This window comes from Pseudorasbora parva, chromosome 5 (genome assembly GCF_024679245.1).
Source record: "Pseudorasbora parva isolate DD20220531a chromosome 5, ASM2467924v1, whole genome shotgun sequence".
NCBI lineage: Eukaryota > Metazoa > Chordata > Actinopteri > Cypriniformes > Gobionidae > Pseudorasbora > Pseudorasbora parva.
Genome location: NC_090176.1, coordinates 9387402 through 9459490, shown reverse-complemented (window position 1 = coordinate 9459490; position 72089 = coordinate 9387402). Strand labels below are relative to the sequence as shown.

Sequence of the window (72089 nt, the reverse complement as noted above, 5' to 3'; positions counted from 1 at the left end):
GCTTTCAAAAACGGAGCGGTTACGGTAGGATCCTTCTAGTTTAGCTTGAATTGAAGTATCTCCCATATACTAATTAGGTCTAACACCTCACTCTCCCTCCATTGACTCGCTCCATCGCTGTTCTCCATATCTAGTCAAGTTTTTAATGTTACTGTCTGTGTCTGTTGTGTCTAGGGCTAACTCACCGGTGCATAATTGTGACAAATGTCGACATAGATTGACGTAAAATACGCATCATATCCACATCAAATCCGCTTTGGTTGTTCACACTGCGGCCGCATTGGAAAAAAATCAGATCTGGGTCTGATTCAGGACCATATTAATGTGGTCTAAATCTGATTTGAAAAAATCAGATTTGGGCCACTTTTGCCTGCAGTGTGAACTTAGAGTCCTGGCCTGAAGACATCTACACGCCAATACAGGTCCTTCTCAAAAAATTTACATATTGTGATAAAGTTCATTATTTGCCATAATGTAATGATACAAATTAAACTTTCACATATTTTAGATTCAGTGCACACCAACTGAAATATTTCAGGTCTTTTATTGTTTTAATACTGATGATTTTGGCACACAGCTCATGAAAACCCAAAATTCCTATCTCAAAAAATTTGCATATTTCATCCGACCAATAAAAGAAAAGTGTTTTTAATACAAAAAAAGTCAACCTTCAAATAATTATGTTCAGTTATGCACTCAATACTTGGTCGGGAATCCTTTTGCAGAAATGACTGCTTCAGTGCGGCGTGGCATGGAGGCGATCAGCCTGTGGCACTGCTGAGGTGTTATGGAGGCCCAGGATGCTTCGATAGCGGCCTTAAGCTCATCCAGAGTGTTGGGTCTTGCGTCTCTCAACTTTCTCTTCACAATATCCCACAGATTCTCTATGGGGTTCAGGTCAGGAGAGTTGGTAGGCCAATTGAGCACAGTAATACCATGGTCAGTAAACCATTTACCAGTGGTTTTGGCACTGTGAGCAGGTGCCAGGTCGTGCTGAAAAACCAAATCTTCATCTCCATAAAGCTTTTCAGCAGATGGAAGCATGAAGTGCTCCAAAATCTCCTGATAGCTAGCTGCATTGACCCTGCCCTTGATAAAACACAGTGGCTCAACACCAGCAGCTGACATGGCACCCCAGACCATCACTGACTGTGGGTACTTGACACTGGACTTCAGGCATTTTGGCATTTCCTTCTCCCCAGTCTTCCTCCAGACTCTGGCACCTTAGTTTCAGAATGACATGCAACATTTGCTTTCATCTGAAAAAAGTACTTTGGACCACTGAGCAACATTCCAGTGCTGCTTCTCTGTAGCCCAAAAGTTTCTTGACCTGGGGAATGCAGCACCTGTAGCCCATTTCCTGCTCACGCCTGTGCACGGTGGCTCTGGATGTTTCTACTCCAGACTCAAGGTCTGGAATCGGTCCTTCTCCACAATCTTCCTCAGGGTCCGGTCACCTCTTCTCGTTGTGCAGCGTTTTTTTGCCACACTTTTTCCTTCCCACAGACTTCCCACTGAGGTGCCTTGATACAGCACTCTGGGAACAGCCTATTCGTTCAGAAATTTCTTTCTGTGTCTTACTCTTTCGTTTGAGGGTGTCAATGATGGCCTTCTGGACAGCAGTCAGGTCGGCAGTCTTACCCATGATTGCGGTTTTGAGTAATGAACCAGGCCTTAGTGATATTAAAATGTGAAGATCCTGAGTTTTTGCTTAAGGGCGTGTCCGTGGCGACGTCACAAATTTAGATGTTTTGCCATGAAACAGAAAGCTGTTGTAAGTCAGGCATGCAATGTCCAATACGCACCAAACTTCACATGTTTGATAAGAGTCCTGGCCTGAAGACCTCTACTTGCCAATACTCAGTTATAGTCAAAGCGCCACCTTCTGGCAGAAAGGAACTGTGGCACATCGAAGTGACCATATTTCTCTTATATTTCCCCGCTTAAATGCATGTCGCCCACTATTTACTTTTTTCCTGAGGCCACCGGGTTGCGATGACCCCGAGTGCCCTTTCAGCGCTGCTTGTAGTTTTAATTTGTTCTTATTTTTATGATTTGTCAGGTGGCTAAACACCATTTTCCACTTCATCAGGAATAACACTTATGTGACAGAATTTGTTTTTTTGCTCATTTTGTTTGGGAAAGTTTTGACAAAAAAAGAAAGACAAACAATTGAATAAAATGTTTTCTCTTGTAAAAAAAAAAAATAAAAAAAAAAATGTATATATATATATATATATATATGTATATATATATATATGTATATATATATATATATATATATATATATATATATATATATATATATATATATATATATATATACAGTCTTGTTCAAAATAATAGCAGTACAATGTGACTAACCAGAATAATCAAGGTTTTTAGTATATTTTTTATTGCTACGTGGCAAACAAGTTACCAGTAGGTTCAGTAGATTCTCAGAAAACAAATGAGACCCAGCATTCATGATATGCACGCTCTTAAGGCTGTGCAATTGGGCAATTAGTTGAAAGGGGTGTGTTCAAAAAAATAGCAGTATCTACCTTTGACTGTACAAACTCAAAACTATTTTGTACAAACATTTTTTTTTTCTTCTGGGATTTAGCAATCCTGTGAATCCCTAAACTAATATTTAGTTGTATGACCACAGTTTTTTAAAACTGCTTGACATCTGTGTGGCATGGAGTCAACCAACTTGTGGCACCTCTCAGCTGTTATTCCACTCCATGATTCTTTAACAACATTCCACAATTCATTCACATTTCTTGGTTTTGCTTCAGAAACAGCATTTTTGATATCACCCCACAAGTTCTCAATTGGATTAAGGTCTGGAGATTGGGCTGGCCACTCCATAACATTAATTGTGTTGGTTTGGAACCAAGACTTTGCCCGTTTACTAGTGTGTTTTGGGTCATTGTCTTGTTGAAACAACCGTTTCAAGGGCATGTCCTCTTCAGCATAGGGCAACATGACCTCTTCAAGTATTTTAACATATGCAAACTGATCCATGATCCCTGGTATGCGATAAATAGGCCCAACACCATAGTAGGAGAAACATGCCCATATCATGATGCTTGCACCTCCATGCTTCACTGTCTTCACTGTGTACTGTGGCTTGAATTCAGAGTTTGGGGGTCGTCTCACAAACTGCCTGTGGCCCTTGGACCCAAAAAGAACAATTTTACTCTCATCAGTCCACAAAATGTTCCTCCATTTCCCTTTAGGCCAGTTGATGTGTTCTTTGGCAAATTGTAACCTCTTCTGCACATGCCTTTTTTTAACAGAGGGACTTTGCGGGGGATTCTTGAAAATAGATTAGCTTCACACAGACGTCTTCTAACTGTCACAGTACTTACAGGTAACTCCAGACTGTCTTTGATCATCCTGGAGGTGATCATTGGCTGAGCCTTTGCCATTCTGGTTATTCTTCTATCCATTTTGATGGTTGTCTTCCGTTTTCTTCCACGTCTCTCTGGTTTTGCTCTCCATTTTAAGGCATTGGAGATCATTTTAGCTGAACAGCCTATCATTTTTTGCACCTCTTTATAGGTTTTCCCCTCTCTAATCAACTTTTTAATCAAAGTACGCTGTTCTTCTGAACAATGTCTTGAATGACCCATTTTCCTCAGCTTTCAAATGCATGTTCAACAAGTGTTGGCTTCATCCTTAAATAGGGGCCACCTGATTCACACCTGTTTCTTCACAAAATTGATGACCTCAGTGATTGAATGCCACACTGCTATTTTTTTGAACACACCCCTTTCAACTAATTCAACTAATTGCCCAATTGCACAGCCTTAAGAGCGTGCATATCATGAATGCTGGGTCTCATTTGTTTTCTGAGAATCTACTGAACCTACTGGTAACTTGTTTGCCACGTAGCAATAAAAAAATATACGAAAAACCTTGATTATTCTGGTTAGTCACATTGTACTGCTATTATTTTGAACAAGACTGTATATATATATATATATATATATATATATATATATATATATATATATATATATATATATATATATATATATATATAATATATTAAAATATATAATTTAGACTAGCCACTAGTGCTACAACTTTTGCTTTACTCGTGACATAAAATAATAAAAGAAAAAGAAACTAAAATAAACTGAACTCTAACCTTCTACAGTGCTGTATATCAGAGAACCAACAATGTTGAGCATGACAAAGTTGGTATGAGGCAAGATTATAATGGAATTGGAATCTGATTAAAACCACTGAGGGATTTCAAAACGGTATTAGCCATTAGCAAATCATGCCACTGTTTTAGGTGCCAGCACACCTTTTAGTCTGAAAGAGAGTAATGTACTGATTGCAATGCTATGTGTGTCTGTCTCTGTGAGTACAAGGTCACTGTTCCTTGTTGTGGCTACAGTGCAATCCAATCTAATCCTTATCTGTCTCTTCTGTCTTTTCAAACTAATAACTTCTTAAAAGACACATCAGAGTCTGAGAAATCGCCTTAGCAAAAGAATGAGAACCATAGTAAAACGTGCTAAATAATTCATGAGCTTTTTATGATTCATAAAACATTCATGATACAGTCAGTTCCATTTGCAGGATTTCCAAACAGTTGAAACTGAAAGTAGTTTTGACCCGCTTGGAGTCAAGATGAAGCGATCCGCAACCATCATTTGCCAGCATTACTCTTACTTCTTCTCATTTTTGGCACCTGTTCAGTTCTCTGAACCCTCTCACATTAAACTAAGATTAAATATTGGGTTGCACTTTATAAAAAGAGGCTATAACTTCTATGTACTAACATTTAAATTAATCATTTGATACAATATACTTATTGTGTACATTTTAAATTGTACTGATAAAAAACAAAAACACTTGCATGAACAGTCCTAAGACCACAATGCAACACAGAGAGGTTGATTTTATGACGACATCATAATTTAAACGATTATACTCTGTTAACTCAACCATAAATATGCGCACAGCTCCAGAGCACTGACATCAGCCGATATGCCACCTGCTCCCCGTCTCATCTAGTTATTCGCATCTGATCGAACACTGTGTCAGCTGGCCGTGCAGACCTCAGAACTCCTGCACGACAACACCACATGCATGGACTGATTTTACAAACATCATGAGTGAGTGAATGTCCAGAAAAATAACAAAATATAGCTGCAAGCAACAAATAATGGGGTTTAAACGCTTTAAGGTTTTTAAGCATTTGCGTAAAAAGGTATTATGTTTTATTTAGCAAAGCCTACCATGGATTATAGATGGAAAAGTGCATTTACAAAACAGGCAAATTTACTATACTGTATGTTTTAAAGCTTATTATCAGTTATCAAGGTTGAGCCAAAAACCGAGGACTAGTTCGTGTATAGCTTTTTGAAATAATCTCCAATATTTAACGAACGATTCAGGTCCTAGAAGCAAAGTTGATCAGAATGAATATGGTATGTAATTGTGTATATATTGTGCCGACCCTGAGTCTCCTGTCATCCCTAATTGGGCAAAGTGGGAGGAGTTTCTGATTAGTCTCCTGTGCTAATTGTTAATTGCGTGGTGTATATAAGAGTGATGTGCATCATTATCAGTAGCTTCCTCTGTGTGATAGACCTTCTAAGAGGTGGCTCTGTGCACTGATGTAAGCTCTTATTTTCTCATTCATGTTTGTTTGTAATTTCCTAAGTCATGTAGTGTATTCATATATTATATTATATGTTTATTGTTTCTTTGATCCCTTGATCCCTAGACTTCTGTTTGTTTATATTCATTCTTTGTGGTGTTCTTCACTTTAATAAACTAGTTTTCATTAACTAGAAGTGTTGTCCGTTTTCCCCTTTTTATGTTGCGACTTTCAACGAGCGGGTCGTAACAATATGGAATTCCATATATGTAATATGGAAAATTGTGATATACAATGATTTATGCACCAAGTGGTCAGTCAACAATTCAGGTGTACTGAGTTTGATGAGAATATCTTGTTACATTTAAGAGGGATAGCCATTTTAACCACGTCCAATTCGACCGTTTTGGTTCCAATCAAGTGACAACCCTTAAGCCTAGTTCACACTGCCCGATTTTTGCCCCGATTTTGAGTCGCCGACAGGTTTTGCGAAATCGCCGACAAATGCCCGAGATCACAGGCAAATCGGTGCTCGTGCACGTGTAGTCATATGGTTATATAAGGTCATCTCTATATATATATATTTAAATGGTTATATAAATTCAAATAGTTTTATATATGTATTTTTATTAATATTGGTTATCATTTATTAAGTATACTGATGTCTATATCACTTATATCTGCATATACTGGCGGGTGACGCTAGGGGGCAGTGGTGAGACCGCAGGGTATCTCACTTATGATAAAGAAGAAGTTACACTGCCAGCCATATCAACATGTGCTGAATGTTTATTGTCTTCTTTGTTGATTTTGCAGGTAAGATGAGTGATGGGGCATCGCGACTGTTTTCTAATGGTTAGATGTTAGTTTATTTGTTTGTTAGGTGTTTTCGTTTTGTTAATCGGCAAAAATAACCGCATCGGCGCACCCGCGGCTGGAATGCGGCCTAGACGGCCGCGCGGGCGGATGCCGTGCGAGAAATCGCCGCGGCTGGAATGCGGCCTACTCGGCCGCGCGGTAGATCGTGATTTCAGCACAAATTAACAATTTAACGAACGCAGAGTTGTCTTTTAAAGATAGTTCAGCAACATTTGATCATTTATTTGTTTGTTTTATTACATTCAGTCATTGTGGGCAAATATATTGTTGTTTAGAGAGTTTGTAGACATTGATTCAGAGTTATATGGCCTAATGTTATTTAAAGAACAGAGCTTACAATCACATACAATTAAATATAAGTAATACAAATTGCTTGTAGACAGTTTGTGTAATTGAGCATTAGCATTTAACTACTGAAAGATGAGTGTAAGCTAGTTGGTAGAATACAAATGTTATTATTTCTTGATATATTGTGTATCTGAGTAATGTACGTTATACCAGCATAATGTGTATGTGAGTTGATTGAACAGTATCTCACTTATGATAAAGAAGAAGTTACACTGCCAGCCATATCAACATGTGCTGAATGTTTATTGTCTTCTTTGTTGATTTTGCAGATATTGCAGTGTGACAGAAATAAAAAAACTATATGTGCCACCAGAAAACACCGCCTCTTCTGTGTGTGCAACATAATCATGGCGAGCCAGCCAGGAGGACTGCTGATTGGATGTGAGAGAGACAGCTCCTCCTAGAGACGAACCTAGAAATAAAAGAAGATTCATCAATATAGAGAATAAAGTACATTATAGAGACTGAACGAACCAAGAAAGAATGGAACAACTTCAAGACTGTGTTAGCTCCAAGTTTCTGACGCTAGAGAAGCCTGAACTGATAAAAGTCTGCCTCCATCTAAAGTGCAGCGAGCCGGCAGGTGAAGGGTTTCCAGGCCAAACAAGGCGGGTGCTGATAAGGCTGGCGGAGGAAACGTTGGATGAAATTGAGGAAAGTTTAAGAGAGGATGAGTATGCAGAGTACCTTAATGAACTTCTGTGTTTCATCGAGTCCTTTAAGAAACCAGCTGAGCTCCAAGCATCACCAGTAACCCTTTCTGAGATCGAGAAGCTAAGAAAAGAGTATGCAGAACTAGAACAAACACATGCAAATGCTCGCCGCGCATTAGAGGAACAGATCGGGCTACTAGAAGAAAAACGTCAGGGAGGAAAAGCTGAAACAAAGGTGAAAGAGCAAGCCACACGTCACGATTCGATTCCTGAAGTTACTCTGAGGAGAGAATTCCAAGTCTTTGGACAGATTGGAGAGGCTGGTCAAAAGGAAAAACTTTCATACACTAGCCTCAACAACCAGATCGAATCAGGAGTGAGAAAGGGGTATGCAGAGGCGGAAATCATTGAAGCAGTTATCAGAGCAGTGAGTCCTGGCCTTCCTCTCAGGGAACTCCTTGAAATAAAGCGAGATCTCACACTTTCCACATTAAAGACCATCCTCAGAGGACATTATAAAATAGATTCTTCATCAGATCTACTGCACAGGCTCATGAACATCTCACAAGAACCCAAGGAGTCTGCTCAAAGTTTTCTGTTCCGAGCCATCGAACTGAGGGAGAAATTACTGTGGATATCTGGAGATGAGCAGGATGGAGAACAGTTCAGCCCTGAGCTCATTCAACGAAAGTTCCTTCGCTCCGTGGAGACAGGCCTTCTGAATGATGCAGTTAAGTTCCAAGTCAAACCATACCTCAGTGATACTAAAGTGGCAGATGAAGTGCTGATTGAGAAAATTGGTGAAGCCGTTAATCTGGAATTCGAGAGACAAACAAAGTTAAAGAAAGCAGCGACTCCAAAGCCTCTCAGACTAAGTGAAGTTCAAGCAGTAGAACACGTCTGTGGCACTGAGCGACATCTGAGCAGTGAGACTCACAGCCAGAGGAAAGAGACATTGATGAAAGACATCACTGGTAAAGAAAAGAAGAAACCGGTACAAAGCATAGAGACAGACAACGACACTACCAAAGCGATAGAAGACCTCAGAGCAAACGTCATGGAAATGACCAAAGTGTTCAGAGAGACAATGGAAGCGACCAGATCACAGTTTCATCCACCCGTGACTCAACTACGAACTGAAAGGAGGCCCAAAGGCTGCCGTTCATGCCAGGAGGCCCAAAGAGGTGAAGCGTGCAGGCACTGTTATCGCTGCGGACAAGATGGACATCTGTCCCGAGGCTGTCGACAACAGAGGCCGGCATCGGGAAACGGGAGGGGACTGCTGAACTGGACCCCCCAGTAGTCCATTCTGTCGTTGGGTCCCAAGCGAGCTCAGAAGTGCTACAGACATCCAGAACTGTCCGAAGCAAGCAAGGGAGTAAAGAAAATAACACCCAACCCATTATTCCCACAGATGAGACCACTTCTGTTGAAAAGTCACTGTCCCAAACCCCGCCTGGACTCTTGAACGTCATTGGAAAAAGGTGCCTGGTCCACTGTCAGCTCAATGATGTCACAGTTGAAGCCTTATGGGACACAGGAGCACAAGCCAGTATTATCAATGCGGACTGGAGAACACGACACTTACCACATACCACCGTCAGACCGATTGAGGAGCTCCTGGGGCCAGGAACATTGACCGGATTGGCTGCCAATCACACAGAGATCCCTTTTGATGGCTGGGTGGAAGTGAGTTTCCGATTGAGTGATGATACAGACACAGAAGGGACCCTGCAAGTACCAATGCTCGTGGCAAGTGATGCTAGTGTGGCTGTAAACCCTATCATCGGTTATAATATTATCGAAGAGATAATTGCCAGGTGGGAAGAACAGAAACCAGGATACAGTACTGTCTGTAGGGTAAGCAAAGCTTTCTCTATATCAATAAATAAGGCAAGATCAATGCTTAAACTGTTGAAGACTGTGAATTCAAATGTGACTGTTGGAATAGTGCGAGTGGGTAGACAAAAGATCCACCTCAATGCAGGCCAAATAACCACTGTCTATGCACAAGCACAGCTTGCAGGGCAATTCGCAGAACAAAGCTTGTTATTCGCTCCAAGTGAACCATCTCCACTACCTGAGGGGTTGGTAATGCAGGAAGGCGTAGTCAAAGCCAGTACAGGGAAGACAGCGAAAGTGCCAATTGCCATTGCTAATACAGCCAAGCACCCAGTCACACTTATGCCACGACTCATACTAGGCCATCTGGAAGTGATAAAGACCACATACCCAGTAACAACAGACTCTTTCCAAAGAAATGAGACTCAGATGGAGCAGGTGATAGAACAGCCAACATCCACGGTGCAGACATGTGGGGTGAGTCTTAACCCACAGCAATCACAGAGACCAAGTCATTGGGATCCCCCAATCAAACTTGAACACTTAACAGAGTCACAGCAACAGATCGTACGACAACTGTTAAAGGAAGAGTGCAATGCTTTTGCCTTTGATGATAATGACGTAGGTTGCATCCCCTCACTTAACATGCGTATCACACTCCATGACAAAACACCAGTTCAAAAGACTTATATCTCTGTGCCCAAGCCACTTTTACAAGAGGTGAAAGACTACCTGCAAGATCTGCTGAACCGAGGGTGGATAAGCAAGTCAAGATCTCCTTACTCCTCGCCAGTGGTATGTGTGAGGAAAAAGGATGGGAGCCTGAGACTTTGCTGTGACTATCGTGAGTTAAATCGTAAGTCTGTACCAGACAGGCACCCCATTCCCAGGATCCAGGATATGCTGGACTCCCTGAGCGGCAGTTCTTGGTTTTCGGTCTTGGACCAAGGGAAGGCCTATCACCAAGGATTCCTTGATGCAGACAGCCGACCCCTAACAGCCTTTATAACACCCTGGGGACTATTTCAGTGGAACAGGATACCATTTGGCCTTAGCTCAGCTCCTGCCGAGTTCCAGAGGAACATGGAAGCTTGTCTGGAGGATCTGCGAGACGTTATCTGTCAGCCTTACCTGGACGATAACCTTGTTCATAGTTCCTCTTTTGATGATCATGTGAATCATGTTCGCACAGTCCTCAAGAGATACCAGAAACATGGCGTCAAACTCAGCCCACACAAGTGTGAACTGTTCCAGAGGAAAGTGCGTTTCTTGGGCCGTATGGTGTCTAAGGATGGATATTCCATGGACCCAGCGGAAATAGCCCCAGTACAGGCCCTGAAGCTCAGGAAACCAGCTACAGTAGGAGATCTGAGGAAAATTATGGGATTCCTTTCCTACTATCGAACATATATACCCAATTTCTCTCGCTTGGCAAGATCTCTCTATCAGCTTATAGCTGCACCACCACAAAGCACATCACCGGCCGAGCCTAAGAAAAAGAGAAAAAGAGTGAGTACAAAGTCCAGAGGGCAGCTATCCCCCAACACACCTATAACGTGGGCACAGACACATCAAGATGCCTTGAACACACTGCTTGATCACTTAACAGAGCCACCAATTCTTGCTTATCCTGACCTGACTCTACCGTTTGTCCTCCATTGTGATGCGTCACAGGATGGTCTGGGGGCAGTCCTTTATCAAAAACAGAAAGGAAAGATGTCAGTGATTGCATATGGGTCGAGGACACTCACACCACCTGAGAAGAACTACCACATGCATTCAGGAAAACTAGAATTCCTTGCTCTCAAGTGGGCCATTTGTGAACGCTTTAGGGATTATTTGTTCCATGCTCCACACTTCGAAGTGTACACAGACAATAATCCCCTAACGTACATTTTGAAAACAGCCAAACTCAATGCAACAGGGCATCGTTGGGTTGCAGAGCTGGCCGATTTTAATTTTACCATTAAATATCGCCCAGGGAGATGCAATGCAGATGCAGATGGCTTGTCGAGGATGCCGCTAGACATTGACCAGTACATGAAACTCTGCACAGAAGAGATCAATCAGGATGTCATAAGTGCTACAGTACAGGGTGTGATTTTACCGTTCAGGGATGCTCCTCTTTGGACAAGTGGAATTGATTTAAAAGCTGTACACCTGGTGGAAGATGAAATCTCACTGCCCAGTAATCTGTGTCTTTCGCAGGAGCAGATCAAACAATCTCAAGAGAGAGACCCTGTTATCAGCCGTGTCCGAGAGTACAAAAAGAATAACAGTCGTCCTTTTGGTAGTACCCTAAAAAAGGAACCTCAGGATGCCAGACTCCTGTTGAAACAGTGGACACGACTGCACTTAAGCGATGACGGAGTCCTGTACAGAAAATCAGGAAAGAGAAACCAACTTATTCTACCGAGAGAACATCATCAAACAGTTTACAGAGAGTTGCATCAGGAGATGGGGCATCTCGGAAGTGAGAGGACTCTAAGTTTAATACGTGAGAGATTCTATTGGCCCCATATGCAAAGAGAGGTGGAGCACTTCGTGACACGTGAATGTGAGTGCCTGAAAAGAAAAAAACCTAATAAGACTACTAAAGCCCCATTGGTTACAATTCAAACTACATACCCGTTCCAACTTGTGTCCATTGACTTCCTTCACCTTGAGAAGTGCAAAAATGGTTACGAGTACATACTTGTTGTGATGGACCATTTCACACGGTTTGCTCAGGCTTACGCCACACGAAATAAGTCAGCAAAAACTGTGGTGCAACATGTCTTTGGTGATTTTGCCCTCAAGTTTGGCTTCCCTGAGAAAATCCATCACGACATGGGAAGAGAATTTGAAAACCATCTGATGGATCAGTTGCAGAAGGTTTGTGGTGTGCGTGGGTCTCACACAACCCCCTATCACCCAATGGGCAACGGACAAGTTGAAAGGTTCAACAGGACGCTCTTGTCCATGCTCAGGACACTGAGTGATAATAAAAAGGCTGACTGGAAGAATTCGCTGTCCAAAGTGATCCATGCATACAACTGCACCCGCTCTGAAGCGACTGGATTCTCTCCGTATTACCTGCTATTCGGACGTTCACCCCGGCTTCCCATCGATCTCATGTTCAACCTGCAGGCGAAAGAGAAACAGCAGAGTTATGTGGATTATGTGGCAAACTGGCAAACACGGATACAGGAAGCCTATGAAATTGCATCAAAGACTGCTGAGAAAGAGGCCTTGAGAGGAAAAAAATACTACGACAAGAAAGTCCATGGTGTTGAGCTTTGGCCTGGCAACAGAGTCCTACTCAGGAACCTAAGCGAAAGAGGGGGGCCGGGTAAACTGCGCTCACACTGGGAAGATTGTGTGTATACTGTGATAAGTAGGAAAAGCCCTGATGGTCCAGTGTATGAGATCAGACCAGAGAAAGGAGGACAGAGTCGGGTGGTACACCGAAACCTCCTGCTGCCCTGCGACAGTCTTCCTGTGGAAAAGCCAGACACAAGTGAAAGCCAAACACAGAAAAGAAAGCGCATCGCTAAAAGCAGGAAAGAGCCAGAACAACAACCCAACCCAGACTCAGACAGTGATTATGATGAAGGGTATGAACTGTGCTGTAAATTCCCACCCCGCTCTGAACGAAATGAAAAGCCCACCCCGCTGAACCCTGAGGCAGAACCATTTGAACCAGCAATAATCAATGAGGACTTACCGGAATATCTACCTGATTCTGGAGAAGAAGAGAATTCAGACGTCATTGGTGCTGAAGAGGAGAATGTTCCACAGGAGGACAGTGTTTCTGAGGATGATGATCGAGATTCTGTGAGTGAACCGGAGGTGCCACAGCCACCAACTTACCCACAAAGACAGAGACATCAGCCAAAGATGTTGACTTACAATGAACTGGGAGAACCGACAGTGGTACGGAGAAATCTTGTTCTGAAGGAGATCAACTTCCAGCAAGCCTGTGGTCATAACCTGTGGAGGCCGTGGACTGTAATAAACAACAGAATAGTAAACTAAAAAGACATTCAAATATTACAGAAGAAAAAAATAGAAGTAGAGAGAATACATACCTGTGACTTGAGACTGTGACCGTAAAGTAAACAGAAAAAAGGGTAACAAGACTGGGTGAATAAGTGGCCGATATATGGAGTTTGGTTACATGGTAAGACTCATCTAATTAAGATGTAACTGTTTACATATGCTACCATTGCTGGTAGGAATAATCAGATAAATGGAAAAGTGCAATAGTTAAAAAAAATGTAGCAATAGTGACTGACCCCTTTTTTTTCTAGAAAACAAGCCATGGCAAGCAGGGGAATGACTAATATAATGCACAGAGTTAAAGCCAACTGAAAAAACGTACCTTTACTTTTGTTTAGTAGCAATGAACGGGTCAGCCTGGAAGCAACTGTTCTTAAGTTGTGGTAAAATGTCAAGAAACATTTTTTTTTTTAGTGGGGGAGGGTGTAGTCATATGGTTATATAAGGTCATCTCTATATATATATATTTAAATGGTTATATAAATTCAAATAGTTTTATATATGTATTTTTATTAATATTGGTTATCATTTATTAAGTATACTGATGTCTATATCACTTATATCTGCATATACTGGCGGGTGACGCTAGGGGGCAGTGGTGAGACCGCAGGGTATCTCACTTATGATAAAGAAGAAGTTACACTGCCAGCCATATCAACATGTGCTGAATGTTTATTGTCTTCTTTGTTGATTTTGCAGGTAAGATGAGTGATGGGGCATCGCGACTGTTTTCTAATGGTTAGATGTTAGTTTATTTGTTTGTTAGGTGTTTTCGTTTTGTTAATCGGCAAAAATAACCGCATCGGCACACCCGCGGCTGGAATGCGGCCTAGACGGCCGCGCGGGCGGATGCCGTGCGAGAAATCGCCGCGGCTGGAATGCGCCCTACTCGGCCGCGCGGTAGATCGTGATTTCAGCACAAATTAACAATTTAACGAACGCAGAGTTGTCTTTTAAAGATAGTTCAGCAACATTTGATCATTTATTTGTTTGTTTTATTACATTCAGTCATTGTGGGCAAATATATTGTTGTTTAGAGAGTTTGTAGACATTGATTCAGAGTTATATGGCCTAATGTTATTTAAAGAACAGAGCTTACAATCACATACAATTAAATATAAGTAATGCAAATTGCTTGTAGACAGTTTGTGTAATTGAGCATTAGCATTTAACTACTGAAAGATGAGTGTAAGCTAGTTGGTAGAATACAAATGTTATTATTTCTTGATATATTGTGTATCTGAGTAATGTACGTTATACCAGCATAATGTGTATTTGAGTTGATTGAACAGTATCTCACTTATGATAAAGAAGAAGTTACACTGCCAGCCATATCAACATGTGCTGAATGTTTATTGTCTTCTTTGTTGATTTTGCAGATATTGCAGTGTGACAGAAATAAAAAAAACTATATGTGCCACCAGAAAACACCGCCTCTTCTGTGTGTGCAACACACGCGAGTAACAATCACGCAGTGTGAATAATCAAAGACGCGATCAGAGAGAATCGCCGACGAGTCGCCGACGCCGGTGAGATATTTGGCATGCTAAATATCTGGACCTGTTGGCGATTCAAACTCCTGCTGTGTGAACAGCGTTCTGACTGAAAATTACATCGGCGATGACCGACAGCCAATGAAAGAGTGAGATACAGGGCAGCAGGACATTCAGGGAGGAGTTATAGAGCAGAATATCGAGTATTTTAATAGATATATTTACAATTCTATCAAACAGAAACAAAGCCCAAACATTTGCACATCCAGCCACAGCAGCAGCACATTACACAATTGTTTATTTACCTCAAACTGTCTTTGCAGAACACAATCCTGGCTCCCTCTGTCTCTCCAACAATTTCTTCCGCCATAATCTTTTTTCTTTTTCTCCACAAATCAGCGCACATACAGTTTGAAGCAAACGTTGTGCAGTTTATCATTTTAAATAACAATTCAAAGTGTCGCGCGAGAACTCCGGTCTGATGCACGTGTGATCTCGCGTTGTTTACTCGGCACATCGCACGTGTGTTTGGGAAACGTAGATTGCGCACCGGAGAGAGAGAGAGTTGTCTGCGATTCTTCCTCTTGTTCAGTCATGCAGTGTGAACTCCTCTGTCATCAAACCATCGTGCAGTGTGAACACAGCAGCGACTGAATGATACCCCAGATAGTCTTGCAGTGTGAAAAGAGCAGTGACCCGACGAGTTTGAAAATCGTCTGAACTAGGCTTTAGCCTGACGTGGTCATACTCAATTCTAGTCAGAATATGAGTCTGATTCTGCTCCATTGGGCTGTAATTATGGGCCGTGTTTCAACCCGAACCAGGAAAGACCTCGATTGGATAGACCGACAACGAATCAGAGCAACAAAGTGACGCATTACGTTAGTTGTCAAATGTCAACAGAGCTCCGCTGCACTGTGTTGCCAAGTCTGCGGTTTTCCCGAGGGTTGTTTTCCATGTCTGCGGGTTGAAACCAAGCGGCAACCTCCCGCGATCTCTCTTGAAGCCAATACGAAAGTGACTTAAACTGCAATTCCTCGACAGGCCACTAGGGACAGGCTCCATTGAGCCCATGTTAAAATGCCCAACTTTACAGCAGGAAAAAACATGTTTACAGCCTGGTACAAAATGTGGTTTTGGCCTATACGGCTAATTTTGACCTTCATGACAACTGTGAGGGGGGTGAATTTTTTCATTACATTTTTTCAAAAAAATCATTTGTTTACTGTAGTGATTTGGTAAGAAAGGAAGGAAGAGGACACGGGGGTCGGCGAGACTGCGAGACGACTATGGGCGATGGGATATGGGCGAGACGACTTTTATTATTAAACTCAAAACACAGCGCGCACACTTCAGCGTGTGACTTCTCATAAACACTCAGGAAAAGTTTCACTTCCGGGTTGCGGCCTTTCCGGCTTCCGGTTAACTCAGTCTCTCAGGTGGGACGGGGTCAGCAGTCCGTCTCTCTTTCCCCTGCTTCCGTTTCTCCTGGCGTTTTATACTCTCTCCGCGCCCTTTACTGAAACAAGATACAGGTGTTATCAATCTGCGTCCAACCCACTCACTTACCGCTCGTCCCGCGGCTCTCTCTCCCGCTGCAGACCTTGCTGAACCACGCCCCCCTTGCCACATTTACGTCATATAAAATCTTAAAGTTCTGCATAATTAAGGGCGTGGTTACTTTGAGTAACAGGTGGATTGCCATTTATCCGCCGTGTATAGTCATTGCGTCCACTCCGCACACTTTCTGCCTCTTTGCCCATTTTCTGTTATCAGAGTGAAGCGTGACGACGCGCTCACATGATGGCGACGGCCAGCTCGTCTCTACTTTACGCTTCAGAACGGCTCTTCGGAATCCTATAGGTGACTTCACGGACACTACATCCAAATTTTTCTACAGTCTATGGTTGAAGCGACCTCAATTATGTGATATATAGACCCAGGAATGTGAATTTTAGCAGGCAACTTTGCCAAAATAACACATTTTAACCCCCAAATGCTATTTTTTCCCGGAGAACCTCCAGAGAAGCTATTGTTTTGGGCTAGTAGTTGGCGGATTTTGTTGTAAAACCCTGGGAAACCCTGTCTGCACGAACGCTGGAATAAACGACCTTTGCCGATGTTGTAAAAAAAATAATTTAAAGATACACAGAGTACTTACCAACATGATCATCATTTCTGAGAGAAATATAGCTGAGCCGGAAGTTCATTGCTATGCACAGTGAACACAGTCAACTGCATGTGAAAACACTTCCTCTGTGTATATGAAAGACCCATCTCATAAGCATCCGTTTGAACATTTGCTTATCATACACAGCTGTAAGTCTCTTAGTTAATACTTAGTCTGCAACTTGTTCAACTTCCTAAACATAAGCTAAGAAACCACAAACACTTAAACTCTCACCTGGATATTATCAACCACAACTGATCTTGTGAAAACACACCGAACCAAGTTCCTGTTGCACATTTGCTATACATATACAGTATGATGAGAATACAGCTGCTGTGAGTTTGATAGCAGCTGAGTATTTGATGACTCTCAATGCTGTGAAATATGCTGACAACTGAAAACGTTCTTCATCTCTGCTCTTTGATATCAATCTTTCATTTGAAAGCCACGTTTCTAGCATCTGTAAAACCGCATTCTACCATCTTAAAAATATCTAAATTACGGCACATGCTTTCAATGCAAAATGCTGAACAGTTAGTACATGCGTTCATGAGCTCAAGGCTAGATTATTGTAACCCATACGGAAATGTAATATATGTACATATATGTCCCTATATCCGAGTAGTGATGTCATATATGTTTCATATAAGGCAATACATTATTAGCACATATATCCATTCTCATGATATATGAAGATATAGGTTTATACCATGTATGAAATACCCATAGAAGAATTATTATATATACATATATTAAAATTATTTATATGTTGACTTTTTATATGGTACTGTATGTTAACGCCATATATGCAAACAATACATGTTGAATTTATATATATATATAAGTTTATTTAAACATAATGTATGCAAACATTCAGTATGCTTGTTTAGGATTTTATAAGGATTTATATAGTGGTGTTTGAATCCCGGCATTTCATTCTAATTTAGTTTTGGTTCAGGCTTCGGACATTAAAAGCTCCATGTGTGTTTTTCTCCCCGTTGTGAGTGTACAGTTTGAGCATTCACTTGGTCTCGTGAGCATCTAGTTTTGCTTGGACAGTATATACTCTTTTGTCCATGTGTTTAGGGTTGTTTGTTTAGCATGCGGCTTCTGCTCATCATTAGCCATGGCGTGTACACTCATGACATTTTTCATCCTGTCCTCTAGAGGGCAACAAAGGGAGGAAGGGGTTTTAAGGTTACGAGTAGCATAGAGAGGAGAGGCATTGCAATGGAGCATGGGTGAAAATGCCTGGAATCACATTGCGTTTGAGAGTTAAGTGAATTGTACATTCTAATGCTTTACAATCTTATTCAAATGCACATTTTGATGTACCCATAAAAATGTTAATTCATAGTGTTTGGAAGTTTGCAGAGAAGCTAGCAGAGGACTCTGTTATGGGGCTTGAGTGCACTGATACCTACTTCTGACCTGTGTTGGATTGTGCCAGTGCCTTATCTGTGATTTAGGATTGTATATCTTCATTGCCTGCTTGGACTGGGCCTTCTACAACACTCATATAAGAGACTTGCATTGCAGACTGTATATCCTTTTCCTTCTACGGCATTTTGAATTGTTTGGTACTGTTTTTTGTTTGTGTATCACTAGTATTTTGAGTTTGGAATTGATGTACTGTTGTTTTTTTTACTTATAGTGTTAAGCTTCGATATTCACAATGCTGTCTTGGATATCTGTCCATGTGCTAATTGTTACTATGTTATCTAATTCAGTGGTTAAATAGATACAATTTATTTCCACTCCCACATTTAGAATCTTACAGTTAGTTTGAACACAAACTATTGGCAAAAGTGAATTCCCGTTTTTTTTAGGCTTTCTTGTTGTATAAAAAACTAAGGAGAGCCAGTTACAAGCATGACAGGGTTTGTTTGTTTCGATTGTTTATTTTTGAAGTATAATAAAAAGCCCATTAACCTCTGCACCCTTGAGTCCTTCATCTCTTGCCTCACCTGACAATAAGTAACATTATAAATATTTTTTATTTTAAATGTCATTTGTTTTATACATAGTATATATTTTAAGACCCTACGACATTTGACATTGATAGTGATTTGTCACATATATAATTTAAACATATGTTGACTAAAGATATATGTCAATATATGGAATTTCTGATGCTGTGCATATATGTGCATTTATGTTTTTACTCTATATGAGCATATTAGGATATTTCATATATGAGACCTATATGTCAAAATATGTATTATACATTCATAAACATATATAATATATGGGATACATTTATATGTCAATATATGGAATTGTTCCAATTTCTAATATGTTTCATATATGTTTTTACTTTATATATCACATATATCGCATATATTGATATTTCATATATACACATGTATTGCATTTCCGTATGGGAATGCTCTACTGGGTGGTTGCCCTGCTCCCTTAATAAACAAACTCCAGCTTGTCCAAAACGCAGCAGCTCGAGTTCTTACTAGAACCAGGAAGTATGATCATATTAGTCCAGTTCTGTCAACACTGCACTGGCTCCCTATTAAACATCGCATACATTTTAAAATCTTACTTATTACTTACAAAGCACTAAATGGTTTAGCTCCCCAGTACTTAAGCGACATCTTAACACGTTATACTCCATCACGTCTGTTGCCGTCTCAAAACTCTGGCCAGTTGATAATACCTAGAATATCTAAATCAACTGCAGGTGGTCAATCCTTTTCCTATTTATCACCTAAACTCTGGAACAGTCTTCCTAGCATTGTTCGGGAAGCAGACACACTCTGTCAGTTTCTATCTAGACTAAAAACACATCTCTTTACTATGGCATACACATAGAACATTTTTAACTTTCATTATTCAAATCAATTGACTGATTGTTAGGCTGCATTAACTAGGTCAGCCGGAACCGGGAACACTTCCCATAACACCTGATGTACTTGTTACATCATAAAAAGAGTGGCATCTAGTCTAATATTAGTCTCTCTGTTTATCCCGAGGTTTATCCCGGATCCGGGCCGTGTCCGGATTGGATGGTGGACCTGCGCCTGGACATGACCAACGCATCCTGGAGTGTCTGCAGAGACTGTGTCAGTTGTTGTCTCCTCTGAATTTGCCTCACCGGCACATCATGCTCAAAAAATCTGTCTCCGGCGCAATAATTCCGATCTTTCATGTATTCATACTCTTGTGTAATCAACGCCCCATCCTAAATGAACCCGTCTCTTCCGGGATACCCTGAAATTTTGAATAATCCGATCTAATATGATTTCTGACCTGTAAGGTGGCCAGAATAATAATCTTACACGGTGTGTTAATAGACCAGAGGAGAACTGGCACCCCGACTGAGTCTGGTTTCTCCCAAGGTTTATTTTTCTCCATCATGCCCCGATGGAGTTTTGGTTCCTTGCCACTGTCGCCTTTGGCTTGGCTTGCTCAGTTGGGGACACTAAAAATATGATCAAAGGTATTCAACTAATTATACAGATAAAATTTATGAATTAGGTTTTAATTAATTCTATAAACTATAATACGGATCTGCCAGCATTGTCGCTATATGATCAATTAAAATAAGCTGATAACATCACTGTTTTCTCCAGTACGACTGTACAGCTAAATCTAATTTTGATGCAACATTATCCTGTTTGACACTGTGAACCTGCTTTGACACAATCGTGATTGTAAAAGCGCTATATTAATAAAGTTGATTGATTGGTTGATTGATTGATTAAAACTGTAATAAAGTGATTCATTTATTAATGACCCATCCCATACAGATGGTCTTCATATTGATCATTGTGAGAAACAAAAAGTGTAATGATTATAGTAAAGACCCTAAAAATGCTGCAAATTGGGAATATGACACCAAGACGGTAACGGCCAGCTCATCTTTACGCTTCAAAACTGCTCTTCAGAATCCTACGGGTGACCTCACGGACATTACCTCCATATTTTTATACAGACTATGGTCATTAGTTGCCATGAACACTCATTTAACAATCACACCTGTTAGTCTTTGAGGTAATCATCATTGTGTATTCAAGTTCCTCATTTCCTTCAGTTTGTGGTCTGTTATTGTCGTATTTCATACACTGTTATGTTGTCTTCTTTCCTGTGGATTACCTGAGTTTGTTTTACTTATCAAATACTTTTGTTTTTGAGCCGTTTTGCATCATCTTAGTCAGACTTAGAATGTTACAGAATACCATATCAAATCTTTCGGTCACCAGCTCTGCCTTAGCGAGTGGATTCCCTTGCTTCACCTCAGGGCCCCCGAGCCCTTTGGCCTGTCAACCAGTCAGCTCCACCTTTGCTCTTTGTCCCCTCAGCTCCACCAGGAACTGTCGTCCTCACGGCTCCCCCGTGAGGGCTGCACTTGGGTCAGACATCACTCTGCCTGTGACACAGACTTCCAGAACACCAGCTTCGCTTCATCCCTCCACCCTTTCGGCTCCATCGGACTCTGTCTTTCCTCTGACTCTGCCTTGGTCCTTGATCACACTGGCTCACCTGTGGTGGTCTTCTGCTCCACCATAGAGGTTCTCTGCTCCTCCACTTCTCCACTTTTTACAGTGGATGGATTCCTTGAAGGGACATGTTAAAGGGTTAGTTCATCCAAAAATGTCAATAAATACTTACCCTAATGTCGTTTTACACCTCTAAGACCTCCGTTCATCTCCAGAACACAAATGAAGATATTTTTGTTGAAATCCGATGGCTCAGAAAGGCCTTCATTGACACCAATGTCATTTCCTCTCTCAAGACCCATAAAGGCACTAAAGACGTCGTTACAAAGCCCATCTCACTACAGCGGCTCTACAATCATTTTATGAAGCGACAAGAATAGTTTTTGTGCGAAAAACAACAACTAATTAACGACTTATATAGTGATGGGTTGATTTCAAAACAAAGTTTCGAACCGTTATGAATCAGTGTATTGATTCATGATTCATATCGTGTGTCAAACTGTTAAAATCACTTGACATTGGCGATCCGAATCCTGAATCGATCCACTGATTCAAAATGGTTCGAAACTTTGTTTTGAAATCGGCCCATAAGTATATACGTCGTTATTTAATTATTTTTGCGCACAAAAACGATTATCATCACTTCATAAAATGATTGTAGAGCCACTGTAGTGAGATGGGCTTTGTAACGACGTCTTTAGTGCCTTTATGGGTCTTGAGAGAGGAAATGACATTGGGTTTAATGAAGGCCTTTCTGAGCCATCGGATTTCGACAAAAATATCTTCATTTGTGTTCTGAAGATGAACAGAGGTGTCGAACTACATTAGGGGAAGTAATTATTGACAGAATTTTCAATTTTGGGTGAACTAACCCTATAATGGCAAAAAAGGAGATGGGTGGGGGAAAAGTTGCAAAACTCTTGCTCTTCCCTTAGAAACTTTGCGTTGGCTTATAAACCTTTTTTAATAGAAATAATAGGACGTGGGAGGAAAAGCTATGTGTATATTTAAATGCTTTTGTGAACGAATGTGAAGTTTATCTGGGGTACACAATATATTTGTGAGAGAACATAAAAGCATTGAAATACAATTTTTCCTTCCATCTCATGTTTCTCCTCCACATAGTGGTGTCTACTTAGGGGCTCCGTAGTTATCAATAGGCCTATGCTAATGCATCTACTTTAAAAATGGAATTTCTAACTAAACTTGATAAAATGTATGGATTTTCTTTATTATAAACAAGCAAGAATGACTGTGATATTCATCTACACTCACCTAAAGGATTATTAGGAGCACCATACTAACACTGTGTTTGACCCCCTTTCGCCTTCAGAACTGCCTTAATTCTACGCGGCATTGATCAACAAGGTGCTGAAAGCATTCTTTAGAAATGTTGGCCCATATTGATAGGAGAGCATCTTGCAGTTGATGGAGATTTGTGGGATGCACATCCAGGGCACGAAGCTCCCGTTCAACCACATCCCAAAGATGCTCTATTGGGTTGAGATCTGGTGACTGTGGCGGCCATTTTAGTAAAGTCAACTCATTGTCATGTTCAAGAAACCAATTTGAAATGATTCGAGCTTTGTGACATGGTGCATTATCCTGCTGGAAGTAGCCATCAGAGGATAGGTACATGGTGGTCATAAAGGGATGGACATGGTCAGAAACAATGCTCAGGTAGGCTGTGGCATTTAAACGATGCCCAATTGGCACTTAGGGGCCTAAAGTATGCCAAGAAAACATCCCCCACACCATTACACCACCACCACCAGCCTCCACAGTGGTAACAAGGCATGATGGATCCATGTTCTCATTCTGTTTATGCCAAATTCTGACTCTACCATCTGAATATCCCAACAGAAATCGAGACTCATCAGTCCAGGCAATATTTTTCCAGTCTTCAACTGTCCAATTTTGGTGAGCTTAGGCAAATTGTAGCCTCTTTTTCCTATTTGTAGTGGAGATGAGTGGTCTACGGTGGGGTCTTCTGCTGTTGTAGCCCATCCGCCTCAAGGTTGTGCGTGTTGTGGCTTCACAAATGCTTTGCTGCATACCTCAGTTGTAACGAGTGGTTATTTCAGTCAAAGTTGCTCTTCTATCAGCTTGAATCAGTCGGCCCATTCTCCTCTGACCTCTAGCATCAACAAGCTATTTTCGCCCCCCAGGACTGCTGCATACTGGATGTTTTTCCCTTTTCACACCATTCTTTGTAAACCCTAGAAATGGTTGTGTGTGAAAATCCCAGTAACTGAGCAGATTGTGAAATACTCAGGCCGGCCCGTCTGGCACCAACAACCATGCCACGCTCAAAATTGCTTAAATCACATTTCTTTCCCATTCTGACATTCAGTATGGAGTTCAGGAGATTGTCTTGACCAGGACCACAGCCCTAAATTCATTGAAGTAACTGCCATGTGATTGGTTGATTAGATAATTGCATTAACGAGAAATTGAACAGGTGTTCCTAATAATCCTTTAGGTGAGTGTAAGTTGGGAGAGTCAAAAGATATCACAATGACACTGCTATGCTGGAGTCACCTTGTGAGAAGACGCATCAAACCACTGGCTCATTTCCAACTTTTATCATTGCTGATACAGATGATGACCTCAGCGTTTCAGAAAATAACACTCTCAGATATAAGTGAACATAACAGCGACAACGCAGACAATTTTAAGGCTGACAGATAACTAACTAAAAGGTCATTGCAAAGACATATCATATACAAGAGCATATCAGCAGACTTGATTAGACTGGAAAATGTGCTAGCTCATTAGCAGAATGTGACCTCAGTTTATCTGTACAAGCAGCCGTACAACACTTAAAGAAATATGCTGGGTTTCATAACAGATTAAGTTCAGCCGACAGCATTTTGGCACAATGTCGTAGATCACAAACATATTTTGATTCATCTCTGTTTGTTTTTTTTGTTTTTGTTTAAAAAGTAAAAATTGAGGTTACAATGATACCTTTACAATGGAAGCAGTTTTTTAGGTTTAAGGCGAAGCTTATAATTTAATAAAAATTATTTAATGTATAACTCAGGTATTATTTGAGCTTTACTTTGTTTAAATCCCTTGTGTAATAGCAGCAAAGTTGTTAATTTGGATACAGGGGGAGACTGGGGAGTGTTGTCTAACTGACGGTTTACCAAGTCAGACAATAAAAGGAATTTTAAAAGGAAAAATATCGGATAAAAGAAATTGTGCATTTAGACAATATTGCCAAAGGTTTTGGGACGCCTGCCTTTACATGCACATAAACTTAAATTACATCCTGTAGGGTTTAATATGGAGTCGGCCCACCCTTTGCAGCTATAACAGCTTCAACTCTTCAGGGAAGGCTTAGGAGTGTTTATGGGAATTTTTGACCATTCTTCTAGAAGCGCATTTGTGAGGTCAGGCACTGATGTTGGACGAGAAGGTCTGGCTCGCAGTCTCCGCTCTAATTCATCCCAAAGGTGATCTATCAGGTTGAGGTCAGGACTCTGTGCAGGCCAGTCAAGTTCCTCCACACCAAACTCACTCATCCATGTCTTTATAGACCCCCCCCCCCCCCCCCCCCCCGGCAACATAGTCAGTGACTGAACTGTTATGTGAGAGGAATACAGTATGTGACTATCACATTTTGAGAGATTTAGCAAAGACATGCTCAAAAAAAATGTGTCTGACTCCCCCTACCTGTACAGAAAAAAAAGGTTAGGCTATTAAATTATTTTTTGCACACAAAAAATCATATGAGCAAAGCATTATAAATAAAGGGGACTTTACCTCATTTTTATTCCTTTAAGAAGTCTGGTTATATTCGTATTCTTGCCTAATATGTGGACTAGTTACATCTCATATTTGCATATACGATCACCCTCAGCAATGAAGGGCACTTCAAACATTTTAATACTATAGACTCTAATGAAAATATAATAAAGGACGGGAGAGGACCAGGCCTGGACTTTACGTTGTGTTTTGTTTATGTCTATTATGTGTGTGCGTGGCAGTCGTCCGTGTAGAGGCTGACGTTTTTACTTTCTTTTTGTTTATTAATGTTGTTAAAGGTGTATCGGGTCCCGCCTCCTTCTTCCACATCTACATACCCCATTACATGATGGACATATAGGCTAGGCCTACATATTTATCACAAAATGTTAATAATGCAATTGTTAAACAATAATGTGCTTTTCTTGGATAGTATATGTCCCTTATGCCATTGCCATCATAGTATTTTTTATTCTTGAAACAATAACAAAACAATTATTGATGGTTTCAATGGAATTGTAATCCTTTTTTGTAAAATGAAAGGTTCACAGTGTGGAAGATGACTTCTGTAAATGAAGAAAATTGTATCTACTATCACATGATGTCTATGTATATTATAGTTTATAGATAAACTTTATAGCCGTTAAACCTTGTCTATAACACAATTAGAAAACAATTGTGATGTTTTTATCATTTCATGATTTATAGTTCTTGTGGAAGCTAATAACTTTGCAATTATTGAAATTATAAAAAATGGAATTCATATATAGTACAAAGGTTTGAAAATACAAAATAGTATTTTTTAGCAATGTCTATTATCTCTAATAAAGACCTAAATATATTATTTAAGAAATGTATGTATCTACATATATGTAGAAAATATAGAGAAAGTCGATGCACTGCAGACCTACACACGGCAAAGGCGCTGCTGGCTTTTCATTGCGCGGAGAGCAGAGCCACCTGTCGGCCCGCTGCAGTAACTGCTGCCAGGGTCCAAGCGAATTTCGGAATCGTGATATGTCATGAATTTTAAATAGGTCATTTAGATGTTTTTTGATTTGCAGCAACGTCTAGGCACGTAGGTAAGTAATAGTAGCCTATTAATGCGCAATTAGCCATTGCAATAGTAGGATCCGATAATTCCATAGCTGGCTAGCCAACTACCTGCTTACCGAGATTTGACTTTAAGTCAGTCAGTCAAGCAGGACTACTGGGGGAACGTCGAGTAAGTCATATTCATGAGCCATTAGGATTCGTTTTAATCACTTCCTCGTGGTTACTAAACTAGTCTGCGTTTCCCAAAAGCATCGTAAGCTATTAGCACCAATGATCTCTCAACTCACGAACAACATATTTAGAGAAACCCAGGCCTGTATGTGATACCGTGCTGTCAGTAGAGGCGCCATTGCTATTGGAATGACCTTAGGCAACCTGTTAGCGCGTCATCGGGAGTGGGGCAGCCGGCTATATGGCAAGCCGTTTTCACTTTTTGAATTCTTGATATCACGAATGATGTCATCACTCGCAGAAATTGAATTGTTAATATCAAGAATTAGCATTTTAACTAGTAAAAACTAATTCTTGATATCTGTAATTATATTTTCACTAGTGAAATGTCAGCATAGGCTGTCATTTAAATTGCATTCTTGACATCAATATTTGAATTATTGATATCGATTTGCATTTCTGATATCAAGAGTGTAATTGTAATATCTATAATGGTTTTCTTACTCGGACAAATCACATTCGTGATATCAGCAATAAACATTGTCAGAACAAGAGGCATTAACATTTGTACTAGCAGCAATTTAATTCCTGATATCAACAATTGCATTTGAATGGCAGCCAATGGTGAACCTACTAGTGAAAATACAATTACTGATATTATAGTGCTTACTAGTTGAAATTCATATCAAGAATTCATATTTCTGTGAGTGATTACATCTTTGATATCAAGAATTAACATTTTTACTCGTGGAAATGTAATTCCGGTCTCGTGGAAATGTAATACCAAAAATTGCCATTTAGAAATCTAATTCCTGCTATCACAAATTTGCATTTTAACTATTGGAAATTTAATTTTTGATATCACAAATTCATATCCTGAGAATTAATAAAAGTCAAAACGGTTTGCCATAAACACATGCATAAAGCAAGACAAATGATCCAGATCTCAAAAATTACATCAGCATGGTGGAATAGTCTATTTGTCCAAAGTACTGTTTATAAGAAGCACAAAATGAATTTTTAACTCACTCCGGCTTTCAAAGAGAAAGAGCTTTCGATCCGTTGCTTTGCTCATATTAAACTACAGATTAAAAGATGTTTTTTTTTAGAGTAACTGCATTCTGTTAGCTAAGAAAGATGAACAGTTATAGAATTTGTGTGAAAGAGAAAGTGATACTCATTATTGTGCACATAATTGATTTTTCATTTATGTCATTTTATTTGTACTTTTATAATTGTTATTTTAATCCTACAAATATTTTTTTTTTTTTTTTTATTTTGTTAAATGTTAAAAAAGCCCTTTGTGGCCAATGTGCTATTCACCAGCACATTGGTTAACGGTAGTTGTTTTTAATAGTGCTATATAAATAAATTGAAATTGAAATTGAAATTCAGTGTGTGTGAAATGGGCCTTGGACGTTTTTACTTTTGAAAAATGAATGGCACATGTAACAGATTTTCAAGGTGTCATAGGCCTAACTTTAACTGTGTCTGCAGCAGTAACGTAGTAAACTTGCACAATTAAACAATTTTTATTTAATGCAGAAGAATGTATTACTTTGACACAAACACTTACACTTTTACAGTTGGAGGCATGACAGCGATTATCAGGTCTGAAAAAAGGAGGGCATTGAGTGGGCCAATAATAGGTTCACCGTGTTGCCAGCAGAGTGCACAATAGCCTAGGGATGTGGAAGCTGCACGTCAGGGACATTCACCAATCAAGCGGAGCCCACACTGCCCTGCTCTTTCCTTCCTAAAATGATAAAGGTGACTGAGGTGCTGGAGAGAGTCAGAGAGGAAAAAGAGAATGAAGTTGGCATGGGGATGAGCCAATACATGCAAATAGCTTTTGTTTTTTCCCCCCATTGGCTATAGGCTACCGTTTATATATATATATATATATATATATATATATATATATATATATATATATATATATATATATATATATATATATATATATATATATATATATATATATATATATATATATAAGCATATAAAGCACATTAGATGAATGCCCAAATGGCATTCTATTGAATTTCAGTTCCATTACAGTTTCTGCAACCATCAACACACAGGATAGGCTCTTTGTGGCTTTGCTGGGTATTATTGTCCACAGTACAGTTGGTTAGTTAGTTAGTTAGTTAGTTAGTTAGTTAGTTAGTTAGTTAGTTAGTTAGTTAGTTAGTTAGTTAGTTAGTTAGTTAGTTAGTTAGTTAGTTAGTTAGTTAGTTAGTTAGTTAGTTAGTTAGTTAGTTAGTTAGTTAGTTAGTGGGGTTTTGCAGGTTTCTTGTGGTTGTCCTTTAGGGCTCTCTCTTTACCAGTGTTAGGGAAAGTTAGTTAAAAAAAGCAGAACAATTTTGCTTTACTCCCTAAAAAAGTAGCTGTTGCTTAGTTACTTTTCCTTTGCATTACATCACTTTTGCATGACTTTTTCTCACCTGGGCTGGGCTGGGCTTGCTTGTTTCTTTTTTTTAATAACAACAACAAAAGTTATATTTTTGGCAAATGTAAAGGCTCTTTTACACCAAAACTACAGTGAATAAGCCTCAGGCTGAAAGAAATGTAAATTGACGCATGTACAGTCGAGGGAAGCTCAAACAAACCGTTCAGTTCTGATGCCATTCTGGATCACAAAAAAGAAAAAGAAAAAAGGATGCAGGAGAAGACCTCAGTTACTTAAGCAATATATATATATATATATATATATATATATATATATATATATATATATAACACAAATGTGATGTTTATCTAAAGTAATTTTTGCTTATTCCTGGTTGCATTGCACCATCGCTGGTCAGCGGCAAAGACATTGATCGGTAAAGTTTGTGTAATTTAACATATTTAATTGCTGCAGGATATTCTTGTGTTTCACTGTTTTTATTCATTTTGAGGAATACTGAATCTGTTTCTGTGCAAATGAGATTAATAAATGCATGCTCATATTTAGTCTAGATCTACAATAACCATCATGTTCACGGTTCACACACAACACAAATTTAAAAGTAATGCGTTACATTACTAGTTACTTAAAAAGTAATCTGATTACATTACTTGTTGTGCGTTACCCTTGCACTGCTCTTTACCATGCATTTCAGCACTTAATACTACTGGTAAGCACTTGCTGTTCCGTTATACGATTTTCATACCAGCGAATGCGCTAAATTCACGGAAAATGCTAGCGTAGCCTATGTTGTAAAATCAACTGAAAAATTATACAACTGGACTGACCTTTATTGCACTGTCGATAGTCTTACTTTGTGTACGGGGCATGTGAATGTATTTTAGTTTCTCCACAAGTTGTGGCGAGTATCTTCTTATTTTGTACACAACTCGAAGTCCAGTTTCCTTTATCATAATTTATTCTTCCAAGTCAATAAAGAATCACATTTCTTGAATAGGCATACAACCTAATCCGATGTTTTCTCAACAACTTATTTGTAGAGAAACAATAGGCCTACTTGTAAGACAATTTATGCTATATTAATTATAATAGTCTTTGTGGTCTCCCACTGTGCGTCTGAAATTATTGCATGTGCTTAATAACTTTTTTCATGAGCTACAAAAAACACGTCACTGAACAAGTGCCGAAAGAAACCCAAATAATATATTCAACAGGTAAATGACTACACTCTAAAAAATGCTGGGTTGTTTTAACCCAGTGTTGGGTCAAATATGCACTAACCCAGCAATTGGGTTGTTTTAACCCAGCGATTTGGTTGTTTTAATCCTGCGGTTGGGTTAAATATTTGCTTAAGATAACCCAATCGCAGGGTTGAAACAACCCAACTGCTGGGTTAGTCCATATTAGACCCAACATTGAGTTGTTTTTTACTCAGATTGTTTTAGAGTGTAATTAACAAAAATAATTAGGCTATATACCAAATGTAGCCTACATAATACAAATGTGAAAGTATAAATTCTGAAATATAAAAATGTGGCTCTTACACTTAGCTTCTTCTATATGAGCTGGACACTTTATGTAGCCAGATACTCTCAATCAATGTTAAAACATTTATTTATTTATTTTTAAATGAAAAAAAATCCGATGTTTTCTCCGACAGGTGTCGCAGCAGGTCAGGATGCCATGCAGAAAAGAGCGGCTCCTCGGTGTTATTTAAGAACGAAACAAATCTGAAGTCACAAGTCTAATTGCCGGGTTGAAATCTCTACTCTCTGCATGTTTTAAGAAGACACGTTGCAAAATGTGCACTCCCCTGGTATTTGCTTTTAAGGCACATTGCTGGTTTTACGCGTTAAATCCATCTTCTGTAAAAGTTCCTGATGCGTAATTCAAACGCAGCACATCGTGCTTCCGTGTTGGTTAAACCTTTTATTATTAAATCAACAGACGTTATACTGATTTTCAAAAGAAGCCCATGAATTCAGAATAAGGATCTACGTGAAATGTGAATCAATAAAGTTTCATAACCGTTTTATTTTAATGATTATAAAACGTTATGCAATCTTGTCAAGTTTCAAGTCATAGCAAAATGTGTTTTATGTACTAGTCTATAACGTGTTGCAGTAACCATCACCACACAGGATTTCATGTGCATGCATATGTGAGCTGTGTGTATCCCGCATTCATTGGCTGCTTTGCGCGCACAAGTTCATCCTCCCCCATGACGCGCGATAAATGTCCGTCCTCCCGCGTCTCTGCTGACAGACAATCACAGTTCTGCTTTGCGTCGCGGCGTCTGCGTTCGTTTTCCTCCAGAGTGGAATGCAACTTAACTCAGAAAACGCATTCAGTGTTGTGCTTTAGAAGAGTTTTTATGGGTTTGTTCTTTCGTTGGATGCGCATTTGAGTATTTTTTTTTTGCGTTATGAAAAACATAACTGGAGTTTTTGACAGCCTCAGTACAGATATGCATTCAAACCAGATTACCTCCAGCAGTTACCACAGTCTGCACAAATCCCAGGAATCACCGACTCTTCCGGTCTCCACCGCTACCGACAGCAGCTACTATAATAACAACCAGCAGGCCGGGCAGTGCGCAGGCTCTCCATACGACCAGATCAGCTCTTATCAATACCAGAACAACAGCATGAACAGCGTTCAGTACAACAACAAATCATATGAACTGGGCTTCGCCAACGCGTTTGGCCCCTACGGCACGTACGGCTCCTGCTCCTCACCAACCCCTGCAGATGCTGGTAAATATCTCTCTCTTGTTATTGCTCATTTGTAATTGCCATTAAACTGGAAGTTTTACTAGGCCTATTTATTTACTGAGTAGCAGTGAAGATAAAAAGTTTACGCATACATCATTTTGTAGAGCTGCTTTTAATTCCGCGGGCATGCAATTAATGCTAATAATATTTGGAAGATAAAACGTTTTTATTATTGCATCGCATGCATTTTTTTTATTTAGAAAGGTTCTGTTCACTCACACGTTACGCATTGCTTGTTTTCTCTCACAGAAAAAGAAGAAAGTGAACCTGAAATTCGAATGGTTAACGGAAAGCCAAAGAAAGTGAGAAAACCGCGAACTATTTACTCGAGTTTCCAGCTGGCGGCCCTGCAGAGGAGGTTTCAGAAGACCCAGTATCTGGCCCTGCCGGAGCGAGCCGAGCTAGCCGCGTCCCTGGGCCTCACGCAAACACAGGTACCGATGCCTTCCACGTCGAAATAAAAGACTCGTAAAAGACCTGTGATTAATATAATAAATGCTCATTAATCTCGAACAAAATTGGGATTCAATAATAGTAATAACAATAACAACTTTTACATTATGCTACATACTTTAGTCATATGCTATCCGTATTAAAGCAAGCGTGTGTGCGCTGTGATTATTTCAGGGGTTATTTAAAAAAAAAAGGAAACTATCCCATACACATGGTAGCCTAATAACGAAAACAACGATTGTTACACTTTATTTGGTCATTAATACAAATGTTACATGCAGTTACTAATAACTAAAGTATGCATAATTACATGCATCTAAACCAAACCAAAGCCTAGTAAATAGTAACAATAGTTAATAAATATTACTCAGCAATTAAATGCATAATTTCAATGTAACAAAAACACCTTAAAATTATTTAATGTAAAATATTTTAATTTATCATTGTTACAGTGTTATTATAAATTTAAGTACTGAGTAATATTAAGTAACAACATGTACGTATAGGGTTTGGTTTAGGGTTAGCTGCATGTAATAATTTATTGTTATTACTAAGTTCATGTAATAAGGACAATAAAGTGTTACCCAACGATTTTTTCGATTCAACAGCGTTATTTGATTACTTATGTAGGCTATAATGCTAGTATATGCTGAATTGTTTTCTTGTTTGCTTGTTTTTTCAGGTGAAAATCTGGTTCCAAAACCGCCGTTCGAAGTTCAAGAAGTTGTGGAAAAGTGGCGAAATCCCGCCCGAGCAGCACGTGGCCTCCAGCGAGTCTCCCCCTCAGCACTCGCCGCCTCTCAGCACGGCCTGGGACTTCGCGCACGGCCAGAGAATGAACACTGTAAACACGGGGGGTCTGTCCCAGAGCAGCAGCCCCCCGAACACCACCACCCCGTCCTTTCTGACAAACTACCCCTGGTACTCGTCCACGAACTCTGCGACCCATCTACAGCCACAACATCACCACAACACAACTGTCAGCGTCGGTGCTATATTTTGACTCGACTGACTTAAAATATAGAAATGGGGGATTCGGTCTGTTTCCCACACGGTGAGACCTCTTCACCTTTGCCACGTTGATCATTGCCAGTGCGTTGGGGGCGTAACACTGTTTCTCTTCATGCAATGTCGTCAACAAGCAGACACTTAAGAATCAAACATATACAATTATTTTTGTATTTATTTATTTTGTTCAATGGGTGGTACATCAATGGATTAAAACCAGTTGTTCGGCGAACTACTATTATCCAAAGCCTAGAGAACTCGGACATTATTGGAGTGAATATTGCATCAGGGTGTAAGAGCACATGTAGCACAACCTGAAGCTGTTTGGTGCCTTTTGAAAATAACTTAACTGTCCTTTCCCATCGTAAATGTGTTTCACGCGCCTGTCTTTCATTTCAGACGTTTTGTTCGATTTATATTTAGTATGTACGGTAAGTTGGAGATCTGGTGTCGGTCTCTGAACGTGTTGTCATTCGTATAGAATATATATATATATATATATATATATATATATATATATATATATATATATATATATATATATATATATATATATATATATATATATCATATAGGGTTCTCACTGTTTTAAATAATACGGACAAAACACTAACTCGGAAGCTACTGATTGTCTAAAGCCATGTTCATATGTATAAGGATATGTTTTTCTGGAGTACTTGTTTTATTTATTTTGATATCCGAATGAACATTTCTGCCACTATAATGATTCAGACTTATTTAAAATAAAATGTTTCATGTTAATGCATTGTATCTGTATCAATTCATTTGGGGATTTCGAATGTTTTCTCTTTAGTTCACTGTTGGTGTGGGCTTTATTTTTTATTTTTTTCGTGGATCTGTCCACTCCTCCTTCTTTTTGCTTCGGCGCCAGTTGAGTCTCTCGTCTTTAATAAGTCTGGCTGGAGACGCGATGCAACGTCTTGTAAAAGTTTCACACAAAACCCACAAATTCACCTTTTGTTGACAAACGTGACAGGTGTGTCTATAGCTTACTTCGTAATAAGTAGGTCAAGCGAGCTTATGCAACTTTTTTCGGGTTCGAAAATAGGAGGAGGGTTCTTAAAAAACAACAACAACAACAACAAAAATTCACTAAAGCCAATTGGACTGACGTTCCCTAAATTTTTGGAGGCATAAAACTTAAAGATAAAGGCTCGTGAAGCCCGACAGAAGCGAGACGCGCTACAGAGCCTGGGGCTGGGAATGAGCGCGCAAACACGCCCCGGCACGAAGGCGTTCGGCTGGGTTCAGACTCTCTGGAGTCAGAGCTCTGCGCTCCAGACTTTTTATGAAGTCAGCGCAGCCAAGAAGGCAGGCTCGCAAATGCCCCGAGCTAAACAACATGGAAACATTTCTCACAACTTCCACCACCCCACGCACAATACAAGGCCTTTGTAATAGGGTCTCGTCTGCGTGTATAGCCTACATTCATTTTCCATGCCATATAACAAAGGAAAACTTATTTGTTTAGAAGCTTGGTAGAAAATAAAATGCAGGGCAATCTGAGTGATGCAGCATGCTCAAACTGCCACTGCAATGGTGCATGCACATTTAATGCAAGCAAATAATCCAATCGAATTGCGTAAATGAAATGTAACGTGTTGCATTAATTTTCACTTTAAATTAAATGACTGATCATAAAAAAATCATGCTGTTTTTATAACAGAGCCATGAAGGAAGTTATTACAGCGTTCTGTTATTAATTGTGTATGGCAAGTGTCACAGTTTGTTTGCTTCTCAAATAAAAAGCCAAACGTCTGAACCGCACGCGGCTTGATATCCATTGTTCTTTTTGAAATAATATAGGCCTATAGTTAAAAATGCGCGTTCGCGTCACGTTCATTTGTTTATTTGAGGGGTTCAAACGCTGTAAAGCAGGCAGATGTAATGAGGATGTATCCTGTCAGTGATTGCCACATTACACGATATTATGGTGTCGCCCGGGGCTAAGAGTACGCCCGTGCTGAAATGTGCCCCGCAGAGATCCGTTCAGCAGAACAAACACGACAGGAAACGGGAATGCCATGTTTAACCAAAGAGCGGTCGGCTTTCCTTTCGGCGAAGGCCCAAGACGCGTCTCAGTAACGCTGGGTTAACGCAGGACAGTTTACGCACCGTCCCCTGAGACAAGCTTAACGCGATCTTGAACAATGAAATATCGCATTAATTCTGCCGCACCAACATGCGAACTCACACTCCAAACGCGGAAGAAGCCCGACGCGCACCGGGTTTCGCGCCTCTTTCTGTCAGCCTGCATTTTTGCTGTCTCGGTATATCTGGCAAAAACAGCCTCAGTCCGCGTTTACATTGATTAGGTCCCTCAACACGGACAAGTGTCACACCTCGCAAACGCAAACGAAAGTAAAGTTGTGTTGGAGCTGTCTGCGAGCACGTGCTCCGCGTGCCTTTCTCTCTGAAAGATTAGCAATGATGTGGTTTTAGACACTTCCGGAATCCTGCAGACAACTTGAAAAATGCCATACCCCATCCCTAATTTATACTCTGATCTGTAATTTTATCCACAATTGCTCCAGTTGAGCATTCTGGCTCCCCGATCTGAAAGCCTGCAATTACTATATAATTCTTCGCAATTTTAGATGTCCTAATATGGACTGTAATTTTTGCGCAAGACAATTTCCAGCTATTTCAAGCATCAACATTGTCAAAGTTGTATGTACATAATAAATGGTAATATCAATGCATAGTTTTTAGCATAACATCTTGACTCCGCGATAATTATATCCGTTTGGAGCCTACGCAAAATTAGCCTGAATTGCATGGTAACTGCTGCTTTAAATTTTTAAAAATTACTCATAATTTTCCCAAAGATTACCAAGATCTCGAGTGCACAATGTCATCAGCGTAATGAGGAGTAAACATTTATGCTAATAATCAGCAATTTTTTCCATCAGCTATAAAGAGGGAAAATAAAGCAGGATTTTTCATTCCTGCTCGGAGAGCGTGTGTCAGCTGCGAGCCCAGCTAGAGGAGGCATATTCGGGGAGCCTACGAGCCGGAGCCCGTGCCATGACTGCTGGATGCTCTTTTCACATTCTTCTGCTTCTCCAGAGAGCGATGTTCGACATCTTATAGGCGACTATAGACGCTGTTCTCCTTTATGGCACATTAAGGTAAGAATGATGCGCATGCATTTTATATATACAGGTACATTTTATGTGCACATTTTGGGGTAATTTGCATGCATTGTTACGCAGTATTATAGAAATAAAGATCGGTCGTACTTTGCATTTAAAATATCATTTTGCTGAAATATTTCCTCAAACAGTAACATTATTAAAAACGCGAATTGGTTCATTTGAACAAACGTGTTGCTGTATTGTCTGGAGAAAACAAAATATAGCTACACCATTTGCTGCTTTGAATCAGGCTAACATTAATAAAGTCTGAAATTGCGAGATGGTTTGTCTATAGAATCCAGCAGAAAATAAAGCAGCCCTTGTTCTATAATTTCACCTCTGCCTTCATCACTCCGACATTGTGCTTTTGCTCATTTTGATCCCTCTTCCCATTGACAAATCTCTCGGTATACACCTGCAAGCAATTTGCCAGCCTTACTTATAACTACCGCTGCGCACCTATTTCACTCTCCTTTTTCCTTTTCTTTTTTTCCCCCCATCGCACGGCAAATTTTCTTTCACTGCGCTATCTCTTTTGTTAACAAAAGATTCCACGTGCGAAAAAAAATTGCTCATAATTATCCCGTAGATGGGAAGCTGCATTAGAATAAGTAAGGAGGGAATGACTGTAATTATGTCTGGTTTGATGGGCCCGGCGCGTAATCAAGAGGAGAATAGAGTGAAATAACGCTGACCCTCTCTGCTCCACAGCTGCATGTCGGAGAAAGACACAGAACAGCACGGCTTCTTCTTTTATTCCTTCCCAAGAGCTGTGTTTTGGATACCTTTAGCAAAAAATAAAAAAATAAAAAAAATATTTTTTTATCAGACTTTGTCCGACACTTGTCAGACATGATACAAGTTTTTGTTTTTGTTTTTTTGTTGTTGCAACGATTCACATTAGTGTCAGCTATTTAGTAACACATTTACATATTATTTAAGGCTATCCGTATTCTGAAAATTTAGCGACGCAGCTGGACGCGTTAGGAGGAGAAAAATATAAACCAGTAAAATAGACACGCTATCAAAAACATAAGTCGAATTAATAAACACGACATGACATGATTCCACGGAAGAGTCTGTAAATAACAATGGTAACGCTTTATTTTAATATAAATATTAATATCATAGTTACACGTTACTACATGTACTATAGTAATAACAGTAAATTGTGCATAATTATAAATAACTAAGCCCAAAACAAACCCTAAACCTATAGTGCATGTCGTATTACGCAGTGTATAACGTAACTACCTTAAAATAAAGGGTTACACTTTTTTTTAAGGTGTCATTGTTACAGTGCAATTATATAATTACTGAGTAATATTAATTAACAACGGGATTAGGGTTTGCTTGAGGGTTTGTTGCATGTAATTACGCATGGTTTTACTGTGGTAAATATATGTAACATATGAAACAAGTTGATGGTAAATAAATATGTAATATGTGTAAAATAACGTGTTACCAAATAAACATCTTAAACAGTGTTACCAAATAAATTGTAACCATAATAATAATATATTGCTACTATATTGTATAAATAACGATAACAACAACACATTAATATAATAATACGATTAATAATAATAATAATAATAATAATAATAATAATAATAATAATAATAATAATAATAATGTATTTCATGTATTTTTTAAGTCTTAAAAATATAAATGGAGTCAGAAAAGCGCGCTTGTGATCAGAGCGCGCGGGGCCATTTCCTGCTCTGACCAGGCCGTTTTTAAAGACCACACATGAAGAGTGTCAAAATTTGTCACAATAATTGCTGCACCCCCCGCACGCACCTACTACAACCCTAACAACTCTCAATCCTCAAACAGCTGAGGCTAGCTTCAATTCATTCCTTGTATTTCTATTTTTTGTTTTGTTTTGGGGTATATTATAATGTCGAATCTAATTGAGTTAAAATCCTAAATTCTTCATGTAATCAATAATTCTGCTGCTACTACTAATAAAAGTAATAATAAACCAGCAAATGTCAAGGCTACGGGTTCATCTATCCTCGAAAGAGCAAAAGATATTACAGGAAACATCCTTTGTTTAGTAACTTGCCGGCATCAATCTGCATCAGAATTTTCTTTAAATGCGCAGTTAAACCATCAGCCCCAAACAAAAGACTAAAGCCGAACATGTCATTCTTTACCTATCTGCACCCCCCCCCCCCCCCGCACCCCCCTCCAGACGCAGGCTTTCTTCATCTGCCCCTCTATGAGCGGCACCTGCCCGATTATTCACTTAACACACGGCCATCAAAAGCAACCACACAAGAGCAGCAAAGAGCTCATAGCGGCTAAACGAAAGTGAAAAGAAACAAGTGCCCTTATTGTCGGAGGAATTACTGAGTTACAGAAACCACCACAAGATTAATGCTGGTTCAGATTGCAATGCAAAGCTAGAGGTGTTTGGGGAAAGACACTGCAAGAACAAATATGAAGGTTTACGCTATAGCCTAGCCTATATAATATTAATAAATATATTAATTAACAAAATGCTTCTAATTGTGTTTAAATGTGCGTGTTTAGTGGGCATTTTAAATAAATTGTCTAAAAAATATCTTGGTCTCTTTTCTCTCCAGATATTGCATTGGTATCAGTTACCTGAGTTCATTCAATAAACGGTGCCATGACATTTTGTAGCTTCTTTCATAAACAGATTTTTACTGTTCGAGTTTACACATTATACAAGACTCCATGAAACAAAACAATAAATTAATGTGACCGGTAAGCTATAAAACTATTTTTTTTCTTCAATGTGAAACTGAAAACACATGAATTTTAATAAACACAAGCATGTTTAGATCCTTTTGCACAAATTATTCAGCACACAACGAAAAAAACGACTATTTCTGTACATTAGAGCTGTCAACACTTCCCGTCTGACGGCGATGATAGACGCGTTTATCTGATCCAATAAAACACTCGGCTTTACAAATTGGGTTCAAATCCGAGGGAAGTGTCTCTGTTTTATAGTGCAGCCTCACATCATAATTTAAAGAACATTTGTTTTAAATAAAAACATACAAACAGATAAAAAACAAAAAAACAAAACACAAATTCTAAATAAGTTATATTTAAATAAACACAAAACGCCATACATACAAAATAACTTTGTTTAAAGATTTCTTTGTTCCCTTTAAAATGGGGAAAATCATACTTGCTCACGGTGTGATTTATCGCAGTTTTTACACATTCACCGCGCCATGGCGAAGCCTGAAGCACTGCGCGAGCCCAGTGAGCTTTGGGGACACGCGCAGTTCATGTTGATCTCAGCCCGTGTTGTGAAGGGACAAACCGGTAATTCCAAATTTCTAATGGAAAAGTACAATTTTGACGAAAATGAAATACATTTCTGACTAGGGTACAGTTTCATGAATATTTTTTTTTTTTTTTTTTTTTTTTTTACACAACAAAAAGTCACGGAAAGGGGATAGCAGCTTTGATTTCACCCACTTTCCCGGCATTCCCTTCGATTCAAAAAAAGAGACTGGTTTCCTCTCCGGTGAAGGCGGCTCTCGTTCAGTCCGCGCTGACTCAGCACTCGTCTGTCTGAGAGTGTCTCCGGATCACATCTGCTCTGGGCTGCGGAGTGCCAGTGTGTGTAAGGCCGCAGAGTGACTGGCCTGTGTCGGGTCCCCTGAACTGGGCCATTGGTGGATAGAGGGGCGGGGTTGTTTTAGCAGTCCTGGTTCACATGAGTTGCGGCTGCTGCATAGTGTCCTGGTGTGCTGTGGGATACCATGAAGTGTAACTGGGAATATAAGAGGTCGGTGTGGATGTTTTGACGGTGGCGGTTGAGTTCCAGACAGGCGCTACGGAGGGAGATCCGGTGGACAGTCCGCGCCCGTTAGCCAAAGCGTTTGTGTCTATTGTTCCTCCTCCCTGCTTCATCAGTTTCTTAAACTTGGAGCGTTTATTCTGAAACCAGATCTTCACCTAGAAAAAAAGAAAGAGAGGCAAATCAAACAAGAGTTTCTGTAAGCTTATAGTGATGTCTGCTAAAGATCAACATCTGATAAACGTCTTAGAAAAAGCAGTTTTACAAACACTCTAAATCTTAAAGACGTCTTCTAAATATCTACATGACATCTAATAGGATGTAGATGAGCAAACGCTCTGAAAAATGCATCTTGCAGATGTGAGCAGACGTCAAATGGACGTCTCCGAGATGTACTTGTGCTATCGGGGTATGGAACCGTGCGTAATCGAATCGAAAGTTCCGAAATATTCCCCTCAAAGTGATCAACAAAATCAACAAAAAACAAAAAAAAACAACAACATGGCTACATGTGACACGGTTCGCGTTCTTCGTCATAAAGTCTAATTCTCCCGCCGAAAGCGCGCAAAAGCCATGCACGTGCCTGTGTTTGCGTGAGCCCCAGCGACGCGGCGAGCTCGGCTCTCTCCGGCAGAGCCAGATACTGAGTCTGCTGGAACCTCCTGTTCAGAGCCTGCAGCTGGAGGCTGGAGTAGATGGTTCGGGGTTTGCGGATCTTTTTGCCTTTCCCGTTGAAACGAACCTCTCCCCCTTCCACCACGGTGTTTTTCTCTGACTCTGGTGCTGGGAGGGAGAAAGAAAAGAAACTGTCTCACAGACTGTTCATGCAGTGCGGCTCACATCACTGTGCACAAGTTTTACAGGCGGCACTTTAGGTATAATTAGCCTTAATTGCATACATTGTTTATAGCATTACGCAATAAATAATTACCAAGCCTAATAACAGCACATCTGGGCTACTTCAGTCCAACATTCTTGCAGTGCGCCGACAAACGCAGCGACCAGAGAAGACCAAAAGAAGCATTTTCTTACCTGGGTCCTCCAATCTCGTCTGCGCCAAAGCCGAGTTGTTTGGGTAAGTCTGCACGGTGCTGAGGTACGGACTGGAGGAATGGCTACCGACCGAGTTGACGTATGGATAAGGCAGAGACCTGGGGAAGGACGGAGCCGGGCTGTACGCGCTGTCGTGCTGCGGGTGTCCGGAGGAGTGTAAACAGTGCATTGAATAATGTCCGTGGGTCATAGATGAAGGCGACATTTGCTGACTTGGTGGCCCAAATTCCATGAACACGCTCTTTCCTGAGACTGGGCTGTTTAGACTCTCTGGTATTGTAGACATGGTCATGTCTCTCGCTCTCTCTCTCTCTCCCTGCTTTTTTGTTTTCTTCTATGATCTGAGTGAAGGATGGATCCCAATTTAAGCTCAACGGATTTTTTCACTTTCCATTCATAAGAAAATGTAGTTTGTCTCTGTGAAAAGTCTAGGTACGATGCTGTGGATCCACACAAACTCGCTCAAAGGTTTGAATCAGGGAATCATGAATATTTATCCAAGGTGCTCTCTGATTGGTCCACTCCCTCCAAGAGCGCTGCGGATTGGTAATCCGAGGGTCGGGTCCGACGGACCTGCATGAACTCAAGAAATAAGACCAACCTGTGACTCTATTGTGCAATGCTAATGTAGAAATTTAGGGAATGGACCAAGACACACATAGGCCGTGTGGAGGGTTCAAACACATTCAAAACCGAACACACGCAAAGTAAAATGTTCAAAGTCATTTTGATATTTGGTCTTGTGTTTATAGGCCTATTGTAGGCTAGTTAACAAAACAATGCAACACATTAAAACCAATAACATATCTAAACAAACATTTTATTTAGTAGCAATTTGCTATCATGTGTCAGTTGTAAAATGTATTACATCATCATAAATACATTGTAAGTAGATTTTTTTAATATAAACACGTCTAAACAACAAACAAAATATGACATATAAACGAATGAAGGTCGATATAATGAGGATATTAAACATGGCCCTAAATATTCTGCTGAAAAAATATATATCAAAAATATAACACCTAACAAATATGATTAAGCACAGGTATAAATGTGTGTCTCCAAGCAAAGATGAATTACTTTGATGATCATTTGGTTAAAATGCCGGTCTCGAGAGCTCGAAGACACAGCTGAAACCAGCTAAATTAGCATACCACTGTTGTTTAATTTTCATACGCATAATTAGCTGTGTATTTAACACTTGCAGATTCGCATCACTCGCACGCGCGCGTGGGTTGAATTATTGCGCGCGAGGATCAGAGAAACAGGTCGATGTTGATAACAGCTCCTGTCATTTGGTGAATTCCTTTCACCTTTAAATTTGGTTGATATTGCGGTGCGTTGGTTTATATTTTATGGTTATTGTAAAAAATAAAAATAAAAGTTGGTCGATTTTTGTTTTGGTTGAATCTTAAATGCGCGTGATGCACATGTGACAGGCCCAATAATGCTACCACCAGGAAATGTACAAACCATAAAAACAAAGCAACAAATAGCACCTCTACTCAAAGACAATATTATCCCACGTTTAAACTACATTCCATGACGACAGATACAATATTATAACAACACAATGCCAGTTTAGAATAAGGAATAAACCCCTTTAAATTGCTATTCCTAAATACGTTTCTTACGTTTGTAGTCCTTACCTGGGATTAAGGAAGCAAAGTTAAAAACCACTAACCACTAAAGATTGAATAATCGTATCAATATATTAATTATTTTTGATTATAAATTATTTAACCACCTGACTGGGAAATCGTCATGTAGACCTTTAAACTGAACATGGGCCATATCTCTGCTCTTAGAATTCATTATTTAAATAATATTACACATTTATCTGTAAAAAGAACAATTTTGGAGACGTGACATTAAAATATTGTAATAAAATGCTAAATGTGCAGTGACACGAACTGATTGGAACACATGTTAAGCTTTTTCTTAAATATTTTTTACATTTAAGCAAAACGACACCATGCAATAAAACGTGTTAGATAGCCTATTCGATAACACGGCGAGCTGAAAATACAGACGAATAAAATGCAAAGAAAAACACGAAGAGAAACCGAAGATGCTTATTTCCCAAGAAGCAGAGGAGAACGAGACGTGTTCGTACCGTGTGTGTGCGACTCCCCGTTGGACACGGATCACACCTCCACATCCTCCTTTCATTTCTTTCTCTCTTTCTCAGTCTCTGCGGTTGTCTGTCCCTCAGTCTTCCTCGAAATGGTCATAATCTCCACATGTATTCATTTACTTTCCGTCATGACAAAAAAAAAAAAAAAACATTAAAAACAGAAGAGCCTTGAGCAAAAGTCCAGAACATTGGACAAAAATGTCACTGGCACCAACACGATGCCCAGATGATATGGACTGACGAGCACACTTTAACAATACCTGGTAGATATCCACCGTCCTCAAAATTGTCCAATTTAAAGCAATTTGTATTTCAAATGACATTTGCAATCTACCACGGGGATACTTCAACAATAGCGAAAATAATGACGGTATTACAACCGATAATTATCATCATTCAGATCACGCCGGACAAGTTACACGTGTTTATTGTCTTCGATTCATCTAAAAATTGTGAGAAAAAACGAAATAAAGTGTTATGGCAAAAGGACTACAAATATCACGTAGAACCAACATAATCGTTTCAAAATTCATAATTACATAAATTCACAAACGTGTGCAATTATTTAATTAGAAAATTGATTTGTTCTTGTATTTGCAATTATTTATAATAATGCGATGACATTTATTATTATTATTATCATTATTATTGTTTCAGGATGAGCAGCAATAATATAACCCAAAGTGTCTCTAAATCGTCGTGGGAAATCAGCAAAATGGTATTACTATTTCACTAAATTATATACTAAGGGATCTTTTACACCCTGAGTTGCATTTTTCTCTTGCACTAAACTAATTTAGAATCTTATATATATATATATATATATATATATATATATATATATATATATATATATATATATATATATATATATATATATATATATATATATATATATATATATATATATATATATAGTAATCTGATACTCGTTAGTACCATTTTCAAGCGTGGTTTTAATTAAAACACAGCAGCAAAACGTTGGACTATAATGAAATATTATTGAAATCACATAACAGTATCTTCCTATCCATGTGGTCAGCCCCATAATAATTATACAGCGCATTCCAACTGCCCACCATGTCAGGAAGATACCGCAGCAGTTTTCTGTTTAGACGCAACTCAAATAAAGCAGCATGTGAGGTAACGAGTTAGAGCACTTTCCAGAGAAGAGGATCATCAAGAATGAGAGTCAAACACCTGCTATGCTGCCCTGATTTACTGCACCACGCCAGTTCAGGCCCACTCAGTGTGTGTGTGTGTGTGTGTGTGTGTGTGTGTGTGTGTGTGTGTGTGTGTGTGTGTGTGTGTGTGTGTGTGTGTGTGTGTGTGTGTGTGTGTGTGTGTGTGTGTGTGTGTGTGTGTGTGTGTGTGTGTGTGTGTGTGTGTGTGTGTGTGTGTGTGTGTGTGTGTGTTTCAGATACAGACATGAGCTGACAAACTGGTCCAAAAAGAGACAATTGTGTATGTCTGTCCATTCAGCGGGGTCTGATTCTGAACTGTATGTGCGTCCGGAGTACATTTAAAGCAAAGTCTCTGATTAGTTTCTGTTTTTGGTGGCACAGGATTCGTTTTTAATTGCTTCAATATGAAGCTTTCCCACCAGCTCTCTGGTTAGTGTGACCCATTAGATGTCCTGTTGATAAAGCTGAGAACCAAACCCCAAATCCGGACAGATGTCGAATCATTTTAAAAATGGCTAACAGATTGTAAGACATCATCACAATTCATAGTTTCATGAGTCTAGTGCAATATGAGAGTTGGAAATTGATATGTAACTGCAAATTAATATGCATTTTAGTGTCAGAAGAGCACAGTGCTTCTGTGTTAGTATCTGTTAATAACCTGATCTTTTTTGTCCAGTGATTTAAACAGGGTCAAGTACATTTTCAGTCAGTTCAGATCCAAAATGTGAATTAAATTCATTTACAGTACAGATTTCAAACTTGACAAAGTAAATTTGGCTTAGTGAACAGACATAAATAAGTTGTAGTGCACTGCATAAGCTCTAATTCAGCCTGAAAGTGCATCCTGCTGACAGACCCTACATCATGATGGAGGGGTATTTCAAATTAAAGAGACAGGACACTTATGAAATGGAATGTGATCCCATTATCATATTAGTAAAACACACACACATATTCACACTGACAACGACAACACTAGACTCTAGTTTCGTTTTCCTCCATCACATATTTGGACTGAACGAATCAGGTTTAAGTGGAGCGGCTATTAAGACAGCATTAACATTGACATCTCAACTGGATGCATCTATGCTCTGTGTTTGAGGATGTATATCGGGCTGGCTTTTTACCCAGGGACTTACAATTACACCTTACTTACAAAGTGGCACACACACCCACTAATATGAATTCACCCCTGTTCTTTCCTCCCAGCAGCAAAGACACGCAACGGCAAATTCGATCAGACGTAATGATCCAATTTCAGAGTATCTGATCAATCCTGATGATAAAACAGCTGTGGGTTTTCTGGGTTTCTCGTGGAGGGTTTTAAGCAGGCAGCACCTTCAATTTGCTGCTCCACTGAATTCCAATGGACAAAGAGACACTGTGAGAGTATTTGTTGAGACTGGGAGCAACACGTGTGTGTGTGAGAAAGAGAGAGGACACTCTGAGGTGTAACCACAGATTACTGTGTCAATCAGTATGGAACGGTTAAGTGTGATGTTAAAATAATGCAGCTGGTGGGTTTGTAATGTTTTGTTTCCATTAGAATGTCAAAGACTGAAGACAGGAAGCTTTTTGAGAGAATTAGACAGTTTAATCACTGCATCTCCCATTTTATTCTGAATTGTGATGTAAGAAAATATTTAGTAAATAAGAAATGAACAACTCTTCTTATATATTTTCAGAAGGTTACTTTAGACAGACATCCGGGTATTTTTGAATTACGAGTTTTCTGTTTAGGGTTGTAAAAATGGAATAACCATCTTTTTTATTGTATGTAAATATCTCTAAAAATAAACATATAGTTCAGTCATGAAACTCTAGAGGGCAATCTGCTGACCCTGCAGCCAATAAAATCGCTTGCTCAACATTTAAATAGTCTGGTTCACTGTTTGCTGTCCTGCAGTGCTATCAGAGACCCTCTGAACCCCTCCTTCCTCCCCAGCTCCACCTGCCGAGATCTGCTATGGGATTCATGTATGTCTTTTTATGCAGCATATCTTACTAGTGTTGTCATAATGTTACAATACCGGCATTTCCCCCATAGCAAATATTGAGCACTTTTGAGCGATTCTTAAACACCACTGATTGGGCATTGTGGATATGATATGGACATTATGGTTTATTATATGGACGAACCACCCACCCCACCACCCTAATCCAAGAGCATGTCATATACACACCATAAAGTGTGTATCATATGCACGCGAAAAACAACGTAGCATATGCACGCCAAAATTAGTTTTGCTGTAGCCTATGACATTGCACACTCTTACTATTTATACGCATTTACATGTGATCGGGTTGATTTACAACAGGCTTGTTTGAGATGCGCCTTGCCTCGCCTGAAATAAAGGCGAGACTAGGCGGCTGCAGTGAGGGGAGGAGTGAAAAAAGAGCAGGCAAGCCGGACAGTTCTTTCTTCTCGTAGTGGATCAGACACCTGCGAGATCAGTTGCGGATATTGCGGGATTCACACTCGTGCGCTCTCTTGCTGATAAACTGGATGTAATTTAAGTTCTGTTGCTTTTATATGGAAATAAAGATTATGAACAAGACACCCAAAGTTTTTGTTATTTATTTCCATTCGAAAGACCTGTTTATCAAGCATTTTTACTTTAATTACATACATGTTTTTATATATTTTTATTAATATGACAACAATCACATAACCAACAGAGAGATCGCACTCTCCGAGAGTTTAAGAATATTCACACATAATTTATTCACATAAAAACATGATATCAGAGTTTTAAAATCAAATATTTTAAAAAAAGAACTATACATCACAGTTGTTTAAACCAATAAGCATTAAGCTGTGTCGTCAGCAAGTCGTTTCCCATCATGCTTTTGTTCAGCGCAGTCGGTGGAGAGCAACTGCGCTCGACTGCAGAATCCGACACATCCGCCTCGCCATCGCGAGAGATTTTTGACATACGTCAGCATGACATCAGAGCAAGGCGGACCGCCCTCGGACACATTTCTAACCGGCATGCATCTCGCGCTGATCACCGGTGATCGGTTCTGCGCAGATTTTGCTCTTCTCAAACAAGCCTAATATGTTTCTGAAGTGCTGATCATTGTAGCCAATCACAGACATATATGTCAACACAATGGCCGATCAGAGTTGTTTAAAGGATTAGTTCAGCCAAAATTTTTAATTATTTCATTAATTACCCACCCTCATGTCGTTGGACACCCGTAACACCTTCGTTCATCTTCGGAACACAAATGAAGATATTTTTGTTGAAAGCTGATGGCTGAGAAAGGCCTCCATTGGCATTCAGTACATTTCCACTGACCCACTCACAAGACTAATAAAGGCACTAAAAACGACATTACAAAGTTCATCTTACTACAGTGGCTGTACAATAATTTTACGAAGCAACGAAAATAGTTCTTGTGCACACAAAAAAATCAAAATAACGACTTTATCCGCAAAATTATTGTCTTCCGTGTAGGTCTCGGACGTGAACTCACGCGATAGCGGCGCTCTTCCTCTCATGTAGCCGAACGGGATCTGCGTCATATTCTCGCGCATGCCGAGTTCACTAGCTTGGTGGATAAAGTCATTATTTTGATTTTTGTGGCACAATAACTATTTTCGTCGCATTGTAAAATTATTGTACAGCCACTGTAATGAGATGGACATTGTAATGTCGTCTTTAGTGCCTTTTATGGGTCTTGTGAGTGGGAACGCACTGAATGCCAATAGAGGCCTTTCTGAAGCCTTTCTCAGCCATCAGCTTTAACAAAAATATCTTCATTTGTGTTCCGAAGTTAATCGAAGGTCTTACGGGTGTCCAACGACATGAGGGTGAGTAATTAATAAAATTATTTAAATTTTGGGGTGAACTAAGAATCCACTCACTAGCGCTCAAAATGCACAGCAGCCTGTCTGTGTATTTATTAGTTGTAGCAAGCCCATAGTTGCTATATATAGATTATAAATTGTTGCTTATGTTCTGCAAAACATATGCTTAGAGATCAAGGATTCATATTATTTTCAATCCTTAAAATTGCTGAATTTTTTTTCCAGCTTCAGCTGACGGGTCTCTTCGCCTCGTGTTCTGCTTTGGGAAAACATACAAACAAAAATGTCTGCAGAGCTGGCCGGTGGTTGACACCTGTGGATGAAACACATCTTTTTGCAGGCCACTGCTGTTTTCCTGTAATATATCATTTTATTGACAGTGCAGTATTAACCTGCACTGTATTATAATCATTAGAACAAGTAACACAGTATGCTGAATTATATCAAGTCAAGTTTTCCTGAAATAATTAATAAATTGCTGTGTTAAATCCGCCCACTAGTCTGGTTTTCTGAAAATGCTTCATTTAATGAAAGACCCCCCCCCCCCCCCCCCCTCTTCATTCATTCATTCCCTAACATATGAAATCTAGCAGCAAATGACAGGTGTGCGTGTCACACGATTACCAAAACACATGGTTGTGATTCAGCAGCGATTGGATGGAACCAGCCCGGAATCTTCTGCTACCTGCTAATCTCCAGCCATCACTCACCTGGGCCGCAGGTGAGGGTGAGCGGAGACCGTACGGCGCGCACACATCTGCTCTGTGCACGCGAGAGAGACGAGCCAACAACCTCCATCATTACTACAGCAGCAGGGGTCAGAACAGTCTGCCCAGCATCCCCCCACCTGCCCCAAAATTGCCCTCCAAAAATGACCAATTACCTGAGTTAGGTGCTACTAGGAGAAATAGAAAAAAGAGCCCCAATAGATGGTTACTTAATGCATCGAGAGCAGAAATGGCTGTGGAATTGTCACTTGTGGTATGTTTGCTTGTTGTGTCTCTCTCAGTCCGAGACAGGCAGTCATCAAATCTTCAAACTAAGCAGCAAATTAAAATCAATAAAAGTCATAGCCCGGCAAAATACAATCATTTGGACCAGCCGAGGTCTGTGGATGATTTTAAACAGCTGGATCTACACACGCCCGCCCGCCTCTATAGCGCGACTTCATTTAGGTTGCGCTCTTGTTGCATATCGAAACGAGGTTTGATTACACCGTCGCAAACGCACTTCCCCATTGTCCAATTAATGGCCCATAAAGAGGGGAAACATGCAAATTCTCTAATGAAATAATGAGGCGCGGCGGAGGCGGCCGGAGAGCCGTGCGCGTTCTCCTTCTCTTTGGGGTTTCGTTCGGAGTTAAGTCCCAAACAAAGACAGGGGAGAGGTCAGTACTCCAGCACACCCGAACACGTTTCCCTCTCCCCTTGATCTGCTAAGGCAGCCCGCCATTAGTCTTAATAATGGAAAATTGTCATGTTGATACAAGTCTCTCTCTCTTTGTGAACAAGTTGTAGGTAGAAGCTCCATTTATTTCAAAGTTCTTTGTGCCGAAAGGCCAGGGACGGTGCTTTTGTGGTGGGGAAGAGAAAAAGGTGCTGGATGCTCTTTCCATAGTCAAGATAATTATCCCCACTGTGACCTTAATGATCCACCCTTCTCCCCCAGCGACTTCTCCGCGCACTCCAGCGCTCCTCAGCCCTGCGCCGCCCGCCTCCCCCCTCCGTGCCCTGTGTCAGGGAATATGAAAACCCCTATAATGAAACCATTTTGGCTGATGGAAAAAGGGCTCCTCGAGCTGCACTTGCCACAAAGACGGCTCAATTATGTGAGTAATTGTGATAATTTTCCATCCATTCATGGCTCTTTCTGAAAGGGAAGGAAAGAGAGGAGAAAACAGAGAGACACTGAAAGGGAAATTACACAGACAATGTCGAGTGTGAAAATTGTTACACAAAAATGACTGTAAGAAAAGTGCAAGTCTATAAATAAATATGTTAATGTGGGGAGGCCGTACACACACGCGCGCGGCCCCACGTCACAAACAAAAGGGGCGCGTGTGCACGCGCGCTCGGATAGATGACCGCTATAGGGGAATAATGCCGAGATGAAAGTACATGTGCAGCTGTCTGAAAATTAAAGCTCTTTCGACTTCCTATTGACAAAGCTGAGCCCCTAAAAAAGCTCCCCAGTGGTTAGAGATCATTTGGAGCCCTGTGACAGGAAAAAGGATAATTACCTCTCTGAGAGAGGCAGGCGGACTGACGCGCCCTTCAGACGCGCTGCTGAATGCAGGAGCTTGATAGAAGGCAGGGAGAATAATTTTGTGCTTTGCTTTTTCTTTTATTCCACGGAACATGTTTTGTTGGGTGGAAGACAAGGCGGCGAGCGGCGCTGAGTGCATTAAACCCTGGGTGTTCGCAAATATAAGGTTCCTCCGTCCATCATCTCGTACCTAGAGAAGAACTCTGAAATGCATTAAAATGTCTCCGCCATTCTGCCGGCAGACAGCAGAGGCACTGAGATACTGCATTAGGCTTCAGTTTCCCAGCGGGAGTCAGATTAAACATTTCCTCACAATGCTAAAGGATATTCAGGACTCTTCTCGAAGAAAGAGCTCAGCCTGTAATTTTTCTCCCTCGCTCGCTCTCTCTATGAAGAAAATTCATTCTGCGTCATTTCACAAATGATGCATGTAAATGCCGAGTAATTCATATTCATAACCTGCGATTCCAGTTTAATAGTTCTGCAAATGAAATTTGCTTTTTGTGGGGTGCAAAGTGAAAAGGGAGATGGTGAAAGTATTCAAATATTTACTCTTCTAAAGCGGAAGTGTACACAGACTGAGACGGAGATCTGTTGAACCCTCTTATTTCAACAAATAAAGCGGCCAGGGGACCGTCGTGTGTGACTAGCCCTCAAGATTTCCACCCTGGATGGTTTCCACGCAAATCACACAATGGCATCCTCAGGTATCTTCTTACTCCTGCCTTTCCCTCTCTCCCTTCATCCCTAAACTGCTCCCACATGTACGAGGTCTGACCCCCTGTGTGGGGGTCCACAGACATCTGGAGAAATCGAGGCCTCTGGGAGCTCAACCATTTTGAGGTGGGTTTCTCAAAGCCAACTATGCTCGCTGGTTTCGTCGTTACCAATGGAGTTCAATGGAACTTCGACGAAAGTTGGGAAAAGCACACCAGATCCCATCATTTCATCAGTAACAACAACAACGGGACGAGGTTAACTCCTTCAACTCGTCCGCTTTTCTCATGGACACACCGCAGAACATGATATGACCAATAAGTTAGAACAATAGACAGTACATTACTTAAACTCATCAAAATAAGTTGAGACTTTTTTTTTGATTCAACTCATTTTTAAGCCAGTGTAATGTCATTTAAGTTGAGATGACTTAAATAGCCAAGTTGATTGTACTTACAAATATAAGGCAATATTGAAGCAAACTTGATAATATATCAATATTTATCCAAATATGATCACTTTTCACTCAAAATATCATTCATAACGGATCGATTATAATGCACTTCTGACATAAATTAAGAACTTAATGTCACTGCAACCCAGTTTTATCATAAACAGTGTTCAAATATCCAAGCTGGAGTCTTTAATCCGTCTAGGATACTGAGTTTGTCCTGATAAAGTAAGAGTGGGATGTTTTAACGAGCAGTGAATGTTGAACAATAGTAATCTGAGGCCGAATACGATCTTTGAAAGGCATCAGGTTAAACTCATCAAAACATGTTAAGAGACTTTTTTTTTGATTCAACTTTGATTAAGCCAGTGTGATGTCATTTAAGTTGAGATGACTTAAATAGCCAAGTTGATTGTACTTAAAAATATAAGGCAGCATTTTGCTTTTACAGTGCACGTATCCATCTCTAAATGAAACACACTGACCAGTTGTCATGTCACCATGGTAATTGGAAAGGTTCCTAAGAACCAGAGCGCATTATCTGAAACATTTAACATCTCCATCAAAGAGAAACAAACAGACTGATATCCCTGTCCTTCAGTCGCTCACACCAACAATGACAAAAACAACCATTATCATAATTTAAACTGAAGTAATAACTTCATTTGCATTGCATCTGTCAGCTTAATAAAGACCTCAATAAGCATAACAAAAGAAGAGACAACAGCAGAAAACACCTGCAGACGTTAAACATATGAATAAATAAACAGTAATAATCAAACGGTTGATGTACTGGCGTTTCAAAAGAGCTTCATATTTCAAAATAAAAACACAGTAACCTATATGTCTGTATGTATTGTTAATAATAAAAAAGTGCTGATCGTGTAGGTATTCAGTCCCTCTATTTATACAGATTCATGCCATTTCCTTCCACAAACGACTTGTGAATAATCACAAAAAAACAATACAGGTCATTGGGATCAAAGAGCGTTCAAGTTAGAAATCAACTATGATATAAATCACAAAAGGTCCAGACAATGCATTATTTAGATCTTATTGAGAACAGTAGTCCACCCTTTTGAATGGGAACTGCAGGGGGATTGTGGGTTTATGGAAAGCTAAACATGATTTCAATCTTTAAAATGTAAAATTAAAATGAATAAACAATTATTAAATAATAAAAACAACCAAAACACACACTAAATATAAGATTCAATATTTAACTTTTCATGTCATGTGCCCATTAACCACTATCAGAGAACCGTGAACATGTGAATGGGTAATACTATTTTTTAAGGGGATGTAGTTACACATCACTACATTTACTTACTATAGTCATAACTACATTATGCATAATTACAAGTAACTAACCCCAAAGTAAACAATAACCCTAACTCTAAGGACACGTAGTTCATTAATATTACTCAGTACTTATTTGAGTAAATGTAACTACATCACCTTAACATAAAGGGACACACTTTATTTTAAGGCATCTGTGTTACTGTGTAATTAAAGTATTGAGTAAGGTAACACTTTAATATGGGGAACACATATTCACTATTAACTACGACTTTTACCTCAATAAACTCATAATTTACTGCTTATTAATAGTTAGTAAGGTCGTTTTTGTAGTGTTTAAGTTTAGGTATTTGGTAGGATTAAGGGATGTAGAATAATGTCATGCAGAATAAGGCATTAAGGCATCCAGGTGGGTGCTGCACATTGGTGGTGGTTGAGGAGATTCCCCCCTTCTGTAAATATGTAAAGCGCTTTGGGTGTCTAGAAAAGCGCTATATAAATGTAATGAATTATTATTAATATGTGCTTTATAAGTACTAATAAACAGCCAATATCCTATGCATGCCAATAAGCAACTAGTTAATAGTTCATAATTGAACATTAAAATAAAGTGTTACCTTGGGTAATAATAATTAACAACCGTTTCGGTTAGGTTTTTGTTTAGGTTTAGTTACCAACTTGTCATTATGTATAATTCACTGTTATAGAACATGTAAAATATGTTACAAGAAGACCGTAAAATAAAGTGTTACCATATTTTCATTAAAATTTCCTCAAATATTTGGACAAATCCTGCAATAAAGAAGTGAATGAGAAATAGTGAAGTAATTATAATTCAATAGTGAATTACAGAACAATAGTGGTCTGTAATGAATGAAAATCTCACTAAATCTATAAAGTGTTGAGTATATATAAAATAACAGTGTATATATATATATATATATATATATATATATATATATATATATATATATATATATATATATATATATATATATATATATATATAAAGGTTCAGTTATTATCTATTAACTAGTTGTTTATTAGCATGCATATTACTAGGATATTGGCTGTTTATTAGCACTTATAAAGCACATATTAATGCCTTATTCGCATGATCTTATTCTACATCCCTTAATCCTACTCAATACCTAAAATTAAATGCTGCAAAAACTACCTTACTAACTATTAATAAGCAGTAAATTATGAGTTTATTGAGGCAAAAGTCAAAGTTAATAGTGAATGTGTTCCCCATACTAAAGTGTTACCATATATAAATATAATCAAGATATGTGCAAATAAAAAAACTTATAAGTATTAAGAAGACTAGATGGCTGATATGTATCACAGTAGTATCTTCATCCTAAACGAAGACTATGCTATTATATTACTTAAATATATGTTGTAAAAAAAAAAAAAAAAATCAGTAAGGCTTAAAATTGTGCTTTATGTGATATCAGTGAAATATGGTGGTTTTATTCCAATCAAAAATATTAATTATGACACCAATATCACTTTAACAACCAAAACAATAACTACACCATTTTATATGCTGCGTACCATATATATTTAAAGAATTCATACAGTATTCCTTGAAATAAATATCACGGTATTCCCAATAAAACATAGTACCTTGTCAAACTAAAAACATGCTATAATAGTACATTTTGTTAGTTAATACTTCTGTCCTAGGCTTTCAGAGAGCAATGTTGGTGAATACAGTTGAAACAAGCGTGCAAAATGTAAATGTAGGGGGAACAAAAATCAATAGGTGTGTTTTAGTTTATCTGTGTTTTGAAAATCACAGAGCTGTCAGTGTGCTGGTAAAACCCTCAGACCCCTGGAGCCCAAGTGAGGGGTTCAAGATCCATTGGTCTGGATGCGTGTGTGTGTGTGTGTGTGTGTCAGCTGTGGTTATAAATGTAGAGTTAGTGTGAGGGATGAGTCGAGCTGTCTGTGTAGAGTGATGCGGGCAGGGCGGCCCGGCTGCTGACTCCACTCTAATGACAGAGAGGGTAATGACAGAGCCCCAAACAGCAGGAAGAGGAAGATCAATCTACAGCCTGAGATAGAGAGATGGAAGTGAGGGGAGGGACATGGCGCAAAAAAACAGGGGAGCGAGATTTCTATTACATTCGCTCTCTGTGTGTTAGCTTGCCCGTGAGCGCGTCTGCCTCCCCCGCCTCGCTGTGGCAGTCGGCCCACGCCGCACATTAAAAACACAGTGGATCAATAACTATTAACACTCCTCGGCAGAGTCACACCGCTCACATGTCCCTCTCTCCCTCCACTCCTGCTTCTTTCTCCATTTCTCTCTGTCCACGACACTGGCCCGGCTCGCCGGCTGATGGGAGCGCGCCTGGGGTCAGTGGGAATTGAGAATAGTAGGGAAGGAAGGGCAGAATAACGAGAGGGGTGAAATGAAACGAGACGGGAGATACTAACCAGCTGCCTGCGCAAACAACACACATTCCTCTTTCTCAGTCTGCTATTTTTCCTGGCACTACTGCTCATGCAAAAAAACCAACAACAAAAAAATCAAAAACAAAACATAAAACTAAGCCCATCAAAGGATATCTAAAGTCTGCATGCAGTGGGGGGGAAATGTCTGAGACCACATTGAAAATCTGGGATTTTCCCAATACTCATTTTTTACTGGAATTTTGATGCTGATAATTTGTAATAAAATCTGAATATAAATCTAAAAAAATATATTCATTTATAAATAATGTCTAATAGAAGCACTCAGTTGATCACCCATCTATAAACAGACTGCAGACTCTATGCAACAAACACACCGGAAAAAAAAAAAGCTAATCTAAAAATTCTAATTATTCTAAATTAGCCAAATATAAATCAACTGGATTCAAGTCACATCTTTTTTATTTAATATCTAAATACATACATTTATTTTATACCAACATTTCTGTGGGTTAAATCAGGTAGAAATACACTAAACTGCCAAAAGTATTGGGACACCCCTGACAATCATTGAATTCAGGTGTACCATTAAGTGATAGGCCACTTAAAATCACAGATTGACTCAGTGTGCAGAAGTCTCCAACTTTCTGCAGAGTCAATGGCTACAGAGCTCCAAACTTTGTGTGGCCTTCAGATGAGCTCAATAAAATTGTGTAGAGAGCTTCATGGAATGGGTTTCTATGACCAAGCAGCTCATCTAAGCCTTACTTCACCAAGTGGAATGCAAAGCGTGGGATGCGGTGGAGTAAAGCTAGAGTGACCAATCACGCTCTGGCAATCTGATGGATGTGTCTGGGTTTGGCAGTTGCCAGGAGAAACCGTACCGGCATTGTACCAAGTGTAAAGTTTGGTGGAGGGGTAGTATGGTGTGGGGTTGTTTTTCAGGGGTTGGGCTTGGCCCCTTAGTTCCAGTGAAAGGAACTCTTTATGCACTCTCTATGTGAAAGGAACAATTTCATGCTCCTAACTTTGTGGGAGCAGTTTGGGGATGGCCCCTTCCTGTCCCAACATGACTGTGCACAAAGCGTCAGTCCATAAAGACATTGATGAGTGAGTTTGGTGTGGAGGAACTTGACTGGTCTGCACAGAGTCCTGAGCTCAACCCCATAGATCACCTTTGGGATGAATTAGAGCGGACACTGAGAGCCAGGGCTTCTTGTCCAACATCAGTGCCTGACCTCACAAATGAGCTCCTAGAAGAATGGTCAAAAAAAAAGAGAAAGAAACAAATTAGAGACTTTTTTTTGTGGAAAGCCTTACCAGAAAAGTTAAATCTGTTATCTCTGCAAAGGGTGGGCCGACTCCATATTAAAACCTACGGATTAAGAATGGGATATCATTAAAGTTCATGTGCATGTAAAGGCAGGCGTCGCAGAACTTTTGGCAATATAGTGTAGCTCTTTAAGGTAAAAATTGCAGTTACCCACTTTTTTCAGTGTACTCACTTTCGCTATTGATAGCATCTCCGTCCTGAAGAGGAAAACTGAAGCTGGGTCATACAAAAACAACAACAACATTACGAGTGATTAAAAAGGAAGGAGTTTCTGAGTAAGAGAGCGAAGTATAAACAGACTGAAAAAAAAAACATAAAATTAGCTGTAATTTGGGTACATTTATGGTTAATTGTCCTTTGGGACATGATTTGATCTACAGATCTAAACATTTAGCTGCATAATAAAGCCTCAGTCAGCAACAGGAAAACCAAAAACTAAATTATTACCAGCACAAGCAGCCGATTATTTCCTGTAGAAATGATATCATATACCGAAGTCTCACCTGATCAGGAATAAAATGGTCACCTATAGTGTGAGATCAGCGGGATGCCGAAAAGAAGACTTTTTAGAGTTTATCTAATAGTAAAAAGGAAGCAGTGCCATGCATTTATCCCTAAATAGACTACAAAGTTTATTTTTATCATTTCTTTGGAAAAGGTTACTGCTGACCATTTAAAAAACATATTTTCCTATCTCATCTGTTCAATATATTTAGTTAAGCAGTCAACCAATATACATTTTAGTGACTGATTCTAAAACTATCAACTCCATTCCTAAATATGTGGTTTCATTAACCTGTACTCATTTTTTTTTGTCATAATACTAACCCTATTTTAACTGTCATATATATAATTCACTTATAATGTGAATAGATAACAGAATCCTGGTAGTATCATTATTGTTTTAAACACACATTGTAGTTGGAAAAAACAATAATAACCCATGTTATTTCTATAAGGTACCTATGTCATATTTGCCCCTCTGCGAGACTGCATGCATTTAGCAGAAGATGATTGTTTTGGTTGTGTTTGGTTATCATTGGTTTAATATGGTTATTCTACTGCTCATAAAACATTCACTACTAGGTTTAAGAGGTATAGGGCCAGATTTAGTAAGAGGGGCAAATTAGCATGAGAAAACAATTCCCAAAAAGTTTAGATGGGAGTGGACAAGGCACATGCACTAAAGTCAGCTGCAAAAATAACCATGTCCACGTCTTCTCAGCACTTATTTGTCCTGTGTGTCTTTAGTCTTTAGTGGGGTTTTTTATCACCAAAAGTGGGTTTGCGCTGGCACAAGATGGTAGTGAATCTGGTCCATAACCAGTTTAGATAGAAAGGATCTCAAGCTGACTACCTGAAGACGTTACCGTAGCTTTACCGATTAATAGACAGTACTTTCTTGAAAATAAATTCCAGCTACAACAACCACAATGAAATTACCCTTCACAATAGATGACTTTTTTACAATGAACTCTGTTAGAGCGCTACATATGGCAGTTTATCTGTTCAATAAAACACCTCACTCACCTATTGAGTAATAAAAACACCTGTTGCTTTTACAATATTTAAAATCCCTGAGTTCTTCCATCTCTGAAAAGCTATGCCTATGTTGATTCTGGTTTTATTACGAGTTCTGGCACACTCTCTTTTTGCCAGCAGACTCGAAGTATTGACTTATAACAAAAATTGAGTTAATTTAGTGTGTTAGTGTGCCTTTAAAAAAAAAAAAAGTTGTTGCCTGTATTGAATGTTGAATATACATTATAAACTAAAAAGTAGATTGACTCTGGAGCATGAAGAGAAACAACATGTGCCTTTATTCCAGGTGGCTCCAAAGCAACTGTGTCCACAATTGGTACACTGTAAATTACTGTGTTTGTTAACTAATGAGGCGACTAATTAACCGTGACCGCAGATTAATGAAGTCACGGCCTCTATGGACAAATTTCAGAGCAACAGTTTGTGAAAATGTATGACCGCCTCCAGCTGTCAAACATCTCCAGAGTGAATCGGCACAAAGGACCATGTGACTTTTGGCGCTTTGAACAACAATACCTTTAATCATTTCAGTAATATAAAACCACACTTTCCCATCTCAGACCAGTCATTACACCAGTCTGTGTGTAATTTGTCTCTTTCATTAGTGAGATGGGGCATCAATGAAGTTTTTCAGTGTTGTACAGTCTCTATACAAGACCTCCCTATCTCATGTCAACTGAGGTCTCCTAATGGCTCTGTATGTGTATATCAGCCAAACACAGACTTCAGTGTGTTCCCTCAACTGCGCTTTATCTGAGCCCAAACCTGGAGGATCATAACAGTTTTGCCTGCTTGAGCTCTGGGCTTTGACTGCTCTGAATGGGCAGGTAATGGGATGGAGGGGGAGGGGGAGGGGGTCCCAGCGTGATACAGGACATGAGCTGAATACCTCGATACCTGTCAGGTGTACGGTGACATTGCAACATTGTTTGGGGGGGTTCAGATTGATTTCGGATAGCCTGGCCGGAGCAGAAGAGGCTGATGGGAATTGTGTGATTGCCAAATAAAGCCATTGGTTTCATCTGTTGTCATGCCAACCTGGATGGAAGAGAAAAGAGGAAAATAAAGCGAAAAGTGAGACACAGAAATGAAAGATAGAGGGGGAAGTCACTACGATTGACTGATGATCGCTGATAGTGTTGTGTATTTGCTGTTTGTGTTTTAGTATTTTGCAAATCAGTCAATACTGCAAACACAACCCAAATATGTGTTCTGAATGCAGTTTGCTAAGTGCATTTCTTCATCTTATAGTCTGGTTCTGAGTGTTGGGTTATGCCAGATACAGCAGACATCCACCATCTGTAATATTTTACTGCAACTGCCACTCGACCACACTGGTAATACTTTCTTCTCCATTTCGGTCTTTCAAACTGAATTATTGTTAATACTTTATTTTGCGGGTTTCTTTTAGACATTCTGTTCACTATAAGAAAGGCTGCATCTACATGTCAACTAAAGCTCATTGGCGTATAGAGTGGTGAAGGTGTGATGTCACTTTTTTGGCCAACCAGCAGTTTGCATCGCACTGGTTACCTAGAGAAAAACGCAATATGATTTTTCCATAGGCTTTTGGATTATCGCTAAAAACAAGCTCTGTGATCAACCCAAGTTTATGATACTTACACATTTTGTTCATCTAGATAATTATCACAGATGCACACAACCTTTATAAATTGTGAACCCTAAATGTTAAACTAGTTTATAAGAGGACAATTATGAGCATAATGAGGCTGTAAATGTGGACTGAGCTTACCTTTTCGGTGTGATGACATTTAATCTCGTTGACAGCCTCTGTAGTCCCATTTAGCCACTTGTAAGCAATCACCTTTTTCAAGACATGTAACATGTTCAAGACATGAGTGGGGTAATACTGATGTATTTTATGTCGTAGAAAAAAACGTGAACAGGTCTTGAGCTTGTGTTCACCACAGACCTTATTTCATAGCCTGACAAGCCAGACCCACATAAAGATGTTTGGTCTGGAAACTCACCATTGACAGCTCAATCCGAGGGGAGGATAAATGGTCTTTCAAACTTTCTCTGCACGCGATAGGATAGCGCTACAACCAACCAGAGCAACGAAGGTGAAACAGAGCTTCTTGATAGATTAAACATTCGCCGTATCGCGGTCGGCTAAACTCCGAACACATCTTCCCTTCTTAAGAATGACTTCAGTGCCGTTCTTTGTTCTTTTCTCAGAGAAAAGCTTAACTCCAAGTCTTCCAGAGTCGCGGTCAAAGCTGATTCAAAAGACCGCCATTCGCCAGTTTCTGTGTTTACTAGAAGCACGCAAACGCAACTCGACTGTCGTCATTATGGCCCCGCCCACCGACTCTATATACGATGTGATTGGCCCAACCAGAGTTTGGCGTTTACAGCTCAGAAGGGTATTGAGAGTTGCTAGATGACACTCGCGGCAGATTAGATTTGCTGCCGCTAGGGTGCGTCTAGATTTCTAGGCTACTTATTTCAGCCATTTAACCATAAACCCCATTAAAAAAAAACAACAACATTGATTTCAGGACGAAGGAACGGGAAGTGTTAAACAAAGTGATGTCATACCTGCACCACTCTATTACTAGACTGTCTGCTTAATATCTGCTAACACTTTATTTTGACGGCCCTAAATTTGCAAGTACATGCCAACTTTGTCACGAGTGCTGGTTGGAGAAAAAAAGAAAGTTGGCAGATGTAGAACCTACTTAAATTAGAAACAAACACAAATCTTCATAAATAACTCTAGAATCATGAACAGAAACCAACTTAGTACGGACAAGGACAGACAATGAACTGAAAAGAAACAGGGCTGAAATACAAGCGCAACCTAATAAGCTAAATGAACATCAGGTGCAAACCATAATCAAAAAATGAGAAACCTAGGAGACTAATGCTGCCTCCCAATTCGCCTACTTATACTACGTCCTAAAAGTATGTACTCTTTTTGTGAAGAAAAGGTATATACTTTTGAGTGTGTAGCCGAATAGTATGCCAGCTTCGGGACATACTACTTCGCCATCTTTAACGGACTCTGTCGCTTAGTTATGTGCATCCCGTCACCGTTTAACTGCCCTGTCAATCATCGTCAGATTCAGTTTAATCTTCTACTGTATCGGAGAGAAATGTAGCCGCTCGTTGATTTGCCATGTGTGTATCTTTGTGGGATCAGAGACTCTCCTCATGTGTTTGCAGTTTAAATATAATGATGCATTTAAAAGTTAATGGCCAAACGTGTCATCACAAAAGTTCACAATGCTGCTGCAGGTGAAATATAATGTGGACAACACTGAATAAATATATTTTTGTCAGGTTAAATACTGATAGTTGGTCACACAAACCCGTTTATCTAAACTTCTCTACTTAACCGCCGGACTCGCACATCCGCCATGTTTGTAGTTTTTAACGCTTTTTATCCGCGTTTGTAGTTCTAATCGAATCCCCATACGACCTTGCAGTGGGTTGTGGGCAATATCAGCCGTGAGAGTGCACATCGATTCATACTTCGAATTCGGACCGGAAATAGTAAACCATCCGGGTACCTTTGGAATCCTCTTTTCAACATACTATGATTTGGGACATACTAATTCTGTTTTCGAATACTATTTAGGATGGATAGTATGCGAATTGGGACGCAGGGTAAGGAAAAGGAACAAAGGCAACAGAAAAACCAAGATAAAACAGGACATAACCCTGAAAAACTTTTTCTACTAACCCTTACCCAACCCGTAGCATACTAATTAGGGGTGTAACGATTCGTTTTAACAATGATTCGATTTGTATCACGATTTGAGGTTGTCGATACGATTCAAGGACAATATTGGTTCATTTAGAACGATACAATCAAAAGTCTATATCTTAAAATAAATAAAGATAGATAAAAGATTAGAGAATTAGAGAATTATTAAAGATGAACCAAAGTTTATGTAGGGATTATATTTTCCCATCTAATTTGCATATTATGACGTCATATGGTGATGGCAATCTTGGATTATAGAATTTTAATGAAAAGCCACATGTTCAAATGATAAAATGCAGCAATTCTTTCCCCCAAAAATGTCCCTCACCTTCTGCATGTTATATTGCACATTACTGAATGTTCAGGTAAATAGTAAATAGTAAACAAACTGTGTAAATCATTGCTAATAAATGGTAGAAACAAACCGAATGCATGTAGTGGTTGGCTTTTGCCGTAGAGGTTTTCCATTTACTGTACAGTAGGCACTCTGATTCCATGTATGGGGCACATGTATATTATATATTATATATCTGCCTTTTAATTCAGTGCCGCATCTTGTCGAGTAAACCGTGGCGCCCAGAGGGTTAAAACGACTAATATCTTGGGTCGGCAGTGGTTCAGTGGTTCATGTCGGTTGTCTACAAACCGGAAGGTTGGTGGTTCGATCCCCGGTTCCACCTGACCAAGTGTCGGGGGGTCTATGAGCAAGACACCTAACCCCAAACTGCTCCCGACGAGCTGGATGGCGCCTTGCATGGCCGACACCGCCGTCGGTGTATGGATGGGTGAATGTGTGGCAACATGTAAAGCGCTTTGGATGGCCATAGGGTCTGTTGAAAGCGCTACATAAATGCAGTCCATTTACCATTTTACCATATCTCTGGGTTTAAACATTATTTCAAACATTTGGGATAATGTACGTACACAAGTCAACAAAATATATAACTGTTCTAGTTATTTATTGGATATTCTAATCCAAAAATCTTACATATTGTGCCTTTACCAGATTGTGTTGTTTTCCCTTGTTTTTGTCTTGAAACACTTTTTGTAAAAAGTGCTATACAAATAAATTTGACCTGACTTTTCTAGTTAAGACAGAATAAATAATTCAGTGTTGATCAAAGAATAAATTAATTTAATTAATAAGCAAATGAATAAATAAGTAACTTCCCAGGGAAGTATAACGAGACGCAGATCTTGGCAGAGAAGTGTCACAATCACAAGTTGAGTGTGTGGAGAACGAGGTCCATTAAACAGCCTCCATTAAGGGCCGTGTCCGTGTGTGAGGAGCGCTGTGTCCTCTCCCTCTCTCTAGACGTGAGAAGTGTGCTACTGATATTGAGATGCTAATGGCTTCAGGACAATTATCTCACCATTTGAGCAAATGGACTCGGTCATGCGTGTGTGTGATCGGCGTCTCAGAGAATGTGCTCTCCTGAACGTATCGGCTCCCATGAATATGTAACTCCATCAGATTCTGTCTTTGTCTCAGAGGGTCATTATGGAAGCTCAAGCTGCACAATGAAACTTTTATATTGGGGCAGCCAAAGAACAAATATAGAGATGGATACAGTGTATCTGGTGTTAACCATTGATGTGATAAACCGTGGGGATGTGTAATGTGCATGAAGGCAGCCATCAAACATTTGGTTAAGGACACTTCTGTTGCTATTTTGGATTCTGGTTTAGAAGGGTAGGCATTTGAACAAAACCATATTAAATAAAGCATGTAACTCTTCCAGTGCAATGATAGCTCCAATATTATGCTTAAGGAGATGTCGGGTTTAATTTAATGTGAGGAAAAAAATAAAATTTGGTAACATTTTCTTTTTCTTTTTTTCTTTCCTTATTAAACACGTTGTACTTACATGAAATAGTAAATTATGCGCTATAATTACAAGCAACTTACTTTACTTAGAACAAACTAACTGATAAGATATAAGAGAGATGTGTGTGTGTGTGTGTGTGAGAGAGAGAGAGAGAGAGAGTCTCTGTGTCTGTGTGTTTCTCTCTCTCTCTCTCTCTCTCTCTCTCTCTCTCTCTCTCTCTCTCTCTCTCTCTCTCTCTCTCTCTCTCTCTCTCTCTCTCTCTCTCTGTGTGTCTGTGTGTGTGTCTGTGTATGTGTGTGTGTTCTCTTGCATTTGTGTGTGTCTATTGGTGTGTGTGGGTGTGTGTCTGTGTGTCTCTATTTGTCTCTGTGTGTGTCTCTGTATGTGTGTGTGTGTGTGTGTGTGTGTCTTTGTATCTGTTTGAGTGTGTATCTGTGTGTGTGTGTGTGTGTGTGTGTGTGTGTGTGTTTGTTTGTGTGTTCATGTCTCTGTGTCTGTTGGTGTATGTATGGGTCTGTGTGTTTATGTGTCTCTGTAGGTGTGTGTGTGTGTGTGTGTGTGTGTGTGTGTGTGTGTGTGTGTGTGTGTGTTTGCATGCGTTTGTGTGTGTCTCTCAGTGTGTGTGTGTGTGTGTGTGTGTGTGTGTGTGTGTGTGTGTGTGTGTGTGTGTCTATGTGTGTGTGTGTTTGCATGTGTTTGTGTGTGTCTCTTAGTGTGTGTATGTGTGTGTGTGTGTGTGTGTGTGTGTGTGTGTGTGTGTGTGTGTGTGTGTGTGTGTGTGTGTGTGTGTGTGTGTGTGCATCTCTGTGTGTATGTTTGTGTACAGGTTTATATTACATTGTGGGGACGAGCAAGTTGGAAATGGATTAATACATTTACTAAATTAAAATGTTTTGAAATGTAAAAATGCAGAAGGTTTGTGTGATGGTTTAGGGGTAGGGTTAGTGTAGGGGGAGAGAATATACAGTTTGGACAGTATAAAAACCATTCAGAATAAAAAATAGCAAAACTGAGTATGAATGTGTGTGCGTATGTGTGTGCGTGCGCCTGTGTGTGTTTGTGTGTGTGTCTGTGTGTTTGTTTTTTGTGAATTGTGGGGACATTCCATAGGCGTAATGGTTTTTATACCGTACAAACCGTATTTTCTATCCCCCTACACTGCCCCTGCCCCTAAACCTACCCATCACAGGAAACATTCTGCATTTTTACTTTAAAAAAAAAAAAATCCTGTATGATTTAAGCATTTTGAAAAGTGGGGACATGGCCAATGCCCTCATATTTCACCCTCTTCTGTAATACCTATGTCATACACATACACATTTGTGTCCTGATATGTCACAAAAACAAGCACACACACACACGCACGCACACACACACACACACACACACACACACACACACACACACACACACACACACACACACACACACACACACACACATGTAGTGTTTCCATGTTTTATAATGTTTTAAACTCCTGTATGATTTGTGAGATGTTTTCCTCATGGGGACCTAAAAATGTCCCGACAAGGATTTCGGATATTGCCATCTTTGTGGGGACACTTTGCCCCCATAATGTAGGGATTACCAGCCCACACACACACACACACACACACGTGTGTGTGGTGTGTGTGTGTGTGTGTGTGTGTGTGTGTGTGTGTGTGTGTGTGTGTGTGTGTGTGTGTGTGTGTGTGTGTGTGTGTGTGTGTGTGTGTGTGTGTGTGTGTGTGTGTGTGTGTCTGGGGCAGGGGATTCCCAGGTTTTCGGACTCTGAAATCTCACAGCAGCCTCTCTACTCAACATGCGTGTCTCTCTGTGTGTGTGTGTATGTGTGTGTGTGTGTGTGTGTCAGCACGGACACAATGGTTGTCGTCACATAGTCTGGGCTAGTAATGTGCTGAGAGAGAAGGGAAAAAAAGAGATTGTACATGAAGATGAGAGCAGGTTGACTCTTACAATACTCTCATTTAGAGTGCTGCGCCTTCCAGGCTCACAGGCCGTCAGCCCCTCTGTCTACAAGCCTCAGCCCCAGGACCGGATCTCCACCCTGGGGACAGACAGACCGCTGACGCCCCCTCTGCACACATGAATCACACACTGCCGCTGAAGCTTTCAATCCTCCAAAGACATGCTCATTGCTCAGGGCAAAGAGAGTCAGATAAGAGTTTAAAATAAGAAAACCGACATACAGCATTCAATGGTCTAGATCTACATTGCACATCCAAAAAACGTTTTAAATTACTGAGGTGAATAAACTCCCCAGTACATTTCATGTACATTGACCACCCATCTGATACACATCGCACAATAAAAATGGCAAGAATTTTCTTGATCCAGCAAGCTCTAATCTCGTTTGGAAGACTTTACACAACTTTGCATACTGCAGAGAAAAAAAAAATCATTATACACAAAGATGAGATCAGGCTTACAATACTCTCATTTAGAGTGCTCTTATTTTATATGTCCAAACAAAAAGGCACAATTCCTGAAAAGTACTGTGTATACTTTTTATAGTTTATTGACCACAGTAATTTGAAGCCAACTGTTATGCATACTCTTTTTAACCGTATTTATTGAGTTCTGGTTTACAAAGTGACTGGATTTGCCAAAGTATTCCAGATTAAGAGTTAAGTTCAGTTCAACTAAATTACACTGCCTGGCCAAAGTCCCTGCTTGGATTTAAATAAGCAAATGTGTAAGAGTCAATGCATTATTGCAGGTCTGGACTCAGAGGTGCCATTCATGTGTGAAAATGATTCTTCATGCTCCCTTCCAACCATTCTTTCACCGTCTGAGCTGATGAGTCTTGACATTGTCATCCCGGAATATGGCCATGATATATGGTTCTTTCAGAAATTAAAAGCTACACACACTCCAGTGCTGTTGTGACTAGAACAACATAGGCCTGCAAAGTATGACAAATGCAGATGATGTGCTGTATTTCATGTAAAAAGAATTTGAATAGCCTATCATTTTTGTGACTTACTGAAAAGCAAAAGCAAATAATTCACCTCAGATCTTGAAAAAATAAATTAATCGAAACAATGTTCAAACTGTCACCTTAAAGGGATAGTTCACTTTGAAATTAAATTTTGATATGTTTTAGCTTACCTCATGGGCATCCGAGATGTAGGAGTATTTGTTTCCCCAGTAGTTTCAATTTTGATCATTTAAGGTCAAACCGTTTATGTCTGTGCCTCACATAATGCAGGTCTATGGTCACCACCTCAAAGAGCATACACAGAGAAGACACGAAACGAGCGGTTTGTGTGAGAAAACGAACAGTATTTATATCGTTTTTACCTCTTGTACACCACTACGTCCGACTAAAACATATCAAAATTTAATTTCAAAGTGAACTATCCCTTTAAGGTGAGCAAACAAGTGCATTCTATGATGTATAAGTGTATTCTAAGTTTCAGTCACTCAGTATGTTTTTTTAATTATGCTAAAATCAAGCTTTTAGCATCAGTTCTGGCAGGTCATGTTAGTCAAACTCACATCAGCTGGCTGTCAGCTGATCACGTCTCCCTATAGAAATATCAGTAGCTATCACGTTTCTCCAGAGCTAATTTACCCTTCTCCACCACCAGCTCCTCCTCTCCTCAGTCAGGATTTGGTACTCTACCCTTGAATCAAACTAAAATTCCTGAATTATTTTGTACATTTAATATGAACATTAACGATATCTGCAGTACATCATGTTGGTTCTGTTCAGTTTACCCTATCCGGTTGTTAAGGCTGACGTCACGCGGCAGTGCTTCCGGGTCCAAGCGCTCTATCTTATACCACAAGAAAAACTACAAACGGTGCTAATATACACACACAATGTAGTGTAATACTACAAAAAAGTTATAATAATAACCTTTTTTTCCATATCAAAATTCCAGATGGCCAGACAGTGATTCATCTTTTATAAATCCTTAAACTATTAATGTCTGTAACGCTGTGACCATAGAGACTGTTGTGTAGACTGTAAGTATTTAAAATGTTTCACTTTTTTAAATGTTTGATGTTTAATATGAAAAAAATAGGGTTCATAAATGGCCGTCGATGGCATTCTCAAGTGAAATGAGTTGAGGCTTGGACCCAGAAACGGCGTTCCTTACGTCACGACTTAACAAGCGGATAGGGGTTATTGCTGCTTGTCCTGCTTTTATTCATGCATGGATGCACTAGGAGATCTTGCCCAGAACGGAACCATTCATACCGCCAATCCAAACTATATAGTCAATCAGTCGGTCCCACTTTATATCAGCGTGGCCTTAACTACTATGTACTTATATCAAAAAGTAAGTACAATGTACTTATTGTGTTCATATTATATTGCAAAACACTTTTGCTGATATTGAGAGATACGGGTAGAGTTAGGAACAGGTGTGGGTCAGTTTAAGGGTAAAGTTAGGGACAGGTGTGGTGGTGTGGGTCAGTTTAAGGGTAAAGTTAGGGACAGGTGTGGTGGTGTGGGTCAGTTTAAGGGTAAAGTTAGGGACAGGTGTGGTGGTGTGGGTTAGTTTAAGGGTAAAGTTAGGGACAGGTGTGGTGGTGTGGGTTAGTTTAAGGGTAAAGTTAGGGTCAGGTGTGGTGGTGTGGGTCAGTTTAAGGGTAAAGTTAGGGACAGGTGTGGTGGTGTGGGTAAGTTTAAGGGTAAAGTTAGGGTCAGGTGTGGTGGTGTGGGTCAGTTTAAGGGTAGAGTTAGGGTCAGGTGTGGAGGTGTGGGTCAGTTTAAGGGTAAAGTTAGGGACAGGTGTGGTGGTGTGGGTCAGTTTAAGGGTAAAGTTAGGGACAGGTGTGGTGGTGTGAGTCAGTTTAAGGGTAAAGTTAGAGACAGGTGTGGTGGTGTGGGTCAGTTTAAGGGTAAAGTTAGGGACAGGTGTGGTGGTGTGGGTCAGTTTAAGGGTAAAGTTAGGGACAGGTGTGGTGGTGTGGGTCAGTTTAAGGGTAAAGTTAGGGTCAGGTGTGGTGGTGTGGGTCAGTTTAAGGGTAAAGTTAGGGACAGGTGTGGTGGTGTGGGTCAGTTTAAGGGTAAAGTTAGGGACAGGTGTGGTGGTGTGGGTCAGTTTAAGGGTAAAGTTAGGGACAGGTGTGGTGGTGTGGGTCAGTTTAAGGGTAAAGTTAGGGACAGGTGTGGTGGTGTGGGTCAGTTTAAGGGTAAAGTTAGGGTCAGGTGTGGTGGTGTGGGTCAGTTTAAGGGTAGAGTTAGGGACAGGTGTGGTGGTGTGGGTCAGTTTAAGGGTAAAGTTAGGGTCAGGTGTGGTGGTGTGGGTCAGTTTAAGGGTAAAGTTAGGGACAGGTGTGGTGGTGTGGGTCAGTTTAAGGGTAAAGTTAGGGTCAGGTGTGGTGGTGTGGGTCAGTTTAGGGGAAAAGTTAGGGACAGGTGTGGTGGTGTGGGTCAGTTTAAGGGTAAAGTTAGGGACAGGTGTGGTGGTGTGGGTCAGTTTAAGGGTAAAGTTAGGGACAGGTGTGGTGGTGTGGGTCAGTTTAAGGGTAAAGTTAGGGACAGGTGTGGTGGTGTGGGTCAGTTTAAGGGTAAAGTTAGGGTCAGGTGTGGTGGTGTGGGTCAGTTTAGGGGAAAAGTTAGGGACAGGTGTGGTGGTGTGGGTCAGTTTAAGGGTAAAGTTAGGGACAGGTGTGGTGGTGTGGGTCAGTTTAAGGGTAAAGTTAGGGTCAGGTGTGGTGGTGTGGGTCAGTTTAAGGGTAAAGTTAGGGTCAGGTGTGGTGGTGTGGGTCAGTTTAAGGGTAAAGTTAGGGTCAGGTGTGGTGGTGTGGGTCAGTTTAAGGGTAGAGTTAGGGACAGGTGTGGTGGTGTGGGTCAGTTTAAGGGTAAAGTTAGGGTCAGGTGTGGTGGTGTGGGTCAGTTTAAGGGTAAAGTTAGGGAGAGGTGTGGTGGTGTGGGTCAGTTTAAGGGTAAAGTTAGGGTCAGGTGTGGTGGTGTGGGTCAGTTTAAGGGTAAAGTTAGGGAGAGGTGTGGTGGTGTGGGTCAGTTTAAGGGTAAAGTTAGGGACAGGTGTGGTGGTGTGGGTCAGTTTAAGGGTAGAGTTAGGGACAGGTGTGGTGGTGTGGGTCAGTTTAAGGGTAAAGTTAGGGTCAGGTGTGGTGGTGTGGGTCAGTTTAAGGGTAGAGTTAGGGACAGGTGTGGTGTTGTGGGTCAGTTTAAGGGTAATGTTAGGGACAGGTGTGGTGGTGTGGGTCAGTTTAAGGGTAAAGTTAGGGACAGGTGTGGTGGTGTGGGTCAGTTTAAGGGTAGAGTTAGGGACAGGTGTGGTGGTGTGGGTCAGTTTAAGGGTAAAGTTAGGGACAGGTGTGGTGGTGTGGGTCAGTTTAAGGGTAAAGTTAGGGACAGGTGTGGTGGTGTGGGTCAGTTTAATAAAAACTGCTAGATCTGCTTATTTCTCATCTCTTTTAGAAGAAAACAAACACAACCCTAAGTATTTATTCGATACAGTGGCTAAATTATCAAAAAATAAAGCTTCAGCTTCTGATGTTTGTAAACAACACAGCAGTAATGACTTTATGAACTTCTTTACTAGTAAGATTGATAATATTAGGAATAAAATTATAACCATGCAGCCGTCTATTACAGTATCACTTCAGACAGAGCGCTGTAGTGTCACTGAGGAAAAATTACACTCATTCACTGCTATAGGAGGAGAAGAACTGGCTAAACTTGTAAAATCATCAAAATCAACAACATGTATGCTTGACCCTATACCGACTAGGCTATTAAAAGAGATACTTCCAGAGGTCATAGATCCTCTGCTTAATATCATTAATTCATCTTTGACATTAGGATATGTACCGAAAACTTTTAAGTTGGCTATAATTAAACCACTTATTAAAAAAACGCAACTTGATCCTAATGAATTAGTCAATTACAGGCCAATCTCGAATCTACCCTTTCTGTCAAAAATACTAGAAAAGGCCGTGTCTTCACAATTATGTTCTTTTTTAGAAAGAAATGGTATATGTGAGGATTTCCAGTCAGGATTTAGACCATATCATAGCACTGAGACTGCTCTAATTAGAGTTACAAATGTTTTACTCTTATCATCTGATCGTGGTTGTATCTCTCTATTAGTGTTACTCGATCTTAGCGCTGCATTTGATACTATCGATCACAATATTCTTCTGAATAGAATCGAAAATTATGTTGGCGTTAGTGGAACTGCTTTGGCATGGTTTAAATCGTACTTATCTGACCGTTATCAGTTTGTAGCAGTAAATGAAGAGATGTCACACCGATCACAAGTTCAGTATGGGGTACCGCAAGGCTCAGTGTTAGGACCGTTGCTTTTCACCCTGTATATGCTACCACTGGGAGATATCATTAGGAAGCATGGCGTTAGTTTTCATTGTTATGCTGACGATACTCAGCTCTATATTTCCTCACGCCCTGACGAAACCTACCAATTCACAAGATTAACAGAATGCATAGCTGATATAAAAAATTGGATGAATAGTAATTTTCTGCAACTTAATTCAGATAAAACTGAATTTTTAATTATTGGACAGAAAAGCTCCACAAGTAGTAACCGAGAATACTGTCTAACACTTGATGACTGCTCTGTCAAGCCCTCGTCGTCAGTGAGGAACCTGGGTGTGCTCTTTGATACCAATCTTTCATTTGAAAGCCACGTTTCTAGCATCTGTAAAACCGCATTCTATCATCTTAAAAATATATCTAAATTACGGCACATGCTTTCAATGCAAAATGCTGAACAGTTAGTACATGCGTTCATGAGCTCAAGGCTAGATTATTGTAATGCTCTACTGGGTGGTTGCCCTGCTCGCTTAATAAACAAACTCCAGCTAGTCCAAAATGCAGAAGCTAGAGTTCTTACTAGAACCAGGAAGTATGATCATATTAGTCCAGTTCTGTCAACACTGCACTGGCTCCTTATTAAACATCGCATACATTTTAAAATCTTGCTTATTACTTACAAAGCACTAAATAGTTTAGCTCCCCGGTACTTAAGCGAGCTCTTAACGCATTATACCCCATCACGTCGATTGCGGTCTCTAAACTCTGGCCAGTTGATAATACCTAGAATATCTAAATCAACTGCAGGCGGTCGATCATTTTCCTATTTAGCTCCTAAATTGTGGAATAGTCTTCCTAGCATTGTTCGGGAAGCAGACACACTCTGTCAGTTTAAATCTAGACTAAAAACACATCTCTTTACTATGGCATACACATAGAACATTTTTAACTTTCATTATTCAATTCAATTGACTGATTGT

At 39.8% G+C, this 72089-nt stretch overlaps 2 protein-coding genes and 1 long non-coding RNA gene across 4 annotated transcripts; 2 read left to right on the top strand and 1 right to left on the bottom strand.

The window, feature by feature from the left end:
* The first annotated feature begins 31154 nt into the window (after positions 1–31154).
* dlx2a (distal-less homeobox 2a) lies at positions 31155–33573 on the top strand. Its single transcript, XM_067444899.1, has 3 exons — positions 31155–31634; positions 31902–32086; positions 32788–33573. The coding sequence occupies exons 1-3, from the start codon at positions 31304–31306 to the stop codon at positions 33106–33108; spliced, it is 837 nt and encodes a 278-aa protein (XP_067301000.1). The 5' UTR covers positions 31155–31303; the 3' UTR covers positions 33109–33573.
* A 2520-nt stretch (positions 33574–36093) lies between these two features.
* Positions 36094–48751, top strand: LOC137075038 (uncharacterized). The gene is made up of 2 exons (XR_010904980.1): positions 36094–36265; positions 48484–48751. It is a non-coding gene; the product is annotated as an uncharacterized lncRNA (long non-coding RNA).
* On the bottom strand, positions 39672–43765 carry dlx1a (distal-less homeobox 1a). 2 transcript variants are annotated; one of them, XM_067444898.1, is made up of 4 exons: positions 43237–43765; positions 41097–41699; positions 40648–40847; positions 39672–40222 (listed from the first exon to the last, which is right to left on the bottom strand). In XM_067444898.1, exons 2-4 carry the CDS (start codon positions 41407–41409, stop codon positions 39977–39979), a joined length of 759 nt encoding a protein of 252 aa, XP_067300999.1. In that variant the 5' UTR covers positions 41410–41699; positions 43237–43765; the 3' UTR covers positions 39672–39976. The 2 variants fall into 2 exon arrangements, with proteins under 2 accessions (XP_067300999.1, XP_067300998.1); XM_067444897.1 differs by having other exon boundaries at positions 41097–41690.
* Positions 48752–72089: the final 23338 nt, after the last annotated feature.

What these genes read in the sequence shown, in the direction of transcription:
- dlx2a (XM_067444899.1), top strand. Translation starts at nt 31,304, where the DNA reads ATGAAAAACATAACTGGAGTTTTTGACAGCCTCAGTACAGATATGCAT. An exon ending in ACCAACCCCTGCAGATGCTG is followed by an intron (nt 31,635 to 31,901) that starts GTAAATATCTCT and finishes TTTCTCTCACAG; the next exon opens with AAAAAGAAGAAAGTGAACCT. An exon ending in TGGGCCTCACGCAAACACAG is followed by an intron (nt 32,087 to 32,787) that starts GTACCGATGCCT and finishes TTGTTTTTTCAG; the next exon opens with GTGAAAATCTGGTTCCAAAA.
- dlx1a (XM_067444898.1), bottom strand. Translation starts at nt 41,409, where the DNA reads ATGACCATGTCTACAATACCAGAGAGTCTAAACAGCCCAGTCTCAGGA. An exon ending in GACGAGATTGGAGGACCCAG is followed by an intron (nt 40,848 to 41,096) that starts GTAAGAAAATGC and finishes TCTCCCTCCCAG; the next exon opens with CACCAGAGTCAGAGAAAAAC. An exon ending in TGGGGCTCACGCAAACACAG is followed by an intron (nt 40,223 to 40,647) that starts GCACGTGCATGG and finishes CTTTTTTTCTAG; the next exon opens with GTGAAGATCTGGTTTCAGAA.